General features: G+C 36.4%; 3 protein-coding genes and 1 long non-coding RNA gene across 6 annotated transcripts; all 4 read right to left on the reverse strand.

Moving 5' to 3' along the window:
• Positions 1 to 2,519: 2,519 nt before the first annotated feature.
• On the reverse strand, positions 2,520 to 5,676 carry LOC130745893 (probable polygalacturonase At3g15720). The gene is made up of 8 exons (XM_057598318.1): positions 5,530 to 5,676; positions 4,959 to 5,087; positions 4,583 to 4,762; positions 4,100 to 4,307; positions 3,862 to 3,943; positions 3,668 to 3,776; positions 3,299 to 3,517; positions 2,520 to 2,621 (listed from the first exon to the last, which is right to left on the reverse strand). Exons 1-8 carry the CDS (start codon positions 5,674 to 5,676, stop codon positions 2,520 to 2,522), a joined length of 1,176 nt encoding a protein of 391 aa, XP_057454301.1.
• Positions 5,677 to 15,522: 9,846 nt separating this feature from the next.
• LOC130749419 (receptor-like protein EIX2) lies at positions 15,523 to 18,555 on the reverse strand. The gene is given in 1 exon segment (XM_057602776.1): positions 15,523 to 18,555. A coding segment is annotated over 1 exon segment (1,620 nt). The 5' UTR covers positions 17,197 to 18,555; the 3' UTR covers positions 15,523 to 15,576.
• LOC130745904 (receptor-like protein EIX1) lies at positions 17,197 to 18,595 on the reverse strand. Its single transcript, XM_057598328.1, has 2 exons — positions 17,321 to 18,595; positions 17,197 to 17,253 (listed from the first exon to the last, which is right to left on the reverse strand). The coding sequence occupies exons 1-2, from the start codon at positions 18,593 to 18,595 to the stop codon at positions 17,197 to 17,199; spliced, it is 1,332 nt and encodes a 443-aa protein (XP_057454311.1).
• A 27,589-nt stretch (positions 18,596 to 46,184) lies between these two features.
• On the reverse strand, positions 46,185 to 49,313 carry LOC130749462 (uncharacterized). Of its 3 annotated transcripts, none has more exons than XR_009022930.1 (3): positions 49,073 to 49,313; positions 48,526 to 48,647; positions 46,185 to 47,949 (listed from the first exon to the last, which is right to left on the reverse strand). It is a non-coding gene; the product is annotated as an uncharacterized LOC130749462 (long non-coding RNA). The 3 variants fall into 3 exon arrangements; XR_009022928.1 differs by having other exon boundaries at positions 46,185 to 47,084; positions 47,696 to 48,647; XR_009022923.1 differs by having other exon boundaries at positions 46,185 to 48,647.
• Positions 49,314 to 72,089: the final 22,776 nt, after the last annotated feature.

Here is a 72,089-nt window from a genome sequence, read left to right on the forward strand (position 1 = left end):
ATAGTTAATTGCAGCTGCTCATGTGTTCTTGTGGAGGAATAAGAAAATATCTGTCGCCACTATGCTTGCAGTTTTGTGTTTGTGATCCACTACTCAAACTTTTATTCACAAGTAAGACTCTATAACTTAATCTATTGAACCAAGTCATAGTAATATTGTATCAGCTCAGTTTGCTTTGGGATTTTAGTTAGGGTTTCAATTTCTGCTACATTTGAGGGCATTGGACTGTTGCACTAATTGTTGAATGAATGACTTAAAATTAACAAGTTCAAATGATAAGGAATGGAGGGATAATCAGGTCTCTGAGACTTTAGGAATGTTTTAAAATCAAAATTTTAGTTGTACAGGAAATGAGTGAAGGACAGAAAGACTGTTTGATTACATTGTGCGTATGCATGTCCCGTGGCCTTGCTCCCACTACTCAAAATGTCTTGATCTGCCACTGTATTGAGAGGAGTGAATTGTATATGGGCTGCACTAATGCATCTCTGCAGTAATATAAATGTAACCTTAATCATGTTTAGAAGAGTCTTTCTACATTTCATCTCTTCTTTATGTGTATTATGATTCCTGTCTCATGGTTCTTCAATAAGTTTCCATTCTTACAATGCTGATAGTTATAACCTTTTTGCTATTTCCAGAGGAAAGCCCAAGGACAAGGGACCTGTGAGTTTGCAGGAACAGCCACTGCTATTACATCAGACCCTAGTATATCTTCAATCTCACTTTTCCTTTTTGTTTTTACATGTTTCTTGAACAATAATAGTAGCTAATTAACCCCCTTTTTTGTTTCTCTGTTTTTCTTGTTTTTGATGAGCAAGCATTACTGCATTAGTGGTTTTGTCTACCCTTCAAGCGCCAGCGCCAGGTATGCCATTTTATCCCCTTAGTTATTCATCTTCAATTCTTTTCAGATTTCCTTAGTTTAGTGTTTCTTAATTTCTTTATCACTTTAAATTTTAAGAATTGGAAATCCTTATATTTATGACTTCTACTGTGTACATTATTCTTCATTGTGTGATTGAGACACATGGATTCACACATTTATGCTTTTTCACTTTCTTCCTTCTCAACAACTAAAACAACAATTATAAATTTCATCGTATGCTAGTGCTTCTCAACAAATGCAGGTGAACATGGAGTATGGTCTTGATCCAACCATTGCGAAAGCGGTTATGCAAGCAGCTCAAGAAGTTGCAGAGGGAAAGCTCAATGATCATTTTCCACTTGTTGTGTGGCACGCAGAGTAACATGAATTCTAATGAGGTTGGTTGCTACATAGTGCTGAACTGAACACTGTTAATTCATTTGATCACTGCAGTGAGTGAGTGGTCTGTTTTGTGAAATAGGAAGTTTTGTGTTGAGCTTTTCAGGTTATTGCTAACAGAGCAGTAGAGATTCTCTCCGACTTTTTCTGGTTTGCCCCTACTGCTAAGTCATGTCACATCTTGGTTAGAGGGGAATTCAAGTTATTTACATGATTAAACCTGATGTATTCTTTTGCCATGCATGAGTAACTGGTAAGTTCTGTTCTGTCATTTTAACATGTTACTTCATATTGCTGTTAAGGGATATATATCATTGTTTTATGCTAAAAGATTTAATAGAAAAGCTGACTAAGGTTTCACCGGGAGAATTCTTTATTAAGGAAAGAATACGCTAAGTTATTTCTTTTTCCATAAGCTGACTTAATGTTCAATCATTTTGTTGAGATGTACTATTTAATATCAACACAATGATGGAATTTAATTTCCGAGCACAGTATGACCTTGCTCTCCCTGTTGCTTATCTACTTCAATTCACAGAGGGGAACTGCTGCAAGAAGGCGCTAGGCTAGTGCAAGCAGAGGCGTTCAAGTATAATTAATCTTCCTTTGATGCTTCTATGAATTAAGTACGAAGGGCTTCAGTGCTTCACCTTCGGTAGTAGAAATATCTTCACTTTTTAATAGCAGCTCAGGTGCTATCATTATGATTTGAACAGTTTCACTAATTCTGGCATCTAATCTTTGTTTCCATCCATCATTGTATGCTGCAGGGTAGAGCTAACTGGTCGCTAGGCTGAGGCTTTGAGCAAGCTCATGCATAATTAGAAGACGTGGCATTCCCGGTGTGTTCTCTCTCTCTTACCTATTTTAATTCTAAAATGTTGCATATTTATCAAGAACTCTTCATATAATCACGGTGATGTGGTTTTTTAATTGGATATTGTGATGCAAAGAGGACCTATTTCTTTAATAGCATCACAATATAAACTAGATCAGTAGCAAGAGAGTTGAACCTTTTAGTTCTTTTTCTTTTACTTTCATCCTCAGAATCAACTTCAGTCTTCCTTTCTGACTGGCTTGGCACATAAAGTTTTCTCATGAACCGGCGCACCACTTTATCATACATGTAGATAGATTTAATTCAAACTCACCTTTCTGGTGTAAAACTTATCAAGTGATGATTATGAATACTGTAATAGTGAATGAAAAAAGTGAAAAAGAGAAACAAATAAAACACCCTCTCAATGCAAGTCTAAAACACCCTCTCAATGCCAACATGTAGGATGCATTTACAAATGGGTGGTGATGTCAAGGGATCCAAAAGTCCAGTGAAACGATAATCAAAAGGGCATGCCTACAATGGTATATGATGTAAATAATTGAAAGGGGAAAAGCCTAGTCTAGTTCTAGGAGAAAAAGCCTGAATATGAAAGAAAAATTGAAAGGGGAACCACACACGAGACGCAGGAGGAAGCAGGAATAAGTTTACTAAATACATCCGTTAGAGTAGATTTACTACTAGTTTAACAATAATTAAAAGTTTAACATATCAATAATCAATAATCAGACACATGAATAAGTTATCTAGCAACATTAATTCTTAATAAGAAGTTTCTTTGTTTTTTGCCAAAGTCAATAAGAAATTTCAAGTTCTAGACATTTTCTTTTGGGGACAAAAAGTTATAGACTTGAGTGCATCTTGTCAAGGATACCATTATATTTTTGGCACTGAATCAAGGATTTTATGGAAACCGGACAAATAGCCCAAAAGTACAAAACCTCTCCTGCTGGACTATAGAAATGTAGAATCCAAAAGGCAAAGAGAATCTTACTAGAAAATGATATTTAGGGTTTAAACACAGCAAAATGCATTGGGTCCTACTAACTACTTCAAAACCCTAATCGGCTAGTCTCAACTCAAGAACAGGTAACACTTGGAATACATGAAGTGAATGTCCCATGAACGTTTTTACACAGTGAATGTGCACTTTGCCCAGGGGATGCAAAGGCTATGTTAATCTGATTTAATACAATGTCGGTGCAGCCAATGGGGTCACAATTCAGTGAGATTGCCTCCTCGGAAAGTGAGGTTCCTGTGATGTTACGGTAAGTGATATCACTCACTTTCACTGCCTTCGCAGGACCATTACGTTGATAATCCTTATAATTTTGGTCAATGATGATAGGGTTCTTTGCTCCATTGAGAATAATATCTTCAAATCTTATCTTTCTAGCATACCCGGATCCTCCCTGATTAGAAACACATAAAATGATTATGATTTAATCACTTGTTTTTTATATATATAGCAGTTCATCTAAAACTAGAGCCAATTGCCCTTTTTTGACAAATCAAAACGATAATTTTTTAATTTCAATGGAATATTATAGTCAATTTGTTACCGGCCATGTCTTGATCCTAGCTCCATTTTTGATTCCTTGGAAGATGCAATTTCTCACATGTACCTCTTCTACTGTCTCAAACTTTCCATCTTTCCCAAGGCTCCCAACACTAAAGATCAACAACACAATCCAAAGTGAGTTTTAATTTTTGTCAAGCATCTCAAAAACATAATCTCAAAATTAAGGGGATTGACCTGATGCCATGGCCAGGACCACATGTAATACCAGTTATGTTGATGTAAGAGCAACCATTATTGATGGCAACGCAATCGTCTCCTATATGTATAAAAATTATTAATTAAGGAAAAGAAACAAATTATGTTTAAACTTTCTGTATTTAAGCTTTTTAATCATCAATTTAAATAGAGTAATAGTATGAAATTAAATAGAGGTGGTGTAGGATAGAAAAATGAAGTGAAGAGTATTAATTACCACTTTGAATCGTTGAATCCTTAATGAGGATGTTAGATGATCTTGAGATATCAATCCCGTCGGTGTTAGGACTCCCCTCCGGGGAATTAATATGAATGTTGGAAATGCTAGAGTCACTGCATGTACTTATGATTATGTGATTTCTTGGACTGTTGATGTGATTCGTCGCGCTAAGTGCTAGATTCTTACAGCCAAGGAACTGAAGGGCCTGTACACGTTGTCAATCAATTTTATAGTTTTTTTTTTGAACGTAATTTTATAGTTAATTATTAAAATAATATTTAAGTTGATTTATAGAAAGAAGTGTCCGTAACTAATATATGTTTTATGATGAGTTAATTGAAAGTTTGATACGTTAAGCACATTTTTTAAGAAAAAGAAAATTAATAATTGTGTTACATGTTTACTTATTTAAAATATAATTTAATATCATGTTTTTCAATACTTTCTTGCTTATAGAAAAAATGTTTTTCAAGTACTTACACTTGGCCTATTAGAGGCACTAGGGTACTTGGTCCACCATGCAGCACCTTGCCCATCGAATGTTCCTCCTCCGCCAATAACAAGACCATTTATGTCTGAGAATTTTATCCATCCTACCCTATTATTATCTGGCCATTTCCAAGCATCAACACTTTTAGGGGCAACTAGAGTGCCCTGAAGCTGCCAAACAAAACAATATATATGATATAAGACTTGGTTTATTGTTGGCTAACAAACTTGTTTAACTTTGTGAACTATTATATATAATAGAAAAAGTTAAAAAAAAATTCTCAACAAATATATATTAACATATGAGAATATAATTAAGGAGTATATTATAAACTAGTAAAAACATGGTTCATATATATTCATTTACCTCAATGTTAATTTTGCAAGGACCCTTGAATAACATAGGTTGTAACATGAATGATTTTCCCTTGGGTATGAGAAGAGTTGGGGTGCCTTCAGTTGCACTACACATATCATGCCATGCTTTCTCAAAAGCCTTGGAAATTTTAATTAGAATGGTGTCAGATTCAATTTGAAAAACTAAATAATAAAAATGTAAAACTTCATATTATATCAAATTAAATAATATATGAGAATAGTAAAAACTAAAAACATATATACTTCCTCCGTTCCAAAACTATTGTAGTTTTAATTTTTTTATTTTGTTCCAAAACCATTGTTGTTTTACATATCCAAAGCACTTTATCTCATTCTCTTCCATTCATGCCCTCATTTATTATTACATCACCCAAGTATCACCTCTTAATTCCACCAATCACAATTCTCACCAATTAGTTGACCAATGATTTTCATTATCTCTCTTTCATATAACTCATATTAAATAAGGGTGTTTCAGTCAAATTATAACATCAATTAATGAATTCTTAATCTTTGTGCATAATCCTTAAACTACAATAGTTTTGGAGCGGAGGGAGTACTTGTGAATCATCAGTCTTCCCATCCCCTTTTGCCCCATAGTTTACAATATTGAAGCTGCTAGATCCTGCATTGAGTGTTACTCTAGCATACAAGCTAGGTGTAGCAGCTACAAGCAACACAAAAATCACAGAAAATAGGCTTTTCATCTTGGTGGGGGAAAAATAATCTATGAGGTGATTTTGAAGCTCGAATGTACTTTTGATGTGCAAAGTGGTGAATGGTAACTTATTATATATACTGGATGAAACACCATTCCATGCAGGAAAATTGTAATGAGCACTAATGACATTCAAATCTTTTTTTTTTTGGAACCAGAAAGGGGTCTCGGGATCTTGAAGTGCAAAGAGAACCAATTATTAACCATGTGCATCAACATAATTTGAAAAAGCATTAACTTATTGGAAATGCTTTGATAACCGCTGCGGCTTCAATAAGATTTACCGCATGAATTTCCTTCTCATCAGTAAGTTTTAACACAAAAAATAATGGTGTATGTAATTAAAGTGATTTTTGAATTTGTAAGCTGTTTTCACTGCTTTGTGAGCTGCATCATCTAAATCTTCAGCGCGTTATTAATGTCATACCACTTTCCTTCAAAATTCTTTTTCCTTGACATTCAAATCTTTGTGTTGCATTGTGAAAATTAATTTCATTGACTACATTTTGATGATTTAAGGGACCTATGGTTTTGTTATTTCATGTATAAATTCTCTGATGATTCCGTCCATGAAAATGAAAAAGTCTATTACAATTCTAGTAAAACTCATTTGGACGTCAGACCAGTATAATTACTAAGAAAGTATATTATTAAAGCATGTTAATGTTTTGAAAATGCAATAACGAAACTACATAAAATAATAATATTATATTTTTTCTGAAAAAATAGTAATTTGATTAAATTTATAAAGAGAGAGCAATTTATAATTAAAGAGAGAGCTTTCCTTTTGTAATAAAAATAATTATTAAGAGATCTTTTGATAATTCGGAAAATAACTACAAGGACATAAAAACTAAGGAGATATCAATTTGTAAGTGTTAAAAATTATGATTTTGATATACAATTTTTATTTTGAAACATCTTCATAATTAATTGATTTAAAATTGAGTTATTTTAAAAAGAAAAAGTCGTATTTATAGTAGTTTTTTATTTGGTAAGTGGAAGGGTTTGACCTAAAGAACAATCTAAGAAATAGAAAGTACTATACTAGAGGTCGTAGCCTTAATTATAAAATCTTGAGAATTAAAGGAAATTACAACGATTTTCTTTTTTGAAAGATACAACGAATTTGACTCGTGAGCAAAAAAAAATAAGCATCATAATTAACTGCTTCTTTTTAATTAGTACTTCTTTTAAGTACATGTGGACGTTCAATTTCACCCAAGCCTATGCTTCATTAATTAGTAGAAAATTAAAAATACAACACTATAAAATTATAAAAATAAAATGAACGTCCTCGTAGGATAATTCAAGTGGTAGGAGCTGAGAGACATATGGGTTGGGTAGGGGGAGGTCCAAGGATCGATTCATAGCGGGTGCAATTTATTTCCAATGTACCAAAAAAAATAAAAATAAAAATGAACAAAAAATTTAAAAATTCCAAAAAATAAAAAAGGTTATAAAACCCAACTAAATTTTTTATTTAGATTGAACCGCAAAATAAAATCTTAATTTAGATAGTTTGGGTACATGATTCATGAGAGCGTTGTTCCATGAGCTTTTCTCTTCAATAAAACTTTTTTGCTGTAAAAAAAGATATATAATAGAATTGACTTTTTACATGAGTAATTTTCGTTAGTGAAATTTAAATCATTAGCACTCTTAGAGTATCTCCAATGCAAGGTTCTTAGTTCTAATTTTGGAGTTAAGAACTAAGAACTAAGAACTTTACCATTGGAGGTGCTGACATTGACTCCTTAATTCTTAAAAATAAGAACTCAGTTCTTATATAAGGAGTTTTGTTTTTTGAATTTTTAACTTAAAATATTAATTATTTCTCTCTCATCCAAATTACTTTATTACTTTATGAATTTTGTTTTATTACTTTATGAAAATAAAAAGTATAAATAATGTGGTTGGTGAGACCAAATGAATAGTGGTAAGAACTAAGAACTCATGGTTTGAGCAAAATTGCTTGAGAGTTGCTTAGGCATATGTGGCAGTACGGGCCCACCTAAATAGTGCTAAGAACTAAGAATTAAGAACCTAGCAAAATTCTTAGTTCTAAGCAACTCTCAAGCAATTTTTGCTCCAACCATAGTTCTTAGTTCTTAGTTCATAGTATTATTCATTTGGTCTCACAAAGCACATTATTTATACTTTTTATTTCCATAAAGTAATAAAATAAAACTCATAAAGTAATAAAGAAATTTGGATGAGAGAGAAAAAAATATTTTTTTATGCTATGAACTCAAAAGTAAAACTCCTTATATAAGAATTGAGTTCTTATTTTTAAGAACGAAAAACTCCACGTCAGCCCCTCCAATGGTTAAGAACTCAGTTCTTAGTTCTTAACTCAGAAATAAAAACTAAAAACCTTGCATTGGAGATGCTCTTAGGGTTGGTGTACTCTTTTTCCTTCATTAGGTTTTTCCTAGTAAGGTTTCAATAAGGCATCCTCCCTAAGTTTGACTATTTTCAAGAGGGTTGGAATGGCTGTGTTTTTTGATTTATTTTTCCTATTTTATGAGAGGGTTGTTCTCATGGAGATTTCACATTCAATAAAGTTTTTGTGGTAAAAAAAAGAGAGAATAAATAACAAATGAAGATTTTTTTTTCTCCCTCCCAATTTTATTTATAAAAGACAAACGTCTCTCACAATTTTGTCACTTTTTTTCTCCCAGTCTCCCTCCGACACATTCCATTTTCTCTCGCCTTTCATGAAAATTCTTCATATGCATGCTCAAGATATGAATTAATGCTTTATTTTGATGTAGGAGTGAAAATAGAGAAAATAACATAAATAAAAAATAAAATGATAAGTTATTTTGATCGAGACCAAAAGAATAAAGAATGAAAGAAAATATGAGAGTACACTTGAGTGCCACCTAGATCATCCAATTAAAGCAAACATGGGTCCTAACTTTTAAGATTCGGGATCATTTGGCCCAACTTATTTTAGACTTAAAAGCAACTTTTAAGTTAAAGATAAAAACAAGAGCTTTTAAAAAAAGGCAGAAGCTGTTTGTCAAATTTTATTTTTATACAACTTAAAAGCTACTTTTAAGTTAAAAGGTGTTTGGTAAAACTATTTTACAAAGTTTCATAAAGACATGCAGAACATAGATGATATATTTGGCAGAAAGCATGGAGTGAGCACACCCGCATGGTCCAAATTGCAAAACAGCTCAATCCATAATATAACTATGCCCATCTACACCCAAACCCCCCTCATCAACAGTCAGAATAAAGAACCTCACGCCTCATAACCAAGAGACCACAAGAAAGATATGACAGAAAGCTTTCCATGGACACAAGACACAAAGATAATGAGTACATACAAGAAGTCCAAGAAGAAAACTAAACAGAAAAAATACATTTTTTTTGAAAGGCCAAGTAATATGTATATAAATAAAAGTAGAGATACAATAGGAGGTTGGCACTAGGGGTGCCCACATCCCTTACAAGAAACAGAGATCAGAACCATGAAACAAGAGAAACAAGAATCCACCAATCCTAAACCCTTGGTGATGAACTCCTTACACAGTACAACCAAAGACAAAAAGGCTGCTCTAACATTAAAAAGTCCAACAAGTAGCAGCATAGGACACGAGGATGGCAAGGTAGGAAAGAAACCAACACCAAGCAGCTTTGAGGACAGCTAACAGAACCGGGGCAAGAGGGACTAGCAGCAAAAAAACCCAGTAGGAAAATTACCAAGATATAGCAGCCCCCAAACAAACACTAGGACTAGTTTCCCACTCATAGAAAGAAGCCTTAAAATTGTTCTGTTTACACTTAACCTTTGGTTTCACACATGATAAATTTAATCATTTTTTAATTATAGCCCCTTCCCCTTATGCAGCAAACCCAAAATCCTATCTTAATCATTATCTAACCCACCCACGTATAACAATGGCAATTTAACCCCACCCACGGCCACGTATAACAATGGAATTTAAGAATTTCATAACAAATCTGATTCTTGTACAGATTTGTGTATATATTAGTATATGATTAATTGTTGGTTCATGTATAGATTATATAAATATTCAGAATCGGTTGAATCAGAGTACGCATGTAAGACCTAATGGAACTCAGAAAACCAAATATTAAGACATTCATATTAACATCACCACACACAGAGAGTAGAAATCAGTGATTAAATCCATGAATTTCAGAAAGAGATCAAAATAGAAGATAGTTAACGGTACCTGAGTGGCTGAGTGTGTGCAAAATTCAAAACCACGAGTCTGTAGAGGAAGGCGATATAGGAAACAGCCAGGGTTCCAAGAGGAAGAAGATGGAGAAAAACCACGATAAACCCACGTAAACCACTACAGATACAAATAAGTTAGGCCAAAAGAGAAGCTCCTTTTTTTCAAAGCTCCTCTCAATGCCTTTTTCTAAAAAGTTACTTTTATCATATTTCTTCGGTAAAAATAAGTAACTTTTAAGTCAAAGAAATTTTAATGAAATTTGTTTGGCCCAACTTTACATTAAAAGTGACTTTTAAGTCAAAAATAAGTTGGGCCAAACACTACCGAAATTGGGTCTTTTCTTGCGAGGTGTTGAAATGAACACCAATATAATAGAAAGAAAAATCAGAGATAAAAAAATAATTAAAAATTAAAAGAGATAAAAAGAAAATGTTGGTGCAAATATATCAAAACCCAATTATTATGGGGAAGTTGAGATCAATTCTATGAAAAAATTTCTTGGTGGTAGAATGTCAATCAGAAGAAAAAGTTAAAAAACCTTCAGGACTTATACCGTGAAAATAATAATGTTTTTTTCACACTTCTTTTGTCATTCCATCTTTTTGATATATGAAAAGTGTTAATGAATTATTAGTTTATTACTCATCGCAAAAAGCTTGTTCAACCGCTAATTTTTTTTAATTAGCGTTGGCTTTCACTTCATTTTGATCTACATTAATAAGCATTGAAGTAATTTTAGTGACTTAACTCAATGATGGTTAGGCCTAATTTTTGTTATCCACAATGAAGGTATGAGTTTATTTTATATAAAATACTCAGATCACTCACCACTACCCCCAAATAATTTAACTTAATAGTCATCTTATTTAATTTTTATCTTATATAACCCCACATTTTTTTAAATCTCATTTAAGTTCACATTAGCGTAAATGTGTTTGTAAGGAAGTGTGTGATTAATATACAATTGAAATAATATCCAAGACTCATTATAAATGTAGTCGTATTTCAAATGGTGAATTTGAAACAATACCTGTAAATTTGGTAACATTTCGAATTATGCAAAAAACGATCTCTTGTCGTGAAAACACTGAATATACAAGTCCCAATTCTTACTTAGCAGGTAATAAGAATTTTCTATGGCCTTTACTCTTTATGACAATGTATGTTTAATTTCGGGGTTAAGCATCATATTAGTCCATATTTTTATGTCGTCGTCTGAACTAGGTCCCTCGCCGGAAAAATTATTGGAAAAACTCCTCTACTTTGTAAATTATCTGGAGCAGGTCCTCGCCGGAGCCCGGACCTCCGACAAGTGATGAAATGACATGCTGAGTGGATTAATGATGCTTATGTGGAATAAATACTTTTTTTAAATAAAAAACATATTAGAAAATTAAAAAAGTTAAAGCCTAAACCTTTTCATTACTCACAAATTAACCCCAAATAAAAGAAACCCTAAATCCCCATAAATTAAAAATGATAGCACGAGATTCTCTTTTGCAAAAGCAATTAATGGTTAGTGCTCAGTACATGTATCCGTTCTGGGTTGTCTAAATGACTTAAAAAAAAGTTTGGGTTAAATAACTCATAATCCAATCACATTGAAGATAAGAGAGTTGAAATTTCTATACTTTATTTATTAATTTATTTCTAACTCATATATCTCCAATATGATTGGATGATGAGTTATTTAACTCAAACTTCATCATGAGTCATTTAGACAACCCATTTGTTCTTAAATTATTCAATCAATTATAGCCCGTTTATTTTTTTTACATTTCAGAAGAACCAAACTTTAATTCACACTTCCATTTAAGTGTAAATGGAGGGGAAAGATGAGCAAAAATAAGAAGAAAAGATAGAGAAAGTAAGAGATATAATGAGTAATATGGTTTGTAGAAAAGGAAAGAGAGAAAATGAAAGTGAAAATAAAGTAAGAATGTGAATGAATTATAAGCTCAAACTGCCTCATTTGAAAGCAAGAAATTCTTGTTTCTCACGAAACACTGTATAAGTAATGCCTAAACAAACATACTCTACGATCATTTTTTTTTTGGAACTAGAAATAGACTTTTCACTATTTATTTGCTAAGTTAACATATAAAATGCACAAACTATGAAACGCTAAATTAAACCACTCCAATGCTTAATTACAGCAGTTGGAAAATTTCTACATATATTGCAAAACTTGATCTTCATCAATACATCAATATCAATATATCATCATTTCCTTCCTCTATAAGTGACACTAGAGCTGCTTGGATTGGAGCAATAGCAAAACTTGATATCTTCATCTATACATGGATATCATCACCTTTCCCTAACAATGTGAGAGTGTGTATCGATTTTAATTATAAGGATAAACCTGGCTTTTTAATATATTTTAAATTGAACTAAAAAAATCCAGCTACTTTATTTGATCTAAATCTCCTCCTTGGCCATGATTTGTGCTTTTGGGTGCACTTTATAGCTCAAACTCATAACCTGGTTGGACATAAATTTGACTAAGACTTCATCTGTTAGTTCTGATGCAGCAGCAGAGGCACGAGACTTATCTTGCAATTACTCTTGATATTAGAGTAGCGCAACGAAAAGTTTAGAGCATAAAAACTCATCTTTACTTATAAATACTAAACGTAGAAACTTTCAAATAAAACTAACACTAACGACGACAAAAATAAAAACAATAAAATAAAGGGTTAATCGTATACTTGGTCTCTGTCTTTGTCTCGCCGTCTGAAATTAGTCCCTCCTCGGAAAATTTACAAATCTGAGTCATCTCGTTTGCAATAAGTCTGGAGCAGGTCCTCGTCGGAGCCCGGAGCTCCGGTGAGTGATGATTTGGCATGCTGACTGTGTTAGTAAGCTTATGTGGATTTAAAAAAAAGAAAAAAAAAATAACAATCAGATTTATTAATCAAATTAACTAATATTAAATCTATTAACAAATCTAATATAATAATCTAACTAAAATATCAATTTCCCCAAAAATATAAAAATTAAAAAAAACCCTAAATCAAAATCAGAAGTCCAGAACCACGTTCTCATCTTCTCACATTCTCATCTTCTCATCTTCTCACCTTCTCATCCTCCACGACCCAGTTCAGATCTGCCACTGCCCAGTTCTGTTGCTGTGTAATTTGGGGTTGAGGTCGCAGGATGGGGGTGGGTTTCTGGGGTGGGTTGCAGGTGAGGGTGGAGTAGGTTGCGAGAGGGTGGGGATGGGGGTGGATTGCGGGTGAGGTGGGCTGGGTTGCGACTGAGGGTGTGGATGGGTTGCATGTGAGGGTGGGGATGGGGGTGGGTTGCGATGGGTTCTGGGTGGGGATGGGTTTCAGGGGTGGGTTGCGAGTGAGGGTGGGGATGGGTTTCAGGGGATGGGTTCCTTCCTTCTTCATGTTCTCTCGATTTCCCCCTCCTGTTGATCTCGATCGCGACGCTCTTGAGTGGGGAAGGAGCTTAGGCCTTTTGGGTTGTGCAGGGTGTGTCGAGGAGAAACAGAAGCGGCTGCGGTGCTGTTCACGACTTCCACCCCTCCATCTGCTATGGCCATGTAGGTTTCTGGGTCCAAAGTGATTTTCACATTGTTGTTCACATTGCTAATTTGGGTTCTGGACATTGTTCTTTTTCTGGGTTTAGGATTATTTTATGGGTTTGATTGATGGTAGAGAAGAGAAAAGGAGGATTTGATTTTTTTAATTAATTTAGAGAGCGGTTAGGGTTCTATTATTGCTGAGTTTGATTTTTGATGTTGTTGGGTTAGATTGCATATTCATAAGAAAACTTCAAACTTCCCCCTCTTCAATCTGGGTTGAGGAACTATGAAGGGATATTTTTTTCTCTAATCATGGGAAGAGGACGATCTGGGTTATTGTTAGTTTTGTTCTGGAATTTGATGTTCTTGGTTATTTTTTCTGGGAGATCATGAAGAGAAGAACACTGATGATACTCATGAGAATAGAAATTAGAGATTAAATGATTTTTTAATAAATAATTTTAGAGATTAATATTTCTGAAATTGGAAATTAAGGATTTTTCCATTAATTTAATTTCTGATCTGTAATCTATTTTTGTAATTTTTCTTTATTTTTAAAATCCACGTAAGCATTTTTATCCCAGTCAGCATGCTTATTCATCACTCGCCGGAGCTCCGGACTCCGGCGAGGACCTGCTCCAGACTTATTGTAAACGAGGTGACCCAGATTTGCAAATTTTCCGGGGAGGGACTAATTTCAGACGGCGAGACAAAGACAATGACATATTAGATGATTAACCCTAAAATAAAATAAGGATACAATCAATTTTTAACGTGCATGGAAAAACTTCTCTCAATATGAGAGAATAAAAAACCACAGCCACAAGCCAAAATTATCCAATATAAAAAAATAATGAGTACAAAGTAATGTCTTTCAAGAACAACTACAAACATCAAAGGTGGAAATAGATGCAATTAATATAACCCAACAAATGGCACACTACACCAGACAACACATAGAAGACTCAAATAAAGTATATCAAAACAACGAGCTCAACGACAAAAATGACAAACTTCAATTTCAGCTAAAACTGACTACAAATGATATGATGATGTAATAAGAGGCTAGGAACATATTGGATGATGATGGCTTCAACTTCAGCTTTTGGGAATCCCTTTCTTCATAATCGCACATTCACCACAACATGACTATGGAATCTTTAACTCTCCATGGTTCTTGTAGTAATAAACCCCAACTTCAAAGTTTCCTTCATAAACATTAATACAAAGCATTTGAACAAAACAGTTAACACAAACAGTTAATCTAAGAATGAAGCTAATAACTAATAAGATTTAAAATAAGTAAATAGTTTCAGGGATAGTAGATATAGCGAACTCAAATGATAACCTCAATCATGTTGCTGTAGAAAATGCAAAAAATTATATAACCTTTCACAATGCATCAAAAAATTTAGTGGAGAATTCTTAAATTTTTATAGAGCATGGAACAACATTTTAACAGCAAATTCAACATATTTTCAATCCCAAAAGTTGCATATAAGCTGAAAGAAATTTCAAGTATTCAAAAGAAATTGTGAAACAATATCTCAAAAGAAATGAAATTAATATAGTGTGTTTGGTTCCTTGTTTGCTTCAATGCAATGTAAAAAACACATATCCTAACATTACAAACTGTGAAAAAGATTTCGCCACAGACTTCACATAATGCGAGTTGAACTTAATGAAAATCCAACATACATATAGTCTTAAGCACCATTATTTTCCTTATTTTTATTACACATGTTTGACTATAACGATCTAAACAACAATATATAGAAAAGAAAGTAGCTTGAAAATTACATTTAGGTTGATTATACTATTGTAGTCATGTGGAAAACTCAAAAGAAGATAGCTGATAGCATAAAAATCACCCACAAAAAAAAAATATCTCTATCATTTTAAATGAAAACATCGCAACATATCTTATCCCAAATGAAACTTGACCTGCAGATACATTGGGAAGAAAATACATCATCTAAAATACTATTAAATGTGTGTAATCATAATAATTGGTGCATTAATTATAAGCCGTTAATCATTTCATGTGATAGAAAAATAGGAGGTATCAAATACTTTACCTTAAAAGCTTGACTTTAATTTAACTCCCTTCCATTCTAGCTGTGCGTGAAAGCCACTATATTTTCACATGTATATGATCTTTCATGTTGTGGAAGAATCAGAAATAGGCATGTCTTCATCTTCATTTTATAACTAAAGCTCCAAAAACTCCCCAAAATCCAACATAAAATCCAAGCCCTAGGCTGACGTAAAATCCAATGGTTATGAGCTCATCTTCATCTTTGTCTTCATCAGTAGCATATTCGTCAGGTATTTTAGTTGATAAAGTCACATCCCCTGGACATTGGTTTGTAAGTGGAGGGCCACAAAGCCCATTATTCCCTATATATGTAGAGGCATCAAAGGATTGTAGTTGAGTGCCAAGTGGAATTTTTCCAGATAAGTTGTTGAAAGACAGGTCCATGAAGCTAAGAAAACTCAAATTTGAAAAGCTTTCCGGCATTCTACCGTAAAGTGAGTTTCTTGACAAATCAAGTGATTCCAATCTTTCCATTTGACCAATGTTGTTGGGAATAAATCCTATGAGATTATTCCTTGAAAGATTTAAGCCTGCTAGTGCCACAAGTTTTGTTATACTTTGTGGTATATCTCCTGTTAATTGGTTGCAAGAGAGGTCAATGGTTGTCATGAATCTGAGACTATTTCCACATTCCATGTCCTTTCCTTTCCATGTCAGTGTTGCTTTATATTCAAGTAAGCCAAGTTCAATAAATTCAATGTAAAATCTAGGTAGATCTTTGGAGATACGGTTTCTTGGAAATTGAACATTTGATAAAGCAGTTATTTGATTGAGGCATTGAGAGATTTCTCCTGTGATATTGTTTTGAGAAATATCTAAAACTCGAAGAAATGGTAGATTACACAAACTGCTCGGTAATCTTCCTTGGAACTTATTTGCTCGTAGACTCAAAACAATCAAATGATGCAGGTGAAGGCCTACCCATGCAGGTAATGTTCCTTTCAGATTGTTCTCTCCTAGATCCAAGATAGTCAAGTTTGTACAAAGAGCCAAAGATGGGATTTCACCGGAGAAGTTGTTGTTGTTTAACTGCAGTGATATCATTTGTCGTAAAGTGCCAAATGACTTGGATATTCTCCCTGATAATTTATTTTTGGCCAAATTCAGAAATTCTAAATTTTGAAATTTCCCCCAGCAATTCGAAAGTGGCCCTTCTAGCAAGTTGCTAGACAGGTCAAGATGAGTAAGTTCCAAAGGTGAGGAGGATGCACAAAAAGAAGATAGAGACCCTGAGAACCTATTATTTGAGAGATATAGAGTTTTCAACTCTGAAAAATGAGGCAGTGGACCAGACAAGTTGTTGAAACTAAAATCCCATATTGCTGGTTTCACACTTTGCACTGATTTTAGTATGGTTCCTCCAAGTTTGTTATATGAAACATTCAAATAATCCAGACTTGAAAGTTGGTCCAAAAACCATTGAGGAAGTGTATCTGAAATTCCAGTATTAGAGATGTCCAAGTCCATAAGTTTCCTTTGATGTTTGAGCCATGCTGGAAATTTTGGACCCAAAATGCAAGATGATGCATATAAACTTTGTAGTTGGAAAGGTGGAATCCAATTTGATCTCAAGTTGAATGAAAGTGAATTTTTAGACACTGCAAGTTTTGTCAATTCATATAAGGTTTGATAGATGTGCTTCAGTGATGGAACCATTCAACTTATTTGAAAAAAGATACAATCCCATGAGACTTGAGAGTTTTCCAATAGCAACTGGAAGTGACCCATTCAACTGATTTTGTGAGAGATCCAACACTTCTAACGATGCAAGTTTAGTAACCTCAAATAATGGTTGTGATCCGCTTAACTCATTATCTTTGAGATATAGAGTTAAGAGGTTTGACATATGTGTTTCATTAATGTTTTCCACACTATTCAATTGATTATGGGAAAGATCCAAATTCTCAAGATAAGGCAAGTGGCCAGATAACTGTGGAAATGGCCCAATGATACTGGTATTTTGAAGAGATAATGTCCTCAGGGATGAAAGCCATGAAAAATCAGGGAGTGACCCACTACCAAATGGGTTATGGTCAAGTGTCAACAACTCTAAGTTATTTTGGGCACAACGTAAATGTTGTATGCTATCATTGAGTTGACCGGACAAGTTGTTGTCACTTAGATGTAACTCCTTAAGTTGACACAAACTCTGAAAGGATTCTGGTAAGCTACCCTCAAGTTCATTTCCCCTGAGATAAAGATGTGTGAGGACTTTGCTAGCATTAGGCACCAATGACAGAGTCAAAGTGTTTAAATGGTTATTTGAAAGAAAGAGCTTCTTGAGAGAAGTTGAGAAATTCATGTGGGGGATAGATTTAGGATTGACCTGAGGGAGCCCACAATCATTTAAATAAAGCTCTAATAGAGAAGGGATGTTGGTTATTGATGATAACCAATCAACAGCTTGACTAAGATTCACAGTTTCTAGATTAAGGAATCTTAAATTAGAAAGGTGAGAAACCCATTCAAGGTCATTTGCATTCAAATAAACATTGAGTCCAAGTTGGAGAGTTTGCAAATGGGAAAGGTTCGCCAGAGTGGGAGGAATGACACCAACAAATTCATTATCTCCAAGTTGCAACTCTATCAACTGACCAAGTGAACCAATGCATTTTGGAATCTTTCCTTCTAATAAATTTTCAGTGAGATTTAAGGAAGTCAGATGTTGCAGTTCACATATTGAAGAATCTAACTTACCTCGCAATGCTCCTGAATAATTTAAAGGTTGGAGATCCAATATGGTTACATGATCAGTTAAGTTATCACATGAAATTCCATGCCATTTGCAACAATCTTCACCTTTCCATGAGGAAAGAATTTCCCTTCCATGAAGGAAACCAGCTTTTAACCTGAGAAGAGCTTGCCTTTCTGTCTCCACTCCTTGCTTTGAATGAGAACTTCCAGCAAAGAAACAGATGCATAGAAGGCCTACAACACAAAAAAGACTGAACCTGCAGTAGAACATGGTGATACCCTCAAATCCCTCGGAAAATATGTGTTTGGATACTGAAAGTGAAGAATGTGTGAGCTGAATGGTGAAGTTAGCCGGGGCCATTTATAGATGGACACAAATAGAAGCCAAGTGCACAATCCCATCTGACCAAGTCCATGGAAAATGATTGATTGTGTCATTGTTTATTTCATTGATCAATATTAAAAAAAAAAAATCTCGGTTGACTTGTAGTCAATTGAGATATTATAGATAATATTCTTTTTAATAAATAATTTGTTAGAAAAAATATTTAACATTCAATGAACATATATGGTGCTCAATGAACATATTTGTTAGAAATAAATAATTTGTGATGAGATGTCTTCTTATGAATGGCGCTCAAAAGTTCAAGTCAAGTGAACTTGCGCAAGGGGCAAGACTTTGTGGAATCATACAGTGGTGTGGTGTGATAGCCTATAGTTTGAACTTTGAATTCAACAAAACGTGAGTTAGTAGCAAGACTTTGGTGAATAAAACAACATGAAATGTCCCAGGCAATAATGAATGCTCCTTCCCATCTACTTTCTTGGAGAAATAAAGCACATTATGTACCTGTTTATTAAAAAAGCTTGTAAAAAAACCTGTTTATTAAAAAAAAGTAAAATATAATTATTGGAAAAGGGATTAATGAACAGCATGCATATATATGGCATTTTAGATCTCTAGACTAGCAAAAAAAAAATTAGCTGTTTAAATGACCATATCTGAAATTTGGGTTAAATTATTATTTTTTTTTACATCATATAGATAAATTGCACTCGCCAGGAATCGATCCCTGAACCTCCACCTACCCAACTTATATGTCCCCCCAGCTCCTACCACTTGAGCTATCCTACGAGAACTTGGGTTAAATTATCTTAAGTGAATCAATAATATATTTTATTTTTAAATTAAGTGGGTTATGTTAGTTTTTTATTTATTTAAGCTTAAATTAAAGATTAAATAATAGATTTTATATTTAGGCTTAAATATGTTGGAGGTCCCTTTATTTTAGGATCCTTTTGGTTTAGGTCCCCGTAAAAAAATTCTTGGAAAAACATCCTTAAATGAAAAATAATAGTTGCTTTCAGTCCCTACTGTTAAAATCCGTTAAAAAAAGTGACTCAGCAAACGTGGACATTTGTTGACATTTGGTGCTGACGTGGAAATTGAAAATGTGTTTGGTGAGGTTCGAACCCCAACATGGACCTTAAGGGTTAACACTTTTACCACTAGACTAGGAGCTTTATGTGCAGAATTTAATATACATGTTATTCCAAGTGATGTAATTAAAAATTTGTGTTAAAATGTTATAAAACATTCCAGTTAAGATTTGAACCCAGTAAATTTAAGTCGTAAACAAAAACCCTAACCACTATTCTATTTACTCATTTTTTATATTCATGTGCACAATTAAATATATAATTAAAAACAAAGTGGTATTGCTAATTAAACCCTTTGTGGTAGTGCTAAAAATTACACTTTTTCCATATTTTGGACTTGTAGAAAATGTATAGATTTAAATATATATATATATATATATATATATAATGTCAATATATACTTAAGTAAACTAAATTACAAAACATGAAAATATTTAAAAGTAAAACATTACAATTTTAATAGAGTCCATATATTAAACTTTTTAAAATATTGATGAGTATATAGCGAAGTAAATTTTTTCATGCGTGTAGCGGGATTGAATTCTTCTTTTGCAAATATTTGAAAATTAGCAGTATCACTTTGGTTTTAACATATATTTATTTCTTCACGTCAATAGATAAAATTAAGCTTTGGCTCAGTGGTAAGACTTAAGAGTCTTTGCTATTAACCAATATTGACCTGGTTCAAATCTACAATGTAATCTATCTATATACTTATTAAAAGAAAATCTTTATCCACATAAAATTAACACATGGCATTCCCATAATGATTTTCCTCCCACCCTTTTCTCTGGCTGACAAGTGTCACAGCCAGAGAAAGTTGCACAAATTAATTATACAAACCAATTTTCCTAAAATTTTGATTCTTTGTCCCCTATTAAATGGTCTCTCCAAAGTAAAATTCATGGATAGCCCACTATAAAGGAATTATGGATCAACCAAAAGCCCACAACAATGAATCAATTAAAAGGTCATAGTTGCAAAAGAAACAGAAAAATTGTTCAGAGTGGGAATTAGTCAATGTATTTATGAATTAAGCCTTCAATTTCGCAAACGGACATATTAGGAAAACTAATCACCGTGCGTTGCTTTAGCTATGGTTGATAATTCAAACATAAATTCACGTTTTTGTGAAAAGTATTGGAATAACAGTAATTAATTGAATGGACTTATTTTGGGGTGTGATCCACTTTTTTTGGCCTAAATATCCTCCACCTTTTTAAGCCTAATTTAAATCTTTATGAGGTTAGACATTTTAATGCAGGAATTATTTCGTTTTGCCAGTCAATTATTGCTATAATCGTTTTTTTTTTAAACCCCATGTAAAATAATTAAGTAAATTTTAATGCATTGATTATTTATTTTAGGAAATTAATGTTCGAAATTAATTCATTAATTCCTTCAATTTTCTTATATAAATTAATTAATGACGTGAATCTGTGCAAATATGTTTTGAAATAATTTCCTTTTTTAAAATAAAAAAAAACGTTTTAAAAATTAATTACTTATTAAATTCAAAAGCTATCTATTTAAGGAAATTACTATTCGAAATTAATTTTTAATTTCCTTCAATTCCCTTACATAAACAACTTAACTATAGTAATTTGTAGTCAACTTATAAAAGATCTAATAAATGCTAAATTAGAATAAAAGCTGTATTCATTTTCTTTTTTAAAACCTCATTTAAAACAATTAATTATATTTTAATGCAGGAATTATTTCGTTTTTTCAGTAAATTATTGCTATAGATAGATTTTAAAAAAACACCATGTAAAATAATTAAGTAAATTTTAATACATTGATTATTTATTTTAGGAAATTAATATTCAAAATTAATTCATTAATTCCTTCAATTTCCTTATATAAATTAATTAATGACGTGAATCTGTGCAAATATATTTTGAAATAATTTCCTTTTTTAAAATGAAAAAAAACGCTTTAAATAATTAATTACTTATTAAATTAATTAGCTATCTATTTAAGGAAATTACTATTCGAAATTAACTATTTATTTCCTTCAAATTCCTTATATAATTTCCTTTAAATTGACGTTTTAAACAATTAATGCAGGTGTATAATGTTTAGCATATATCACAAGTCACATGACTTTGGGAACAATCAAACATTAAATATGACAAATCATATGTCTACAGATAATTTTTAGCCAAATTTCATGCGATTTTTAAATTATTGACATTTTACCAAAATCATAAGTTGTATGTACCAAATTGTACGAACTATGTACCTATACTAATTAATACACTTTGATTTTCACCGTGCCAAATAAAACTGTTTTTGAATTAAAAATACATATTCTATTTTGTAATAGAATATTCTTTTCACCTTTAGTCAGAATTAACCCTAATTTCAACTATATATACCCCTTATGTAACATATCTCCTCCATCATTCCAGCACTTGATATATTTGAAATTAACATTTCTTCTGATGGCTTCAAGAATCGAAGATTTCGCCAAAATCGATGCATCCAAAGAGACCTGGACAATTGTTGCGAAAGTCAATCATTTATGGCTAAGTCCGAGCTTATATGACTCAAAGCTACCCTTTTCAATGGACATGATTCTTATGGATGACAAAGTATAACACTTTTTTTTAATCACTCAGTTTTAATGTAATTTTTGGAATGCATTCATAAATCGCTTAGTTTATTTACCTTTTAAAGACAGAAGGACGCGTATATCAGATTTCATTCTTTGGTGTTGGTGAAAGCGGTCGTGATTTTCGTCAAACCTCGCATCCATTCAAGATCAACTTTGATATTCATACATCTGTACGATAAGTTCCTAACAATGCTATCAACTTAACTCCGTACTCTTTCGTTCCACTTTGTGATATAATGTATAAGGACGTTGATACATCATTCCTTATAGGTATAAACCCTTATGTAGCCTTTTGAGTTTTTGAAAAATAGTTATTAATTTTCCTTACATTTTTAATTGTCAAATTGTAATGCATTAAATGTTGGTATAAGGAAAAAGTTTCATCTAATTTAAGTATATTTTCATAATTTTAAAAGTACTTAGATTAAATATATATGAAGTTTTTGTCAAATTTCGCAAGTTGTGTGATACTCATTGTGATTGATTTTGTTTGGTTGAATGTGAAGGTATGAAAAACGGTAGAAAGGGGGGTTTGAATAACGTTTTCAGAATAAAACTTCCACCTTAAAGATTTTAACAAATCTTTTGAGAACAAAGTGCTTAAGATAAGAGAAAGAAAAGCACACAAGGATTTTATCCTGGTTCACTTGATGAATCACTCAAGCTAATCCAGTCCACCCGTTAAGGTGATTTCTTCCTTCTTAGAATGAAGGCAATCCACTAATCAAGTAAATGTTACAACTGCACTTGAAACCTACAAGTGACTAACAATACACTGACTTAGCTCACACTAAGATTCACTCTCTTAGTCTTCAATAGGATCCGATCAAACTTGATCTCCTAAAGGTAACTAAACAACTGTTTAAGAAAGAATGTTTACAAAGAATTTGCTTCTGAAAAGTTAAGAGTAAACACAATGAATTCAGATGAAAGAATGCTTAGAAAGTTTGAGTATAGCTTGCGCGTCTGAGATTCTTCCAACCGCATCTTTCAATCTTCAGCCTCTATTTATACTCCAAGGATTAGGGTTTGAACGCTGCATGGAAATGCTACCGTTGGAGGGTAGTTCTGGAAATTCCAGCTTCTGCTGTGGCTGAGAATGTTAGGTAGGTCGTCAGGATAGTACAATTGCTTTTGTACTTGGATAGTGACTTGACCTTTAAACCTAGTAGACTTCTGATCAGGGGAATGCTTCATGTTGGAACTTGTGAAGCTCGTTGATCAGAGTCAGAGGGAAGCACAGATCCTCTAACCGTTGTATCTTCTGATTCTGAACTCAGAGGGAAGTACATGGCCTTCAGAGTCATCTTGCTTCTGGACACCAGAGTTTCCACTTTTCAGCTTCTGGATCTTCAGAGTCTTCTACACCATCAGAACATCTGAACCTTCAGAGTGCCTGGGTTGTCAGAACGTCTGGATCTTCAGAACTTCAAGTGACTGAGTCCATATCAGAGCTTGTATGACTTCAGATCTTCTGAAGCGTTTCTACTGTTCAGAGTGAACATAGATGTTGCGAAAACGTTGCTTGGGTCACTCTTTATGCACAGTGCTTCTGATTTGTGTGAGATTAAATTGAGGTCAGAGCCTGTAAATAGCACACTCAGAAAAACACGTTAGAGTACCATAATTGTTCATACTAAAATGTTAACTTGTAATCATCAAAACATAGAGTTGTACTACTCGATCAAAACTTGATCTTACAATCTCCCCCTTTTTGATGATGACAAAGCCAAGTATTTTGATGAACAATTCTTAAACAATAAACTGAATTCACTCAGAGTTTAGAGAGATAGAATAAGACTTATCCTGATGTGAATAGTTTATTTTGCTCATTCTGAATCCAAGTCACAGCTTGATTCTGAGCATAGCTCCCCCTGAATCTAAGACTTAATGAAAACGTTAGAAATGTCTAGATTCTGAGCTAAATAATATAAGAGTTCAGAGTGAAGGCGCATGACATAGATGAAATAAAATAATCAGAGCGCATAAGTATTCAGAGTCAACAATAAGGGTATCAGAGTCAAATAGAATCACTTCAGAAGAAGTGAAATGTATTCCTTGTATTTGCCCAGTGACACATCTATGGTCATAAAGGTGGAACTCTTAAATTCTCCAAAAGAAAAATAAATCACAATAACACAGCTTACACATCAAAAACTGGGTGTACTCCCCCTTTTTGTCATAAGCAAAAAGTATGGGGTGTGAAAAACTTAGCTTGAAGTACAAGGTACTCCCCCTTAGAGAAGGTCTAAGTTTAAAAACAATGGAGAAATAAACGATGCATGAATGAGAGTTAAGCGAATTAAAGAAGGGAGTTAATGCAAAAGAAGAACGTTTACCACCGGCCACGGGAGTAAAGAGAAGCTTCAGTTACCAAGGACTTAACCTCGAGAAACTGTAGAAGCAGTAACTTCCAAGGAGAGAATGAAGCTTATATAAAGCGAGTAAGAAGAGGGAAAGCTTCACAACTCGATTAATACCATAAAAATAAATGGCTTCATACATGGTTGCACTGGAAGAGCTCAGAAGGAAAGCCTTCGAGGAAGACATGTTCCTTAACATCCGGCACCCTGATGGTACACGAACGATACAGGAGCTGACGAAGACACTGCTTGAAGGAGAACTTGGTCCAGAGCTGGAGAAGGATCTGAGAGAGTTCCTTGGCTTCGTGGAGGAAATTCAGGAACTCAGCCAGCTGGAACTGAACTTTCTGGAAGAGAAGGAGTCAGTGGAAAGAAAACTCAAGACTATAGAAGATAGTCTGGAGAAGACCGAGCTGAGCATCAAGCTTGGCAACATAGAATATACGCTTGATCGGCTGGAGAAGGAAATAGCAGAGCAACGCCGGGAGTGCAGAAGAATGAGGAAGGATCCTCCATTATAGATTTAGGGAATAGAATGTATGATGTAATAAACATGAATTATCATAAAAAAAAAATTGCAAACACAATGTCATATATATATATATATATATATGCAATGATAAACGACGAGTAAGCAAAACATAGCAAATAAAGCAAAGTAAAATAAAAGTAAATAAGTAAAGAAAGAAAAACGAAAGAAATCCTAAAAACTAAGGCTTGTCAGAGCGACGCAGGAGTTCTTGAAGAACTTGCTTCATTTCCACCAGCAGAGTCTCATGAGAATTGAGACGTTGTTCCAAGATGTCAAGTCTGGAAGAACTTGGTTGTGTAGAGGTAGAGGGAACATTCTGAGCAGAGTGAGGAGCTTGAGTGGAATCAGAAGCAGCATGAGTGAAAATCATAGGTGTAAGAGCTTGACATCTAAGAGCTTCAGCTTCAGCTTCTAGTCTCTCAGCTTCTAATCTTGCATTTTCAGCTTGTGCAGCCTCTTGACGTGCAGCTTCTTCTGCTTGCTCTTTCTTTCTTTTTGCTTCTTCAACAGCTTCAAGTAACTTAGTTCTTTGCTGTTGTTCATGCATAGCAACTCTTCTGTTAAACCGCTGATTGGCAGCCTCAATCCTCTGATCCCTTTCAGCAGTGAGATGACTCATCATAACAGGAACCTGAGCAACTAACCAAGTACTCAGACGATTCCATTCTTCAGCAACAGAGTCAGAGTTCTCACTCAGGTCAGTGTGACCTTGCACATTGCGAATCATCAGTGAAGCTTCATGATTAAAAACACTGATGCACTCAGAAAGAGAGTTTGGCCTGAGGTATGTGTAGGGAACAATGGAGAGATTGGTTTCAGGAGAGATTGGGTGGTTGCTGCTGTTTGCCTCAGAGGCACCTTGAGGAGAACCAACATCAAAAGTTTGGACATTTGGTTCAGAGGTTTCAAGGTTTGGTACAGATGTTTCAACCTGAGGATGTGGTGATCTAACCGAAGAGTGGTTAGACACTGAGTTTTCTGGTTCTGGTTGAATGGGTTCTTGTTGAACTTGGTCTGGTTGAGCTTGTTGGGCTAAAAGGTCTGCTTCATGTAAGGGTTCAGCCTGGATAGGATGATCTGGGTCAACTAGACGTTCTGGTCTAGGTCTAGGGTATCTCCTAGGGCTAGGCACTGTGAGGTAGTACTCTGGAATGGCAGACTCTTTTTCTTTCCTAACTTCGTGAAATTTACGAATTGATTCAGAGTTGTTGGAAGGTGAGAAATCAGCAACATTGGTAGGAAAGGATACAGAAGTATAGGGAGTGGAAGAATCTGTATCAGCAGTTCTACGAACAGGACGTTCTGATGCTCTAGGGATAGAGTGATCAGAAGTTCTGGGTTCAGGTTCAGAGGGTTCAAGAATAATGGGTTCAGAGGTTAGTGGGTTGTATTGAATGGTAATGGGTGAGGTTGGTTCATCGGGTCGTGGAGTCTGAAGCATGTTCCAAAGAGGTGCTTCTTGTTGGGAAGGTTGGAAAAATGAAGACCTTGGTGAATTTGATGGAGATGTGGTTTGGGCAGCTGGTTGAGACTCTAGGATAGGAGTGAGTTGGGTGGCTGTGCGGTTAAGGAGTGTAGAGATGAGGAGTGCATCAAGTGAATTTAAATCATCATCAGATTCAGTAACAGCAGACTTACTTGATGATTGCACGGCAGACCGAGTCACTCTGGCAGAAGTCTTCATTCTGATTACTTGAGCAGCTGGTTCCACACGAGTTGGTTTCTCCACAATTCTGACTTGCTTCTTTTTCTTCTTCACCATCAGATGGAGCATCTGGTTTGGTGGGTTCCTCGTGCTTCCTCTTAGATTTGTCAGCTCTCTTCTTCTTCTTCTGATCATCAGACTCTTCAGAAGATTCCTCCAAGACCATTTTTCTCTGAACTTTCCTCTTGGGAGGAGAGTCAAACTCTGGAGCTGGTGGTAGTTTTCTGAAAAACTCGTCCACATCTATCTCGTACCCTTGTTGCTTCAGATCATCAATGTAGCACAAAATAGCTTCTGGGTTATCTGCTTGAGACCACAGAGGGTAATCATTTAGAGGTACCCTTCTTTGTCTTACTTCATCAGAAGTATCTTCATGAGCAGGGGCAACCTTCTTCTTGACCAATCCCATCTTCTTCAGAGATGTGGATGTGAAGACATCACTAACAATTGTAGACAGGTCCTCTATGCATCCTGCCTTGATCAGATCTTCTATGAATTTGCTCTCAATGAAGAGATCTGAAAGCAGTCTCCCAAAAGGGATGTACTTGATGGCAGATTTGATGGAGGCAGTGGTTCTGGATTTCCTGATACACTCTTTCAGATAAGAGAACAGGAAGAAAGGAAGGCAGATCTTCCTATGATCCTGAATGAAGAACAGCATTGCCTTCTGGCAGAAGTTGATGTAATCAGGAGAGCTTCCCTTTGGCCTCTGGTTGATGCAGTGAAGCAGAATCTTGTGCCAGATCCTTAGCTTGGGATGAAGATCCACCACTTTGTAGTCGCTCTTGCCAGGTTTGTATGTTGTGTAAAGAGCCTTGTTGGTTTCATCCTTGGTTCTGGGTTTCACCTTTGACTCCGTCAGTTGGAATCTATACCCAGTTCCAGTGTGTGCACCCAGAAGATTCACAATAGACTTCTCAGTAATGATTATCCTCCTGCCAGCAATGTAGGAAACCACTTGAGTGTCATCGCAGTCGGCATGCTTCCAGAATTTCTTGACCAATTTATCATAGATTGGACCTCGAAGCCGGTTCAAATATTCTTCCCAGCTCTGAACATGAACTTCAGGACGAAGATCATACCCATTAGCAGCTATATTATCCAGGTCGAATCTCCATTCAGCAAGCACCTGGAGTTCTTCCGGAGCAAAAACACAGTGAACGGCACAGCCCCGTTCTGCAATTGGAATCATCTTCTCTTGAGCCTGACCTTGACTTGGAGTTTCAGGACCCAATTGACCTGTAGCTTGCCCTACTACCCTATGAGGAAATCTGGTTGCACCTGCAGTTTCGTTTCTGTTTTGTCTCACCATCTTGAAGGCGGTTGAAGGTTTTGGGTAGAAAGGAGAAGGATGAATAGAGGGAGAGAGATCATGGGGATAAGTTTTTGAAAAACTGAAGAGAGAGAAGGTAAAACCGTAAGTGTAGGAGAACGTGTGTGTATAGTGGGTTTTGAAAAATAACCGTTGTTGATCAAAAAGCAATTTAAAATCAACGGTTAAAAATTAAAGACATGATGGTAACAGTAAATACACATATCACACGCAGGAGAGAAGCACATCAACACTCATTACGACAGACTGTCAGCAAGGGCACAAGGAACTATGTATCAGAGATACTGACACACGTTTACTGTCTCAGCTTCAGAGTCAGCACCAATGGGTACATAAACTCTGATAGAGTTACCTTCTGGACTAGACATCTTCTGATAAAGAAGTATCATAGTCAGAGGTTCTGATCCATCTTCATGCTGGACAAAAGTCCATATTCAGATTTTTCAGAATGAAATTAAATCTATCCTCTCCTAAGGGCTTTGTAAAGATATTTGCCCATTGATGGTCAGTATCAACAAACTTTAGAAGAAGTACGCCCTTCTGTACATAATCTCTAATAAAATGATACTTTACCTCAATGTGCTTTGCCCTTGAATGTAAGATAGGATTCTTACTCAATGAAATTGCAGCAGTGTTATCACAATAGATTGGGATATTACTCTCAAGGATTTGATAATCCTCCAGCTGATGTTTCTTCCAGAGCATCTGAGTGCTGCATATTGCTGCTGAGATATATTCTGTCTCTGCAGTAGATAGTGCAATGGTTGATTGCCTCTTGCTTGCCCATGAGACTAAGTTGCTTCCCAGAAATTGACAATTTCCAGAAGTGCTTTTTCTCTCTGTTCTATCTCCAGCATAATCAGCATCACAATAACCTGAAAGCTTATACTCTGATGTTTTCTTATACATCAAGCCAAGGTTAGTGGTACCTTTCAGATACCTTAGGATCCTCTTAACAACAGTTAAGTGGGTTTCCCTTGGATCTGATTGGAAACGAGCACATAAATGAACACTAAACAATATATCAGGCCTAGATGCAGTTAAGTATAGAAGTGATCCTATCATACCACGATAGAGCTTCTGACAAACTTTACCACTTGCATCTTCTTTCTCCAGAATGCATGTAGGATGCATTGGAGTCTTGGCAACTGTAGATTCCAGCATATTGAACTTCTTCAGAAGTTTTTTAGTGTACTTGCTCTGATGGATATATGTTCCTTCTGGTGTTTGATCAACTTGTATTCCCAGAAAGTACTTGAGTTCTCCCATCATACTCATCTCAAATTCAGCCTGCATCATCTTAGAAAATTCTTTGCATAGAGATTGATTAGCAGAACCAAATATAATATCATCAACATAAATTTGCACAATTAAGATATCATCTTTGTAAGTTTTGCAAAAGAGAGTTGTATCTACTTTACCCCTTACAAACTCATTCTCCAGAAGGAATGAGCTGAGTCTCTCATACCATGCTCTGGGAGCTTGCTTTAGACCATAGAGTGATTTCTTCAACTTGAAAACATGGTCTGGGTTCTTCTCATCCTCAAAACCTGGGGGTTAATGAACGTAGACTTCCTCAGATATGTATCCATTTAGGAAGGCACTCTTAACATCCATCTGATGTAGAATTATGTTGTGATTCACAGAGAAGGAGATCAGCAGTCTGATTGCTTCTAGTCTTGCTACTGGAGCAAATGTTTCTGTGTAGTCTATTCCTTCCTGCTGACTGTAGCCTTGAGCAACTAGCTTTGCCTTGTTTCTGACTACATCACCTTTCTCATTCAACTTGTTTCTGAACACCCATTTTGTTCCAATTACATGGACACTTTGAGACTTCTTCACTAGGCTCCAAACATCATTCTTGGAAAATTGATTCAATTCTTCTTCCATAGCCAGAATCCAGTCCTTGTCCTGAAGAGCTTCATCAATTGACTTGGGTTCAATTAAGGACACCAATCCTTTCAGACTAAGCAGGGTCTCTTCAGAGGGTCTGAAGGCTGATCTGGTTCTGACTGGTTCATCTTTGTTGCCCAAAATCAATTCCTTAGGATGAGCTGCAGTGATTCTGCTCTTCTTCTGAGTTTGTGAATCAGAGGGTCCAGCTTCTTCTGGTTCATCTTCCTCTAGCTCAGCTTCCTCTGGAGCTTTGCCTTTGTCAGAAACACTTATACTTAAATCTGCAAATTTCTCAACTAGCTTTTACTGGTCAGAGTCAAGCTTATCGTCAAATCTAACATGAATAGATTCTTCAATTGTTTTAGCATCAGTATTATAGAATCTAAAACCTTTAGATCTCTCAGAGTAACCAAGTAATAGACATTTAGAAGACTTAGCATCAAATTTATGCAATATATCCTTAGTATTAAGAACATAACAAACACAACCAAAAGGATGAAAATAAGAAATGTTGGGTTTTATATTCTTCCACAATTCATAGGAAGTCTTATTCAGAATTGGTCTCACAGAGATTCTGTTCTGAATGTAACACGCTGTGTTTACTGCCTCTGCCCAAAAATGCTTAGCCATGCCAGTTTCTTGGAGCATGGTTCTAGCCATCTCCTGAAGAGTTATGTTCTTCCTCTCAACAACACCATTTTGTTGATGAGTTCTGGGACAAGAGAAATCATGTACAATTCCATAGGAATCAAACAGACTCTCAAACTTGTCATTCTCAAACTCTCCACCATGGTCACTTCTGACACGCACAATCCTACAAGCCTTCTCGTTTTGCACTTGGGCTATGAAGGTAGAGAACACAGCATGAGACTCATCCTTGCGGGTTAGAAATTTTACCCATGTCCAGCGGCTATAGTCGTCAACAATGACCATCCCATATCTCTTGCCACCTATAGACTCAGTTTTCACTGGTCCAAATAGGTCGATATGCAGAAGTTCCAACGGCCTTGAGGTTGAGACAACATTCTTTGCCTTGAAAGGGACTTTTGTGAATTTGCCTTTCTGACATGCTTCACAAAGAGCGTCTGAAGAGAACTTCAGAGTGGGTAAGCCCCTGACAAGGTTTAGCTTGCTCAGCTGAGAAATCTTTCTCATACTGGCATGCCCTAACCGTCTATGCCATACCCATTGCTCTTCATTAACAGACAGAAGGCACTTCACATTCTGAGCCTCCAACTCAGATAATCTGATCTTATAAATGTTGTTCTTCCTCTTGCTGTTAAACAGAACAGAGCCATCGATCTGACTTACAGCTCGGCATGACTTTTGATTGAAGATAACATCATAACCCTTGTCAGCTAATTGACTTATAGACAATAAGTTATGAGTTAAGCCGTCTACCAATAAAACATTGTCAATGCATGGACTACTATCTTCACAAATAGTACCAGTACCAACAATTTTACCCTTTTCGTTTCCACCAAAGCCAACTTCGCCTCCAGGCTTAAGTTTTAGCTCTTGGAACATACGCCTTTCTCCCGTCATGTGACGCGAGCATCCACTGTCCAGATACCATGATTGGTGTTTCAGTGGAGCTATCAAGGATATCTGCAACATAGATAATCTTATCCTTAAGTACCCACTTTCTGGGTCCTCTCTTGTTAGTTACTCCAGAGGTTCTGATCACCTTGGGTTTCTCAACATGGTAATGTAAAGGAATTTTTGCATGATATTTAGACATGGAGAAAGATCCCTTTTTAAGAGGAGGTTTAGCAACTTCAGCAGGTAAAGGATCAGGCAATATTGTACCAGAGGGAACAAAGCATTCATACAAAGATTTAGCTTTAGGCATAGAAGGCTCATTTCTAATTGGTTTAGAATAGCCAATGCCATGCATTCCATTTCTGCTTACACCATAGATCATTGAAGCCATTAAGCTTCTGTCTACGCTTTTAGCCAGGAATCTTTGAAAAGATTTTTCATACTTAGATTCATACTTACTATCAGAGGCATCGCAGGCAATAACTTCTTCTAACTTAGCAATTTGATTCTTAAGCACAGAGTTAGAATGCACAAAAGCATGGTTATCATTTTTCAAATCAGAAATAATTTTCTCATGTTCAGAAGGAGTCTTAGAAGCAGCAGATAAGTCCTTTTTCAACTTTTTATGCTTAGACAATAAAGAGTTATACTTATCCATGATATCAGACAAAGCATGTTTCAGTTCAGAGGTTGAGAAAGAAGCGAATACCTCATTTTCATCGTCTGAGTTAGGATCTCCTTCTGATTCTGAGTCAGATTCAACAGCATCCTTTGACTCTGCTCCTTTGTCTTTGACAATAGCCATGAGTCCTTTGTAAGATCAAGTTTTGATCTAGTAGTACAACTCTATGTTTTGATGATTACAAGTTAACCTTTTGATATGAACAATTGTGGTACTCTAACGTGTTTTTCTCAGTGTGCTATTTACAGGCTCTGACCTCAACTCAATCTCACACAAATCAGAAGCACTGTGTATAAAGGGTAACCCAAGCAACGCTTTCGCATTCACCATGTTCAGTATGAACAGTGGAAAAGCTTCAGAAGTTCTGAAGCTATACAAACTCTGATGTGGACTCAGTCGCTAGAAGCTCTGAAGATCAAGAAGTTCTGATAACCAAGAAACACTGAAGGTTCAGATGTTCTGATGGTGTAGAAGACTCTGAAGATCCAGAAGCTGAATAGTAGAAACTCTGAAGTCCAGAAGCAAGAAACTCTGAAGGCCATGTTCTTCCCTCTGAGTTCAGAATCAGAAGATACAATGGTCAGAGGATCTGTGCTTTCCCTCTGACTCTGATCAACCGACTTCACAAGTTCCAATATGAAGTATTCCCCTGATCAGAAGTCTCCTAGGTTAAAAGGTCAAGTCGCTATCCAAGTACAAAAGCAAGTGTACCTTCCTGACGACCTACCTAACGTTTTCAGCCACAGCAGAAGCTGGATTTTCCAGAACTGCCCTCCAACGGTAGCATTTCCCATGCAACGCTCAACCCTAATCCTTGGAGTATATATAGAGGCTGAAGAATTGAAAGAAGCTGTGAAAGAAGAAACTGAAAAGAAGCAATACACACGCGCAAGACATATTCAAAATATTCTAAGCTTTCTTTCATCTGAAATTCATTGTGTTTACTATTAGCTTGTCAGAAGCAAATCTCTTGTAAACATTTCTTTGATAAACAGTTTGTTTAGTTCCTTTAGGAGATCAAGGTTGATCGGATCCTAGAGAAGACTAAGAGAGTGAATCTTAGTGTGAGCTAAGTCAGTGTAATTGTTAGTCACTTGTAGGTTTCAAGTGCAGTTGTAACTCTTACCTGATTAGTGGATTGCCTTCATTCTAAGAAGGAAGAAATCACCTTAACGGGTGGACTGGAGTAGCTTGAGTGATTTATCAAGTGAACCAGGATAAAATCCTTGTGTGTTTTTCTATCTCTTATCTTTAGCACTTAAGTTCTCGAAAGATTTGCCAAAATCTTTAAGGTGGAAGTCTTGTACTGAAAACGTTATTCAAACCCCCCCTTTCTACCGTTTTTCATACCTTCATCCTTGGACTTCACCATCAGAGTCAACATTCTCTGACTCTGATTCGTGAAAAGTCACCATCAGACTTTTCTTGGTCTTGAAGTGCTTCTTTGGCCTCTTGTCCTTCTTCAACTTTGGACAGTCACTTTTGTAGTGCCCTGATTCTTTGCACTCGAAGCATGTGACTTCTTTAATTGAGGACTTCTTCTGACCTGAGGATTCAGATTTTCCTTTGGCCTTTCTAGAGCCTCTGTACTTGCTTTGCTAGTGCTTCCAGATGCGGTTGAGTCTTTTAGAGATCAGAGTCAGTTCATCTTCATCAGAATCTTCTTATGCTTCTTCAGATTCTTCTGCTTCAGCTTGGAGAGCTTTTGACTTCTCTGCTTTATCCTTCTCAGATTTGGATTTCAAGGCTATTGACTTCTTCCTCAGATCTTGCATCTCTGAGCGCTTCAGCTCATGACACTTCAGTATGCTGATGAGTTCTTCTAAGCTCATACGCTCAACATCTCTCGTAAGCTCTATTGAAGTCACCAAGGGCATCCAGCTTTCAGGAAGACTTCTGATGACCCTTATGACATGATCTTTTGTTGTGTAGCTCTTGTTGAGAGGTCGTATTCCAGCTACAAGCAACTGAAATTTGGAAAACATTTCTTCAATGGACTCGTTTGGCTCCATGATGAAGGATTCATATTTTTGGATCAAAGACAACGCATTTGATTCTTTGACTTTCTTGTTTCCTTCATGAGACATCTTCAGGGATTCAAAGATGCCCTTTGCATACTCACGATCTGTAATCTTCTGGTACTCTTCATAAGAGATACCACTTAGAAGAATTGCTCTAGCTTTGTGATGCTGTGAGTAAAGCTTCTTTTGATCTGCAGTCATCTCTAACCTTGGGATCTTCTTGCCTTCTTCATCAACTGGACGCTCATAGCCATCCACAATAATATCCCAGAGATCTGCATCAAAACCCAGAAAGAAACTTTCAAGTCTATCTTTCCAATATTCGAACCTTTGACCGTCGAACATGGGAGGCTTTGCATTGTAACCATCTTTTTGCGTTTCACTGGTGGTAGCCATTGTTTTTCACACCGGCCCGGATCACTGAACACTGTTAGGTGTGGTAATCAGAACTTGCGCTCTGATACCAATTGAAGGTATGAAAAACGGTAGAAAGGGGGGGGTTTGAATAACGTTTTCAGAATAAAACTTCCACCTTAAAGATTTTAACAAATCTTTTGAGAACAAAGTGCTTAAGATAAGAGAAAGAAAAGCACACAAGGATTTTATCCTGGTTCACTTGATGAATCACTCAAGCTAATCCAGTCCACCCGTTAAGGTGATTTCTTCCTTCTTAGAATGAAGGCAATCCACTAATCAGGTAAATGTTACAACTGCACTTGAAACCTACAAGTGACTAACAATACACTGACTTAGCTCACACTAAGATTCACTCTCTTAGTCTTCTCTAGGATCCGATCAAACTTGATCTCCTAAAGGTAACTAAACAACTGTTTAAGAAAGAATGTTTACAAAGAATTTGCTTCTGAAAAGCTAAGAGTAAACACAATGAATTCAGATGAAAGAATGCTTAGAAAGTTTGAGTACAGCTTGCGCGTGTGAGATTCTTCCAACCGCATCTTTCAATCTCCAGCCTCTATTTATACTCCAAGGATTAGGGTTTGAACGCTGCATGGAAATGCTACCGTTGGAGGGCAGTTCTGGAAATTCCAGCTTCTGCTGTGGCTGAGAATGTTAGGTAACTCGTCAGGATAGTACATTTGCTTTTGTACTTGGATAGTGACTTGACCTTTAAACCTAGTAGACTTCTGATCAGGGGAATGCTTCATGTTGGAACTTGTGAAGCTCGTTGATCAGAGTCAGAGGGAAGCACAGATCCTCTGACCGTTGTATCTTCTGATTCTGAACTCAGAGGGAAGTACATGGCCTTCAGAGTCATCTTGCTTCTGGACATCAGAGTTTCCACTTTTCAGCTTCTGGATCTTCAGAGTCTTCTACACCATCAGAACATCTGAACCTTTAGAGTGCCTGGGTTGTCAGAACGTCTGGATCTTCAGAACTTCAAGTGACTGAGTCCATATCAGAGCTTGTATGACTTCAGATCTTCTGAAGCGTTTCTACTGTTCAGAGTGAACATAGATGTTGCGAAAACGTTGCTTGGGTCACTCTTTATGCACAGTGCTTCTGATTTGTGTGAGATTAAATTGAGGTCAGAGCCTGTAAATAGCACACTCAGAAAAACACGTTAGAGTACCATAATTGTTCATACTAAAATGTTAACTTGTAATCATCAAAACATAGAGTTGTACTACTCGATCAAAACTTGATCTTACAGAATGCTCATTTTTTTTTTTCATATTTTAATTCATTAATACATGTCTAAATAATGAGATCAATATTCACCGTGCAACGCACAGGGTAAAAACGCTAGTATATTATTAAAAAGAAAATCGTTATCTAAAACAATTTTACACATGACATTCCAAGAATCAATTTAATCACACCCCCCTCTCTGGTAGACAAGTGTCACAGCCAGAGAGAGTCACACAAATTAATTATCCTAAGTGATTTCCCTATAATTTTGTTTGTTTGTCCCCCATTAAATGAAAAAATTATAAATAAAGTTAATAGCGTAATGTTTGAAATTTTGTTTGTTTAAATTAATATATACAGGGATCCGGAAATGTTAATAACGTAATATTTTAAGTTAATATACACAACATCAATATAATATACAGGGTTTATTATATTACGGTTCAAGGTTTATTTTAATAGTATTCTAGGTTTATTATATTCAAGGTTTTGCAATTAATTATTTATTTCCTTCAAATTCCTTAAATAGACAACTTAATTATATTAAATTGTATTTACACACATAAAAGACATTAAATTCTATATTAAATAAATGGTAAATCCTTTTTTTTTAAATCTCATTTGAAATAATTTTTTACATTTTAATGCAATGACAATTTGTTTAAGGAAATTCTTTTTCGAATTTCATTGATTAACTCTAATCAGTTTAATTATAACCGTTGATTACCATCACTTAATTTAATTATGTATCATTGACAATTTTAAACATTTAATTCGTTTACATATTTAAAAAAATCATAATACAACATTTAATACTAATTAGAGAGATGTGCTCCCCCTTCTCTCTAGGACCAAGGGAGAACGAGACTCAGGGAGAGAACGGGATTTAGGGAGCGGACAAGGTGAAGACATACAGGGGAAAGGAACCATGGAGGTATGACCGGCGGGCTGAATACTCAAAGGCGGCGACGGCGAGACAGGGTGGTTCTCTTTGGCAGCAGGGGAAGCAAACCGATGGCTGGACGAGACCCATAACACGAGCACCGACGAGGCTGTCGAAAAAAGATGCGTTACACTGCACCCTGTTCATTGATGGATTGGATGATAACACATCATACAACACGATTAAGGAGACTTTCTCCAAGATTGGCAGGACGGCGGGCGTGTTTGTGCAGAGGACAAGAAAAAGCCACAGAAGATTCAAGTTTGGTTTTGTGCGTTTCGTGGAGAACAAAGATGCTCGGGAGGCGATGCAATCCCTCAATGGCATTAGGATTGGCAGCAGTATAATGCAGGTTTCTATGGCAAGATACCCTTTCTTCGGCACAAATAAGAAACGAAAAACGGTATATGAAAGCAGAGGCCCAATGAAGATGGGAACGACGAGACAAATTTGGGTGCATAAAGGTAATACAAGGGACGTGAACAAGGTTACTAAGGTGCTCAACTCGCTTCAGAAGGCCTTTACCAAATGAAGCAGACAGATAAAGACAGGATAGGCAGAACCATTGTTGCATCTGTAAGGGGTATACAGAGCACTCTTGCGATCGAAGATTTTCTGCGAAGCCATGGGTGGGGTCAGATTAGGGTGGCGTCGCTGGGTGCCAGAGAAGTAACCATTGAATTCAATTCAGAGAAGAAGATGTTCCAATTCCTCAGCGATGAAGGTGACCTTGGCAACATTTTCACAGTCATCAAACCAGCTTCGGTCCTTGACAAGCCTACAAGGTTCTTCACCTGGGTGAGGATTTGGCATACTCCACTGGGCATGTGGAATAGGGATTTTTTCACTCTATTGGCTGGGTATGTGGGAGATTTCATTCAAACAGACGATGAGACTGAGAACCGTCGAAGGTACGACTATGCTAGAATAATGGTATCTTCATACACACCCACTATTGAGATAAGGAAGGTGGACATAAAGTCTGAGGACCAAATAATCACAGTGGTAATGGAAGGCGAAGGCATGGGAATCACTGAAAACCAACTGCATCAGGTGTTCTGGGCACCGGAAAGCTCATGCTCTGCAAATCATGATTCGCAAATGGCATCGACAGGAACGGTGGTGGGTGAGTCTGACTCGGCGAGAGAAGGGGTGTACCCGGCGGAGGAGTTGCTGGCACCCAGAGTTACGGGTACAAGTTGTCAGGCTATTGGGGGCAAAGCTGGCACAAGGTCGAGTGACATTGATGTGTCAGGAAAAGGGGTTCCAGAGAAGTCAACCTTGGGGATTGTTACTGAAATCTTGCAAAAGAAAACAAAAGGTGAACTGGCATAACTGTGAGAACGGTCAGATAGAAGTGTGCTTTAGGGACAATTTCAAATTCAAGGTGGGCTACTCTGCTATTGAAGGACTATGGAACAACTTTTTCACAGGTTTTAAGGTATCAATTGGGGAAGCACGTGAGCTAGAGTTGAGTATCAAGGGAGCAGGAAAGTATAAGCTGGTGGGGTGGGGCCAAAGTCAACGCAAATATAACATGAGGTGGGTATGTCTTGACCCGCTACCACTGGGTTGTTTTAAAGATATTGGCCCAACTATCACCTTCAATAAAACATTCATCGGGCCTCTATTGGAAGGACTGGAAAATAATGTGAGCCCATTTGTTGTGTCCCCCTCTCCCTTATCTCAATCCTTCGACGCTGTTGAAAAGGGAACACCAATTATTTCTCCAAAGAAGAAAAGGGGCAGACCCAGAAAAGCCAATTCTGAAAATCAGGTTGTGAAGGAGGCATCAACTGCTTCATCCACACCCAAGCGGAGAGGGAGAAAACCGAAGCTGCAAGGATCAGGGGAAATACACTGTGATACGAGGAGGCAGCACCAACCTTTGAGAGGGCCTTCTGGTAGATATCTAACTAGGAGTTCAAAGGTCTGGCTTTTGGGCAAAGTGTTGGGCCTTGAATTTGAGGGTCCCGATGAAACTGCTATCTCCTCTCTTGAAAGTTATTTAGGAGCATTCTTGTCCCTTTCTGATTCTAGTGATGGAGAAGAACTGGCTCTCTTGGAACGTCAGAGGGCTGTGCAGTGCGGAGAAGTGGAGGAGTGTCAAAGAGTTGGTCAAGAGAGCATATTCGGAATTGATTCTGTTTCAGGAGAGGAAGTTAGAAGCACAGAAAGAGAAGCTTGCACTTAATTTTGCAAATTCTCTTAATTATGAATGTGTTGTTTCTCATGCCACTGGAGCTGCTGGGGGACTCCTAACGATGTGGAAAGCTTCTACCTTCACCCTAATTCATGTCTACAAGGGAGATAGGTATTTAATTATTGAGGTCAAAGACAACAATCTCAACATCAATCTGATGATAGGAAATATATATGGGCCACATAATGAAGAGGATAGAGAGGCAATGTTCTCAGAGATTGGTAATGTGCTGCAGAATCGGGAGTGTGGTTGGGTTCTTGGGGGTGATTTCAATGCTACCCTCAATGCAGAAGATAGGAGTGGAAGGTTGGGAGGGACTGAAGCTTCTTTTTCAAGCTTTATAAATGACTGGAATTTGATAGATTTGTCACTGCAAAACTCAGAATATACTTGGTTCAGTTCAAGAAACGGAGGTGTCTGGAGCAGAATCGACAGATGGCTATTAAACGAAGAAGCTTGGCTGTCCCTTGCTGAAGCCATTCAACGTGTGGAGAATTGGGGACTCTCAGACCTTAGAGCAGTTATTTAAGCCTTGGGACAGCATAGCTCAGGGCCAAAACCTTTCTTATTCTACAACAATTGGCTATTAGATAAGGAATTTGACAGAATGATCTAGGAATGGTGGAACACCTGCGCTGTACAGGGATGGTCAGGCTATATATTGCAGACGAAATCGAAAGACTTGAAAGTTAAAATTAAAGGGTGGAAGGGTCACTCCAGATCACACACAGAGGAGAAGATTAAATTGTTGGAAGGTGAACTCCAAGTGGTAATGGAAAAACTAGAATCTGAGGGCATGAATGAGGAGTTGCGAGTTAAGAGGAGTCAAGTGTTAAGTGGATTGTGGGAGGGATACAGGATTGAAGAGTCCAAATGGCGCCAGAAATCGAGGGTAAAATGGCTGAAGGAGGGTGATAAAAACACTTCATTTTTTCACTTTGTCAGCAAATCAAGGAGAGCAAAAAATCACATTCACAGACTTAATGTGAGGGGCAGTGAAGTGAATGATCCAGTGGCAATCAGAGACGAAATTAGGGCCCATTTCCAATCCTTCTTTACTCGCGAAGAGATGATTAGACCAAAACTGAAGTGTACCAATTTGGTTAAATTGTCCATGGGGGATAGGCGAATGTTAGAGGATGGTTTCTCTGAGAGTGAAATATGGGATGTCCTCAAGCACTGTGACGGAGACAAAGCGCCGGGACCCGACGGTTTTAACTTCAATTTTTTCAAACACTTCTGGGCAACAATTAAGGGTGATATCCTCAAGTTCTTCGAGGAATTTCATGTAAATGGCAAACTTGTACGAGGCCTCAACGCTGCATTCATTTCTTTGATACCGAAGAAGTCTTGCCCTGCTGAAGTTGCTGATTTCAGACCTATAAGTCTGATAGGCAGCATCTATAAATTGGTGTCAAAGGTTCTTGCAGCACGATTGCAAAATATTATGCCAAAGATAATCTCTGAAAACCAATTTGCCTTCACTCTTGGGCGCCAAATAGTTGATTGCATCTTAATTGCCTCGGAGGTGGTTGATTTTCTGAATAAGAATCAACGAGGTGGATATCTCCTTAAGCGAGACTTTGCCAAAGCTTATGATTCCATCGAGTGGAACTTTCTCTTGGAGTTACTTGCTGAAATGAACTTTGGCGAAAAGTGGATTTCGTGGATTAAAACTTGTGTAACTACTGCCTCTTTGGCTATCCTGGTAAATGGCTCTCCTTCTGTTTTCTTTGACATTGAAAAAGGATTGAAGCAGGGGGATCCTCTCTCCCCCTTGCTTTTTAACATATGTGTGAACGGGCTATCATGCATGTTGAACCAACTTCTTGGAATTTCTGGGCTCAACATCTTCTGTGGTGTTAGAATGGGTAGTGCTGAAGCACTAAATCACCTCCAGTTCGCAGACGATACTCTTCTGTTCTGTGAACAAGATGATTCACAACTTGAGCTTCTATGTCAAGCTCTATTCACTTTTCTCTTTGCTTCAGGCCTAAGGTTGAATATGGAGAAATCAGAACTTATCGGTTGTAATGTTGAACCAGCAGAGGTAGCAAGAGTGGCTCATATTTATGGCTGGTCAGTGGGCTCTTTGCCTATCACTTACCTTGGAGCTCCACTAGGTGGCAACTCAAGAAGGCTTTCTTTTTGGGAACCGATGATAGTTAAATTGAGAAAAAAAAAGGAGGTCCTACAATTCAAAATATACCTCTTTGAGTGGCAGATTGACTATTTTGAAGGCGGCTCTCAACTCAATCCCGGTTTATTGGATGAGCTTATTCAAAGCACCAAGGGGAGTTATCATGGAAGTGGAGAAAATATTCAGGGCATTCTTATGGGGGAAAGAAGAAAGAGGAAAGAAAATGGTATGGATTCCATGGAATATGATATGCAAATCCAAAGCAAAAGGAGGATTGGGATTGGGCCATTTAGCATGGAAAAATAAAGCATTATTACTAAAGTGGGCTTGGAGGTATGGGGTAGAAGTGGACAGCTCATGGAGAAGGCTAATTGCTGGTAAATATCAATGGGATAGCAGAAGGCTTATGCTGAACACAGTATTGGATGATGGAGGAGTTTTCTCTGCAATAATAAAAGACATTGGTATTATCCTCAAGGAGGATTCTTTGCTTTCTATGGGTTTTAGAGATCAATTGATATGTGGAATTGGAGATGGTAATTCTACCAGATTTTGGATTGATCCTTGGATTGGAGGTAAACCTTTGTCTTTCCAATTCCCCCGTGTCTTTGCAATCTGCACCAATAAAACAGCATACATTGCTGAAGTTGGCCTATTCGTAAGAGATAAATGGGTGTGGGACATTCCTTTCATAAGGAATTTTCTTGGATGGGAATTGGGAATACATTCTGAATTCATGAATATGATTAACTCCATCATTCCAGCAGTGAATTCGAAAGACCATTTAATATGGTGTGGAAGCGGAAATGGTTACTTCACAGTTAGAGGCCTCTGTCAATAGGTGGATGGTAATGTCCAAGATGAAGCAGAGTTTGCGGTCCTTGAGCATATTGCAAAATTAATTCCACCTAAGGTCAAATTGCTGTATTGGCAAGCATGTCACAATAAGCTGGCTACCAAGATAAATCTGTGGAGGAGAGGTGTAATCTCAGCTGAGAACAGCTTATGTTGCTTCTACAGTTCAAGTATCGAGACAGTAGACCATCTCTTTGTATCTTGCCCTCGGGTTATTGAGTTAAGGTATCGTATTCTAAATAGAGAAGGAATATCATGGTCATGCTCTAACTCCTTGCCGGCCGTCCAAGAGGAATGGATTAGCTTGAGGACAGGTACTGATTTGATAATTTGGAATCTAATTCCATATTCCATTGTTTGGTCATTGTGGCTACAACGGAACAACAGCACCTTCAGAGGCAATGGAATGCAGTTGCAAGAGATTGAGGACATGTACATGCTTCGAATTGCTTGGTGGATCAAATGTGATTGGACTAGTTGCCCCTACGATTCACTTCATATCTCAAGGAATTTAGGCAGCATTAAATTGCCTAAACCTTCTGCGGTTCCTAGACAGGTTTCATGGCTTCCGCCGGATACTGGGATTTTAAAATGCAATGTTGACGGTGCATCCAAAGGCAATCCAGGAAATAGTGGAGTTGGTGGAGTGATTAGAGACTCAAATAAGAATTTTTTGGGGTACTTTGCAATCGGTATTGGCTTTGGTTGGGCTTTTGAAGCGGAAGTGAAGGCAATACTTCACGGGCTCATGTTTTGACAGCAGTTCCTATTCAGGAATATTATTCTGGAAAGCGATTCTACAACAGCAATCGGTTGGGTGGTTTCAAGAGACAAAAGACCTTGGAAGTTGATCAATGAGCTAAACAAAATTGATCTTTTGATGAACGAAGTGAATTGCTTGGAAATTAGGCATACTTTCAGAGAAGGCAATACCGAGGCGGACTCATTAGCAAACATGGGACATGAAAATGCTGAACCAATTTGGATGCTGCTAGAGGATGGTGCTTTTGAGATTCCTTGAAGGACTGTAGGCACACTGTTTCAGTTCAGTTTCAGTTCCTAAAGGATTGTCCATCCTTTCTATTTCAGTTTTTGTTTTTATTGGGGCATTTTATGGTACAATGAAGTTATGTTGTTGTATCTGATGGTTGTGTGCTTCTTTCAAGCCAATGCTATTTTATGATACTTGGTCTGTACTTGGATGATTTATCTCAATACTATTTGATCTTTCAAAAAAAAAACATTTAATACTAATTACTATTGCTTCCTTAAATCAAGTCAACGTGAATTGTTCATTTTAATTAAAAACTAAAAAAAAAACGAATCTAGGGTAGAATATCACAAGTTGCTGAAACGTTGGCCAATATCTTACAATGCATACTTGGATACGAAACAAAACCGTTTTAAAAATATATTTAGGAATAACTTTATGTGATAGAAATAGATTTGGTTTCAAAATAAAATTGATTTTAAATATTATATAATATTTTATATCTAATGCTATAAAATTTGCATTCATTTTTTTTATATAATTAAACTGCATTAGTATAGATCAATATCTGAAATGAATGCTCAATTAGTATAGTTTTTATGTGTTGCCAATATTAATGGGATATTACAATTATTATGAATGAAATTAAGTGAAACTTAATTGTAGATATTTATGGTAGTCTATTGTTACAAATCAGAGATTACTAATTTTATTTGAAATGTGTTGACCATCAATCATAATTAATGGACAAAATTAATGTAAAAAAAATTAATCCACCCTACCCCTTCCGTATTTTAATTGCTTGAATTATGGAAATAATTAAGTGTATCTTTTGATGAGAATAGCCTACAATAGTCTTGAACGAGATCAACCCAGTCAAACATATTTTCACTAAAATAATTACATTAATGATTTAATTTTATGTATAATTATGATGATCATTTAACATTAATTGGTTAGTTTTTTTTTTTAAAAAAAAACTAGTACTTTGACCCGTGCGATGCACGGGGGATATTCCCTTTTATTTTTTGTGTATTTTTATTAAATTAGTGCATTTTTTATTTTTATTAAAAAAATTTATTATTTCAAAAGACAAAATTATCTTTAGATATAAGCCAACATAAATTTGCAAGTTCACTTTCCACAATGAATGTGTTTGTCTTTTATTTTATAAAAGCGCACTTATTTTATCTATTTGTTATTTTTGCCCTTCTTTTCTTTTTAGTATGAGCTTTGGTTAAAGCGGCATACCCTATTCAACTTTTTTATCAGATGAGGTTGTTAAAATTCCGTGTTATTTTTTTTTATAATTTTTAAATGATAATTTAAGAATTAAAAGAACCAAATTAATTTTAGATAAAGCAAAACATAAATTTGTAAGTTTTTTTTTGTTAAATTTGTTTTTATTTTGTAGAAGCGCAAATTTTTTTGTTTGTGGTTTTTATTTTGTACCCTTGCTTATCTAAATGTTGCATTTTTTTATGTAATAATTTAATAGTTTATTACAGGGAGTTGAAGTAACATATATGAGTTAATAATAGACATTCAGAAAAATCTTTTCTTTTTGTGTATGGAATAATTACATTAAGAAAAAAATGAAAATAATGATTGCCCTTGAAATAAAAGAAAATATGATACCAAAAAAATGAAATAAAAGAAAATAAATAAATAATTTTTTATTTTTTAACGAACTGAAAGATGGAAGATTATTCATTCATGCATAAAGCTTTTTACCTGTAATTTTTCTTTTTGTATTTTTGGCTCTCACCAGTGTTCAGGTAGATTTTGCGCACCTCCACTAATACTGATTTTAATGGGTGAATGGTTCAAACCAAGTACTATTTTAACATAGATATCAAAAAATTTAATCCTAGTTCGACATAGCTTTGCTATCATATTATCATATACATTTATATATTTTTTTGTTGTGGCCGAGTGTCGAGATTTCATAAGAGAGATTTCAGTACCCCTAGACCATGGTCTCTAGAGAGTTTTGTGCCACAAAGAATGGGGTCTAACAGTTGTCAGAGCGAAATATGAGAGGAAAGGGAGGAGTGGTGTAATGGTAATAGCAGGAAAGAGATTAAAGAGGGAGACATATAATAGAAATAAGGAATTAAAATCAAACTCGCTTACAAACTCAGAGACTAATTTGATCATTAACTTTTTTTTTTGTCCAAATTGCTTTTCAGATGCACCATGAGTTGTTGTCTCGCCCTAGCCTCTACTGGTCCAATATTATCTTGAATGGATTATAATTGTAACTCATGGAAACTTAAAAGCTTACTCAATAACTCCTAATAAAGCTCAATAACATTAGACTTTCTAATTATTGAGTGGATAGCAATTGTAACTCATGGAAACTTGAAAGCTTACTCAATGATTCAATGATTCTTAATAAAGTGTAATAACAATGGACTTTCTAATTGATTCTTAAAGACTCTTTACTTTATAACAACTCTTTACTTTGTAAGAGACTTGTAAAGAAACTCCAAGCAAGATTACAATGACTCAAAAACTTACTCAATGACTACTAATAAAGTGCAATAATATTAGAATTTCTAATCATTGAATGGATTAAGCAAGAAACATAATTGACAATAAGCATTTATTTCTAACAGTTATTGGCAATTATCAAACTAAGTATATTATTCATGAATCATGAATCAACTAATGAAATAACGAAAGCATAACCAAAAACTTATGAGTGCATTGGCCAAGATATGACATATTGTATTTTCTCCTTATGCAGCTAGCATAAAACTCAAGCACATGATAAGAGTGAGTCAAAAATATATAATGCTTCATTAAATTTAAAAAAAAAATAGAGGAAAAGGTAACCATACACAATGTATAACTTGAACACAAAGCAAGTGAAGAAATAGTTTCTAAGATGTTCCACCTCTAAGCTATTGGCCTAATAGCAAAATACTTTGAAAGGCATGGAAGATTTTTTCTATCAGTAGGTTTTTTTTTTCTGATTTGCTACCTGGAAGACATTTTTATACAGCTAGTATTGATAAACTATAATTAATGCACTGATAAGAAGATGAATAAAATTAAGCACAAAGAATGTGAATTATTAAGTCCCACATCAAGTTTTCCTCCCAGCTTTCATCAAATAGCACAGACTTGCTCAATCTCTCTGCAGAGTCTGAGAGCTTTATGCAGACTTCCTTCTCGCTACGTATGGAATATCTATCCAATCAATGGAGACACATACCCACCAATTCCATTAGGCAACATGGATGTTCTCATAACAATAAGATACAACATGTCCTCTGATAACAATTTGCTTCTTTCTCTAAAACTTAAAACCTCTTCCACAATCTATTTCCTCTACACATGAGATAGAGTTATAACATAGATATGTTGCAATATGCCATAGAAGAATGCTTTTTCGGAACTTTATCACCCCTACGATCACAAAATCTCTTGACCTCTTCTCTTCACAAAATCTCTTGATTTCTTTTGCCCACTTCTCATCCTTGACCTTCCGTGACCTTCTTTATCTTATTTATAAAATGATGAAAGATGACTCCCTTCAGATCAGGAGTAACAATTTTGCGGTTGTTTTCATTGTGCTTGTACTTCTCATAAGCCTGGCAAATACCTTTAATCAATGGAGAAAGACAACGATACTGGCCTCCTTTCCTTTCAAAACCCTTTATATTCCTGAGGCCAACTTTGAATCTTTGTTTTGTAGCCTTCAAAAAGTGTACTCATACTGGTGTAGGTCATAACAAACTTTTTCTAATAAACTCTAAGATGCCAAAATACCTAACATTTCAATAATAATGCCTCTTTTATTTAGTAGTACTTATTAAGTAATTAGAGATAGTGTTGCTGACCTCCAAGTAATTTATCAGATGAGAACAATCTCAGCCTAAAGGCCCCACATTCATTTCCTCGCTTAATGAGAAGTACCTGCGAGCTGTGATATCAAAATACAGAAGCATAGCCTTGAGATATGAACTAAAATGTTACAATAGCAGCAAAAAAGAAACAAAATTACAGTTGAAAATGGCTAAACGAAAAAATCAAAATGACACAATTCACAAAATAGGCATAAAAATGTTATCTTCAATCGGATTTAGTAGAAATAACAACATGCATAGAGAAGGAATTAAAAAACCAACTAAACTACCTTGCTAGAGAACGATAAAAGCAAATTAAAAAAAACAGCAGCAAAATGGCTTATCGAAATGAAGATTCTCAAAATGCTTGTTCAACATACAGAAGAACAGTAGAAGAATTTTGTACATACTCACAGAATGTAGTAGAATTTTGTACGGGTGCCACCAATCATTTAAACACAAATAAATTAAAAAACCAATCTATATACAAATTTGAAAAAACGGATACTGATCAGAAACATTTATACCCAAACAAATAGGAGTTTGCTTTTGTTTCACATACATAGTCTAAGTCAGCATTGATATTATGGCTGTAGTTTCCATAGTAAGAAGAGTATCACCATACTCATTACAAAGCATCATTAGTTCAATACTTCAATAAGATTGAACAAAATAAAAAGAATTCAACCTTATCAGTGAAGATAACTGCAGGGGCATTCTCATTCCCATCTGCAACAATTATGTTTCCAATTTTGTTTCCTTTTAGAACCTAAGCACTTAATATATGATCAACACATGTTAAATATGATGAATGAGTCAAACTATGAAAGAGAAAATTGAACAAAAAGTAAGAAGATGGATCAATAAAAAATAAAGAAGAAAATGGGAAAACAACCTTTTCATCACAATGGAGAGCGATCCAGACATGAACCTTGTCATGGACTGGCAGAAGATGAATGAAAAATAAAAACTATAAGAATTCAACAATGAGAGAAATGAAAAAGAAAAAACTATTAGCACTAAACAATGAGAGAAATGAAAAAGAAAAACTTCTCATCGATGTCATTCAGTATCCAACCTGTACATCTAAAAAATAAAAGTAACAATATTTTAGAGATATAGAGACAGAGAACATAGATGTGGGAAGAAACCAAGCTGACACACAAAAGACCACTTAATTGAGATACTAATTGTTCATGATCAATGCCCTCACATTAAGGAACAATTTCCTTACACTCTACACTCAAGAGATCCCAAATCAGCTCTCCATATTTAGCAACAATTTCCTTACATTCTACACTCAAAACTCCTTCAGCTCCAATACTATGTTTAATTTCATGCAGTGGCACAAAAATTTTAAACTTTGTTAACAAAATAAAACATGAGTTCATTTGAGATTAAAAGAAAGATCCCAAAATCAACTATAGCACAGGCTACCACAATTATGCAGATGAAAAGTTGACTGTGTTCTATTTATAGAGTGATGAAAAAAGGTACAAATCAAAGAGACAGACTAACAGAATTGTGAAGCAGCAAAGGGTTGTGTTTTCATACACAACTGGATTTCTGAATTTCCCCCAAAAGTAAGAATAGCATTCGAACCCATCTTCAATGTAGAGTTGGTTGCAACAATTAAGGACCTGTATCAAACATGAGAATGAAACATAAATTAGAAATAAGGAGAATTGATCCTATGTCTTGGGAACTCCATAAAATAAAATGCCCCAGAAAGAGAAAAACACAAAAAATCATAAATTGAAACATAAAAGAGAATCCAAGATGAAAAGGTAGAAACTTGAAACACTATGTCAGTATATCGCTCTCAGTGTTTCAGCTAAAACGATATAACGAAGCAAAAGGCTGAGAAGAAGAAAAGAGGAGAAAAAGATCTAACAAATAATTGAGTTCAAATTAAGAAAAAAAGGGTTCGATTTGGATCAAAGGAAATCTGAACAGCATATAACGAAAGAGATAGAAAGGAATCCTTATATATTGATCACGAACATAAATAAAAAATAAGGAGACTAAATATCATAAGAACTGTGATTGACATGTAGTTGATTACCTCTCGCGTTAAATACCACAACGAATTCCATACTCATCGAACTCCTTGCAGCCCTGGTGGATTTCCTTGGGGTACACGCCATTCCTAGCCACACAGCCTCCGCACTGGAATGCAAATTGCGCTGTCGTGCGTGCCCTTGATGGTCTGCGGCGAGATCATGGGCAACGCCTCCAGAATCGAAGAGGTGGTAGAACGGACATGAAGCCCTAATGCATCTCCGTCACATGGATCTCGCGGAGCCCTAATTCCCAATTTCAAATTTCAGAAATAAAGAAGGATGTGAAATTAGGATAAATGGGGGTGTGGCGAATCCAGAAGAAGAACGTATGCAGAAAAAGTAGCATTCTTGCCTTGAAAGTCGACGGCAGAACACGTCACGCTGCTCACGCTGGATATCGACGTCTGGATTCTGGTTGAATCTCTTCCATGGTGGTGGAGGCCTTGAGGTCGTGGTGGACTGGTGGTGAGTTTAAGAGAAATCGCATAGTTATACGAATGAGAAAGAAAACGTTTAAGAATGATAAATGATAAATCACGTTTCAGAAGACCAAAAGACTGCAGATGAAATGGACAGCTCAGATTGAATCCAAGAGAAATGATTTGCATTTTTACAAAATTGTCCATGTTTAATTTGAGAGTTGTGTTGAATAAATCGTTGAATGACAGGTTTGCCCCCAAAACTGCACAAACTCTCCCTTTATATATAGTATAGATAGATAGATAGATAGATAGATAGATAGATAGATAGATAGATAGATTTTGTAACTTATTCAGTTATATTCTTGTCGCCAGAGGCGGACCTTGGAGAGGACAGGGAGGAGCCCTGACACCCTCAAGCCTTTGGAAAATTCTTATATAATGAATTGATGTGGAGTATTTTGTGTTCAAAAAAATATAATAAAATATTTCACAGTGCGCTTTTATTGTTAACTTATCTCGTGTCCCAGTGGTTAGTGCCTTGCTTTTTTTTCACCAAGTCCGGGGATCGATTCCTCTCTGCACCTGTTTTATTTTTTACCAACTATCCAATTGGCTCCACTTTTGACCAGATTTTAAATTTACAAGTCTTAGAAATTTTAATTTTTATTTGTCTCTAGTACTCTTTTAAGTAAAGTTTTTTTTGAAAGTCTTTAAGCATTTATTTGAGACTTCATTTATATGTTTTAACTTATTATTAATCTTGATAATAACTTTTCTACTATTAATTATACAAGCTCAAAAAAAAAATCAACAATGACCATTTATGTATTGCTATTAAAAAAAATTATTCATGTATTAACATAATACTAGTGTTTTCTTACGTATTTTATACATGAGTCAATGCGTTGATTATTTAAAATATAATAAACAAAGATGAAATTGAAGAGTCTGATACGCTAAACAAAGTGGCGGAAAAGCCTTAAATTGAATCACTTGTTTGAAATTCGTGCGGTTGAATAACTAGTGAACAAATATGAAATAGAAATGTCTGAAATGCGTAGCAAACGACCGATTAATTAATAAGAAGGTTGGTTAACGAAACCTCAAATTCTCCCAAACATATAAGGGGACGGTTTTACGGTGTCTAATAAACAGTAGCAGAGTTAAACTGTAGTGACCGCGATTATGCGCGTCATTATCCGCTCAGACGTTCTCAAAAACTTCTTTGTAGACAACATTGCTCGTGGAGCTCGAAACCACCCCTTGCTCATCCACAATGAGCACCTTCAGCCCTTTTTTTAGACTTCACCTTTGAGAGAGTGACATATAGCTGTCCATGAATAAACACAGGTCTCAGAAGGTACAAACCAACATGAGAAAGGGATTGACCCTAACTCTTATTTATAGTCATCGCGACGCATAAAGTCACCGGGAATTGCCTTCGAGAGAACTTGAAGAGAAGACCATAGTCAAAAGGCGTTAAGGTTATCCTCGGAATATACTCAATTTTACACTGTAAAAACTTAGAGGTGAACCACTTTGCGTGAACCTTGGAATCCTCATTCGATCTACACGGGGTATCGTAGCTCAAGTACTCTCTCTCAACACCAGGAAGCTTTGACACATGTAGTTGTTTACTTGCTCGACGCTCTCAAGTGTAGGGGCGAGAATCGCCCTTTCTTGGAAGTACGAATCGCTTTCCAAGTTCGGCACTAAGTCCGAATAAGCAAAATTGACCAACTCAAGAAGAGGATCAGGACCTTGTCCGACCAACAAATCTGACGGAATCTCAATCGTGGTTTCATCCTCATTGATGGTGTCAACCGTTTTGTCGCCCACCTTAAGAATCCACTCAGCGAACTCCCTTATATTTGCGGCAGACGCTGAGGATGAGGCGCTCCGTAATCTCATGTTTACTGTCAGTTTCATTACCTTGCACTATTTACTTAGACATTGCTGATGCAGTATATATGAAGATAAATTTGTTTTGAAAATATGCAGTAAGATTTGTTTTCATAATTTCCTTAGACATTGTTGATGCAGTATCTTAGATAATTAGGGAATATTTTTTAAAATTTAATGTTAGCCAAGATAGATTTGTTTGTGAAATAACTTTTAAGTGCAATATGATAATTCAACAAAAGTAATTTAGGTTACTTTATACGTTTGATTTGGTTTAAAAAAAAATGTCGTTCTATTTGGTAGCTCCTTTTCATTTATATAATTGTTAATCTTTCCAACCAATATGTATCATTTTTTTTCTTGTTTAATGTATATTAAGCATCCAATTATAAGGTTATTATAACCCACCGTGATTCTATCTTACAAAGATTGTTTTTTAAATTATAAACATGAACTCTTAAATGATATTATCAGCCCACATGGTGTTAAATAAGATTGATTTCAAGAAATTTTTAAAATTAGAATACATGACTTATGAATATTTAGGGCAAGGAAGAGAATTATATAATAATCATACTTTAGAGAAATCTGCAAATGAAATCAATCACAATGAAGATATAGCACTTTAGTTAACATAGAATAATTTGCTAAGTTAGCTTAGCTTATAAAGAAAGGAAATCAATCACACAGTGATAAGCAAATATTAAAAGAAAGGCTTAAATGCACTTTTGAACTCTTATGTTTTAACTTTTTGTGATTGTCAAAGATAGAAAATTACCTCTAGAAGAGTAGCGGAGATTCAGCAAGAGGAAGCATGCAAGACATTGCTATCATCATTAGAAAATCAAGGGGAAGAGCTCTCATCTTTCTGATGTTTGAAATCAAATCGAATGAATTTCCAAAGTGAGAGAGTCAAAGTCAGAAACTAATGTAATTAAATTTGAATTTAAAATCAACAATATTTAGAAACAACAATAACATTATAATAGTCACATGATGGGGAGAGAAGGAAGTGGGAATATGTATAATACCACTGCAGCTATAGCCTTATACAACCAGCTCTTTGGTATGTTTCTCCTTAAGCTTAGCAGAAAGTTGAGAAACATCTTCCTCCACTTGCTTCTTCTTAGTTCGTTGCTCCCTTCTTCATTTCCAATTCCTTTAACTGCCAAAAAAGTAACCCAAACAATCAAAACATGAATCTCACACTTCAAACCTTAAAACCAAAAATTTTGTTTTAAAAAAAGATGTATCTTATCAAGAGTAGGGAATTAAAAAAGGTACCTGCAAATGGTTGGTGTTCCATATGTTTCAGCAGGGGAAATTTCATAGAAGACAAACAAAAGGAAGCAAAAAATCAAAAACTGATCAAGGAGAGAGCAAATACATTAGCCATTTTCCAGTATATATATCAAAAGAATAGCAAAGAAGCCCTTAAGCAATTATTCTTGCTTCGAATAGAAACATAAACTCAAAAAGCATGTAACTTCAACTTTTCACACAAACTTAATTCCAATCCTAATTGCAAAGCTATTAATCGAGAAACCTATTTATGCTTATATTAGCCAATATAGTGTCAATTACTCCAAGGAAAAAAAAAAAGAGGTTGGTACATGGTGAGCTTTATAAAAATGTTTAGTATCATTCATAGGTTCTAAACTGTACTGATATGCTTTTAGAAAAACCTAAATATATTTCATGGTAGATAGACAAAATCATCTCTAAAAAGGCATCTTTAATGGGTTCCCACCCATTTGATTGTCTATTTATGTCTATCATATGATATTAATCTAATGAGTCACAAAGTTTACCCGTATTCAATAGCAAAGTGATGCTATGAAAAACAAAGATCGATAGGAAGTTAGTCCTAATTTGAATGGCTATAGGGAAATAGAATAGAATATTGGCTCATGCTTCAATAAACAGATTGTATGTAATGAAAACCTTGTCGACCAGAAATTGTAAGTCAGCACATTCCATAACTGTACATGCTTAATCATGAATTTATACTGACCCTTCATGTCATTCAATGGCCACTCGTGTACTCCTTTCATCCATATTTCACAAATATCTGAAAATTCAAAAGCTCCCCTAATCAGCACACGAAAATCCCATCAAGCAAAATCAAACACAAGGAAAAAGTTTTGAAAATAGGTCCAAGAAGAAAATGAAAAAAAAAAGTATATGACAAACAGAAAACTAAACACCATACCTTAAAAATGTAAAAGTTCAAAGAAGAACACAATCTTGGTTTTGTTGTTGGTTGTTTTGTATGTTTATTTGTTTAAAAATCGGTTTCAGGATTTGTTATGGAAAGAAATTATAGGTGGAGAAAAATTTTATTTTTAGAGTATTAATTAAATTTTATGTTCTTTTTATTTAATTTTGGGATTTTTATTTAATTAAGGATTTTATGAGTTTTTATTGTGATTTGGTAGTTTTTTATTATTAATTTTTCTGCTTTTTTTATTGAATTTTTAGTTTTTCATTTAATCTAGGTAAATCTTAGACAATTAGGGCAAATCTTTTAAAATCTTAAAATTTTATGAAAAAGTTTCTTAGATTTAAAATAACCTTTAAAAAATCGGTTTCAAGATTTGTTACGGAAATAAACTTTAAGTGATGAAAAAGTTTATTTTTGGAGTATTAATTAAATTTTATGGTATTTTTATTTAATTTTCGGTTTTTTATTTAATTCATAATTTTATGAGTTTTTATTGTAATTTTATGAGTATTAACCTAAGAATGACACGTTGAATTTTTTTTATGAGAATTAACGTGAGAGTGACACGTCACTGAGAATTAACGTGAGAATGACACGTCACTAAATCAGCCTGATGAGAGTTCTTCTTTTCTAATATACTAGTGTTTTTTACCCGCGTGTTGCACGGAAATTTGTCTATTATATTTGATACATTGATCAATATTTTAAATTATAAAAATTTAAGATACTAAGAATGTAAGAACAATCATAATAAATATATAGATATTTAATGAGCATAAATTCAGACACTCAATTCTAGTAAAAGATTCATACTTTTTATTTAAATTTTTAACCCGAGAGATATATATTATGTTTCTTTTCTACCAAGAAAAGATTGTTTTATGTATGATCAGTAATTTGGGTTCAATCGAGTTAAAGATCTAAAAGCCTTGAGAGACCTTTAACCTTCACTACAATGGGTCAAAATTGCAAGAGCATTTTTTTACGAATAGGTGATTCATGCGGCCTTATATTTCTTGAGCACTAAGCTGCATCTACCATAAGCAATTACAACTACTAATTAAAACCTTGAAATACATGATTTGATTAAACATGAAGTGTACACATGTCTTGCCTAAATGGGAAAAATAAAAAATTATACTCACATGCCATATAGCACTAACAGTCAGATTTGTAAGTAACTAAAAGAAACTTGGTTTCTGGTTTCTTCTCATTCTGAATAATCATCTTGTATACATCTGCAAAACAAAAAAAGTAGCATAATTATTAGTTTACTACTTCATAGTTCATCATTAACCCCTATGAATGAAAGGTGAATAGGCAATATACATTAATTTTCAATTCAACATGTTGCCTAGTTTTCTAGGGTAAGAACAAAAGGATTTTGATGGCTTGATCGCAGTAATTTACTGTAAGAAAAATCACCTAACCTTCACGATCAAATCACAGGGAATAGTAAATAATTGACTAACCTCCTTTGGACCGTCAACATCCCAACTATGGCAATATCTATTGCATCTTGATTCTCAAGTCTCGAAACTTGAGCTGCCATCAAAATCCTTAGCCATAACAATAAAGATAGAAAATCATTATAACAAATATATCAAAAGAGAATGAAGAAAATAATCTAATTACTCAACAACATTTATGTCAAACTCTTACACAATTTACAACTTACACGATTACCAGCACCACATGATGCAAGTTGCATACTCGAGTTATCTTCATCATTTTTCCTCCATGGCAACCGGTTCACAGTAGAGGCATATAGGAGAGGAGATGGATAATGCAGTATTAGTAAGGAGTAATCTAGGTCAATCTTAGATAATTGAGGCAAATCTTTTAAAATTTAAATATTTTATGAAAAAGTTTCTCAGATTTAAAATTACCTTTAAGAAATCGGTTTCAAGATTTGTTATGGAAGTAAATTTTAGGTGAAGAAATAGTTTATTTTTAGATTATTAATTAAGTTTTAGGTTATTTTTATAGAATTTTTGGATTTTTATTTAATTAAATATTTTATGAGCTTTTATTGTGATTTGATAGTTTTTATTAATTTGTTTTGAGATGTTTTATTAATTAATTTTTATGATATTTTTATTGAATGTTTAGTTTTTTTATTTAATCTAGGTAAATCTTAGATAATTAGGGAAAATCTTTTGAAATTTTAATATTTTATGAAAAAGTTTCTCAGATTTAAATTACCTTTAAAAATCGGTTTCAAGATTTGTTATGGAAATAAAAACTCATAAAATCCTGAATTAATTAAAAATCCGAAAATTCAATAAAAATACCATAAAAATTAATTAATACTATAAAAATAAATAATAATATAAATAAGATAAAATCATAAAATAAACAACATAAATCCTAATCAAATCTAAAATTTAAAAAGGTACTAAATAAATATAGATAAAAACCATCAAAATCTACCAAATCACAATAAAAACTCATAATATTATGAATTAATTAAAAATCTGAAAATTCACTAAAAATACCATAAAATTTAATTAATACTCTAAAAATAATTCCAAAATAAATTAAGATAAAATCAAGAAATAAACAACCTAAATCCTAATCAAATCTAAAATTTAAAAATGTATTTGTTTTATAAGAGTTAACCTGAGAATGACACGTGTATCTAGCAAATCACAATAAAAACTCATAAAATCTTAAATTAAATAAAAATAAAAAAATTTAATAAGAATACCATAAAAATTCATTTATACTCTAAAAATAACTCTAAAATAAAATAAAATATTTCATGAAATTAAAATTAAATAAACAATAAATAAAGCTAGATAAAAATTACCAAAATCTAGCAAATCACAATAAAAACTCATAAAATCCTGCATTAATTAAAAATCTGAAAATTCAATAATAATTAATTATTATACTCTATAAATAAATGTAAAATAAAATAAACTATTTTCCGGAAGTAAAATTAAATAAATAATAAGATAAAATTAAGAAATAAACAACCTAAATCCTAATCAAATCTAAAATTTAAAAAGGTACTAAATAAAGATAGATAAAAACTACCAAATCTAACAAATCGCAATAAAAACTCATAAAATGCTGAATTAATTAAAAATCCGAAAATTCAAGAAAAATTAATTAATATACTCTAAAAATAAATCTAAAATAAAATAAAAATTTTCCAAGAATTAAAATTAAATAGATAATAAGATAAAATTAAGAAATAAACAACCTAAATCTCAATCAAATCTAATATTAAAAAATGTATTAAATAAAGATAGATAAAAACTAACAAAATCTAGCAAATCACAATAAAAACTCATATAATTCCGAATTAATAAAAAATTTGAAAATTCAATAAAAATTAATTAATTAATTAATATATTCTAAAAATAAATTTAAGATAAATTAAAAGACCAAATCTTATCTTTTAAAATAATATCAATCAATTATTTTAGAATATATAAAATTAAAACATATAAAATTATTATTTTTCTAGTATAATTTGCTATGTGCATATTTTTATCATTGACTTTTCATACAAACTAATGATAAAATATTTTAATCTATAGGAAAGTACTATCTTGTGGATGATGGATATCCAAATATGAAAGGTTATCTAGCACCATACAAGGGTGAAAGATATCACATTCCTAATTTTAGAAGTGGTATTCCAGCAAAAGGTTTACAAGAAGTATTCAATCATGCACATTCTTCACTAAGAAATGTCAATGAAAGAACAATTGGGGTGTGGAAGAAAAGGTGGCATATCTTATGTGATATGAGATCATATTCATGGATCAAACAACAAAAGATCATAGTTGCAACAACAGTTCTCCATAACTTCATTCGAATATGTGGTGTGTTTTTTTTTTTGGTAAATTTCGAATATGTGGTGTTGAAGATGAGGAATTAAATATATGTGATAATGTTCCAGGATATATGGCTAAGTACGAAGGAGAAAAAATTAAAAATGAAAATATGAGTTCATATAATCCTATATGAGCATTAGATGACACTATGGTTCGAGTTCGAAACCATATAGCACTTGGATTGGTAGAAAGTAGATACCATTGACGTGGATTCTTTAATGGATTTGTGACTTGTAATTTTTTTAGAGATTTATAAAAATCGGAATTTTTGCAAAATATATTATCTTGATGTGGTTGTATTTTTTTTTTTTACCAGATGTGGTTATATTTGAGTTTTTATTTAACTTGGTTTATATTTTTTTCAATTTATAAGTTTAAAATAAATTAAAACTTTCAAAAATATTTTGCCCACAGTTTTTAACTTAAAAGTAGTTTTTAAGCTGTTAAAAAATAAAAACTGACAAACAACTTCTGTCTTTTTTCTAAGTTTTTATTTTGAACTTAAATTTAAAAGTAATTTAAAAGCTGCAAAAAGAATCTGAGCTAAACGCAGCCTATATATATATACAAATGAATAAATCACAATACTATCCAATCATATGTTAAAATTGGACCAAAATGATATTATTAAACAGGAAACTTTGAAACCGTTGGTTCACGTAGCAAACACATGCAGCAGCACACGGGACCAAAACTGAAACACGAGAGTGATCACTGTCCATTTCATCCACGCGCATTTTAGTTATATTTGTTTGTCTTTCCTTGATTCCATTATTATAAGTATGCATTATAAGTATGCAGATATACCAATTTAATTAACGTGAAATACCGAAATACTTATAAAATAATAATATCATTTTGGTCCAATTCAAGAATTGTCCCTGTCGTTCTATTGTTAAACAGGAAACTTTGAAACCGTTGGTTCACGTAGCAAACACATGCAGCAGCGGGACAAACTATTGTTAGATAAACATATAATAGTTCTCACAAACAGCTAGCTTGCAATAATATTTCTTCATATTATACCCAAGTACTTTTGCATTATAAGCTTCTTTTTTTTGGTTACTATGAAAAGAAGTTCATTGAACGCGGGACAAACTAACAAAGCTGCATTTCCCCAACTTGGCAAAAGTACGAGCTAATTTTAATATTCACTGCCATTACCAAATGTGTGTATATTATATTGTTCTCGCCAAGAACATAGAGAGAAGGTATAGTGCCTAAGGAGTGTGTGAAGAGCGATCGGAAATCTTAGAGAGATAAGCTCCTAATTGCTTAGAGAGAGAATATAAATGAATTTCAATGTTTGTTATTGTCAAATGAGCTAAGAGTCTCTTACAATTGATAACCGTCCCCTATTTATAGATTTGGGGTTGGGCCTTCGCGCCTCCCGCATGCACAAGTGGGCCAGTTGGGCCTCGAGACGAAGGGCCCAAAGGTATTGGCTTCATCCCATGCCTAAGGTTGAGCTCCTGGGCAAGGGACCCTGGGGCCTCGCCCAGTCCACAAGTCCACAAGACACCGAGCTCGAAGCATGAGAGCTGAGTGTGTCTTTAAATGAAAAACGAGGCGATAACCCTAAAGAAATCGACTAAGCCTAGAGACTGATGCTTAAAAAGAAGGAAATCTATGGCCAACATGGCCTATTTACACCAGGTTTTCTACATCCTGTGCTTCAATTTCCTGGCGGCGATTTGAGTCCACAGGTAAACTCTTGAGAATGACGTTCGACCCGCTCGCCCTGGTGCAGTCACGTGCGCAATCTGAATCATGACCTTCTTTGCGTGTGTCAGGTTTATGCCACGCGCTCCCTCTTTGGAGAGGCACAAAGGTTAGACAATCTTTCAGATTCTCAACCACCCGCTTAGAAGTGTCATTTCCATGTCACGTCAATCCTCAACCTTTTGAATTTGGACCAACCAATGTTGACGGTTACAGTTTCCCACCTAATGCATCCTTCCCATTCTCCCAAAATTTCGGAACCACTCGCACGTCTTTTCCTGACATCACGGGCACGATTCCCCTCTTCCTGTCTTCACCTTCAACACGTTACTTTCCCACTTTTAGGATCGTTCCTCCATAAACTTAAACCCCTTCAGGAAAGTCCAAACCTTTAGTCTTCGACTTCTCGCTCTCTTCCCGTTACCACCGCAACCCTCACACTCCACCATATCCTTGCAAGGATGCCGAAACGTCAGACCAAGAACTCCGACCGTGACGTTACCGTCGCTACTCCCCTCCGGTATGTTCCTCCTCCGGGGGGTGTTCCTCTTGAAAAGAAGGACATTGCTTATTTTCGAATGAAAACCTGGGAATCCTCGACAACCCCCATCCAAGTAACTCTTCCCGGCGGGACGATGCCTAATCAGCGTTCCAGCATAGAGCAGGAATCGTCTATTTGGGAGATTTCCTCGAAATCCGGTGGATTTTGCCACGAAAAACCCCTTGACAACCTCATGCGTTTCAGCGCTTGCTCGCCCACCGAACGCCCCTGGCTTCATCTCTCGGTTCGCTTCGTGGGTTCCCCCCACTTCTTTTACCCCTACGGATATATGTTCAAACATTTAAGAATCAAGTTTCCCTTTTCCCCCTTCATCTGTTCAGTTCTCCAGCACATCAATGTCGCCCCTTACCAACTTCATCCCAACAGCTGGGCCTTCCTGCGAAGCTTCGATGTTCTTTGTGACGCAATTCAGCAAGAGCCTGAACCTTCTCAATTCTTCTACTTCTACCACGTGCCTGTCCAGCCCTCTTCCCCGCGTAGCTGGGTTGCCTTGGAAGCCAGGGCCGGTCGGCAACGTTTCCACCCCTTTTGGACCAACATCACCGTCGACATGGCTCGGGAGTTCTTCAAAATCGTGGTTTCTCATGAGTATCCCGAGGCTTTTACTCATAGAGACGGTGTTGCCCGATTCCCGCTTTACTGGACCCAAGAAGTACTCTAGGTGATAGACCCGCGTGAAGACTCCCTGACTCCGGTTGATAAAGCAGTTATCAGCTTCTTGGCCAAACTCCCGGTTTCAGACTGTGCTCGCGTGATCGGTAAACCTCCTTTCCTTTCTTCCAATCTACGCTCTTTGTTATTTAGCTCACCCTTTTTTCTTTTTCTTTTTTGTCCCAGGAGAAATGCACAAAGTCAGCGGGGAGCTCTTAAGTTTATTCCAAAATCAAAAGGGTTTTTCCTTCCCTCCCCGAGTAAACTTGAACGGCGACAAGGCATCCGCGCAGAAAATTCAAGCGGGCGAGAAGCGACCCCTTGTTGAGAACACTCATCGCCCTCCCCTAAAAAAGCTACAGCCTTCGAAGGCCGCTCCATCCTTCGACAAAGGACATTCTTCCATCGGCTTGAACCGTTCTGGCGTGTCTTCTCAGGCGACGCCGATTTCATCTCCCGATCCACAAAGTAAACCTGTGGACAGGACCTGCTCTGGAGTCCCTTCGTTGCCTGATCAGGGTGCGATTCCTGCTGGCGACACTCCTCCGCAACCACCAAATGCCCCCTCCCTGAGCTTGGAGGGTCAAGGGTTACCATACACCATATCCCTCACACCTGCCCAAGTGGCCAATTTGAATGAGAGGGTTCAGGAACATGGATTGGGCAGAGTATCCGAAGGTGCACTGGCGACGGTTCTCCATGTTTTTCACTGTTATAGCCACTCTGCCCGAGACGCCGACACGTTGCGATCCGAAGTTTCTCGCCTTCAATCCCTCAACGCCCAACTCATCAAGGAACGTGAGGCACTCGCCGCCCAGATGTTCGCCAAGGAGACCTCCTTTTCCAAAGATTTAAGCGAACAATCCTCTCGTGCCGAAGTTAACTTAGAGTTTCGTGACAGAAAGATTTCTGAACTGGAGAGAAAACTTTCCGAGATGCAACAAGAGGTGCGTCTGGAATCGAGTGCGAGGGCAGACCAATTATCTTTGATGGACGCTGACCTTAAGAACCTTCGCTCTGAGTTGATAAGGAAGGACAATGATTTGGCGAGGAAAGATGATGAGCTGGCGAAGAAAAACGAGGAACTGGCAAGGAAGAATGAGGCCCCGTCCCTTGCCCCTCTTGACGCTAAAGCGTTGGAGGCCCAGATTAGGTCTGAAGCGGTTTCCGCCGCTCTTTTCGAATGCGGCCGAGGCTTTTTCCTCGCCAAGGCCCAAATCGAGCATCTCCATCCGCTGATTGATCTAAGTCAGATGGGGGCGTTCGAAAAGCTTACTCCTGCAGGACTGATCGGGGACCCCGACCCTCCAGGCTTCACTGCCGAGCATTTCCTGTCAAATGAAGACATAGAATAGCCATAAAAATGTTAATGGTTTTTTATGTGTAAATGACCCATCTTTCTGCTTTTTGAATGAGAATCTTTCGCGCTCTTTTTTTTTGTTTTTTTTTTTTTTTTATGTTTCGCGAATCAAACACGTTCCTCAGATCCCAACAGTTATCGCTGACCACCATCCTCGAGCATTTAAGGTTTTCAACCCCAATTGCACTTCCTTCTAAGAAAACTCCTTGTAAAACTGCTTCATATTAACTCTCCGGAGGCGAAACTGAAGCTATAAATGGAGTGCTCTTTGCCAAGTGAAACCCATACTCCCACACTTTTCTAAGGCATCAGACTCCATCCTTCTATCCTACCTTCAAACATCATACGTCACAGGAGATGGCATCTTACATTGCCTGCCTAGAAGAGCTCTGGAAAAAGGCTTTCGAAGAAGATCTCTTTATTAACGTTAGGCATCCGACGGACCCCAATGTCTACGACTTGACCAACAAGCTGTTGGGGATGGATTTGAGTCCCGACATGGACGCCATCCTCCGAGATTTTCTTTGCTTTATGGAAGAAATTCAGGAGCTCTGTCAGCGAGAGCTGGACCTGCTGCAGGAGAAAGAGACGGTGATAACTGTGCTGGAGACGGTAGAAGAAGGTCCTAAAAAGGAGGAGCTGAACCGAAAACTCTGTAACATAGAATATAGGATATACCGGCTGGGGTTTGATAGAACAGAACAATGCAAAGAGTGAAGGAAAATGAAGAGGGATCCTCCCTTCTAAATGTATCTTTTGAATAAAAGTTTGTTTTCCGAATTGTCTTGCCGTTCGCTAATTCTTGGGACAAATAAATAATTGAAATAATCAGGTTAGCAAATCATAATGAAGTAACGAATAAATGAAGAACAGGAATGAATATTTAAATGAGTGAAAAGCGATTATGCGGGCGAGGCGAGCGACCCGCAACTTATCTCCGCCTTTCGTCCGTCACCATTTAGCACGTGTTTTCAGCGCTGGCCTCCTGATTTCGCGTGAGTGATTTTTCGAGAGTGTGCCACATATAACTAAGACTTTCGCTTGGTATTTTCCAAGGCTTTCGCGCGCACTAATATTTCCCGTAAGAGCGGGTGCGGCCCCTCAAGAATTATTAGGTGGGGACTTACAGTTGCTCGGGGCCCAATGGCCATATGAGTTTACCCGAGACTTTAGGCCTAGTTAAAAATGCTTCCCGCGTTTCAGGAAGACTTGACTCGCTCAAATTTCGGGGAGGTTCTTTGGATAAGGAGCTTTGTTCACGCACGCCGCCAACTAGTGGCGACGGGAAGCTCATCCGCACACGTCGCCTGCATGGGCTACGGACAGCGACAAACTTTCCTGAGCAATCCCCGGACATCAAGGTCGTGTTGGGATTGCCACCTTCAGGGAATTTTTCCCACCGGGCTGTCGCCTCAATTCGATAGCTAAGAGTATTGCTGAGAATATCCTTTTGTATTTGATTTGTTTAAATTTTTACATCGAGGGATGCCTGTGAAGGTGCGAAAAACACTAGAAAGGGGAGGGTTTGAATAGAGTTTTTCAATAAACGTTTCCCTTTTGTAAGTTTTGGCAAACTTAAAGATAAGAACTAGGTGCTAAAGAATATAGAGTAGAGCACGCGAGTATTTTATCCTGGTTCACTTGAGATAAAAGCTCAAGCTAATCCAGTCCACCCGTGAAGGTGATTTCTTTCTTCTTCTGATGAAGGCAATCCACTAAAATCAATGAATGTTACAACTGCACTTGCGACCTGCAAAGTGACTAACAGTACACTGATTTTCTCACTAGTATTCTCTCAAGAAGCTGATCAACCGATCCTCTCAAGACTAGCTAAACACTGAATCAAACTTTATTCAATCCTCTCAAGATCCGACCAACCTTGGTCTCTTAAGGAACTTTACAAAGTGTTTGTAAAAGGTTTTGGGTTTACAAGAAATGCTTCTAAAAAGCTAATGGTAAACTCAGATGTTTAAGAATACTGAAGAAATATTGCTAAGAGATTGGTTAGATGAATTCAGGAATATCAGCAAAGTTTCTTAGCTTCATTCTTCTTTCTTCAGTCCTTATATACTCCAAGGCAAATGATGTAGCCGTTGCTCGGGTTTTGTCCGTCGGAGTGGCAATCTTGTAATATCAGACTGCTAGACTGAACGAGGTAGGTGGCGGGCAGGCTAAGACTGTACAATGTGTACTATGACAGCGACCTGTCCTTTCACCAGCTGACTTCTGATCTGGTGTGCTTTAGATGGACGTTGGTGAAGCTTCTGATCAGTGTCAGACGGAAGCTTGGATCTTCTGACCTTGCAACTTCTGCTTCTAGACATGTTCCTCAGAACTTCTGAACGCCAGTGCTAGAATAGCTTGGGTCTTCAGAGCCAACTTCTTGCCGGTCTTCAGAACTTGAGTCTTTCTTCTTCAGAACCGTTCCTTCTGGAACATCTGGTCTTCAGAACTTTTGACTCCGGTTCTTCAGTACCTCTTGAGAGCTTCTATCTTCAGAACTTCTGAAGTATATGCCACTGTTCTGAGCGAACATGGTAAGCTTTAAAACTCTCTTATGGTTACCCTTGGGTCTTTATATTCTGATTGAATTGGCTTGGTTCAGAATCAGAACCTATTTGTCACAACTAAAAGAGACAAACGTTAGAGTACCATAATTGTTCATCCTCAAAAACCTTAATTGTAATCATAAAAATATAGAGATGCAACCACTGATCAAATCTTGATCTTACAATCTCCCCCTTTTTGATGATGACAAAACAAGTATTTTGATGAACAATTCTAAGTCAATAAACTGAATACACAAGAGAGAAGAGATCAGAATATAAACTTATCCCTGTGTAACGGTTTATGTTGCTCCTTCTGAATCTAGGATAGCACTTGATTCCGAGCTGGGGTCTCCCCTTGACTCCCCCTGAATCTATGACTTGATGAAATGATGAAGAGTCTAGATTCGGAGTCTTGTGATATGATCGGAAGATACGCATAGAAGAATGTATACTCATCAGAAATTGATGGTTCAAAACTTGCGTAGATCACATGGAAACGTAGAGTATTGTCCAGGTGTAATGGGATAAGGCATCAGAGGCATATTTGTTCAGAAGATTGAACATAATGTATTCCTTGTTTAGGACGCTGGGCAATATCTATGTGCTATAAGTATTTGATACTTATTCCCCTCAACTGGTTTTATATAGTAAAATAGAATTAAAAGTTTATCAAAACCATTTTGTGTACTCCCCCTTTTTGTCATAAGAAAAAAGAGTGAAAAACAATAACAACAGAGAATAAACGCAGATAATACGCATGTTATTATTAGTGAACGGAAATGAGTACAGAGGATAGGGAAAAACTAGAAGAACAACTCCTAGACACATAAGAAGACACGAGAATTCTTCATAGAAAGGAGCTGAAGGTGCAAAGGACGAATGTCCTGAACAAGGGAAGCTATCTGGGCAGCCAGTTCTTCTTTCAGAGTCTCACTCTCATGGATGACAGAAGAGGAGGCAGCAGCTTGAAGCACTTCAGCGTCTTCGTCTTGATCTTCTTGTTCCCTCTTTTCATGTTCAATGAGCATACAAATGCTCTCGAATTGAACTTCAAGATCCTTCCGGCGAGAGGCCAGACGAAGGAGTTCTTTCAGAACTTCCTGAAGAGTGTGCAGACAGTTGGTCTGAAACGATGTCAGCCAATAGTCCAGAAGATTCTCAATCATCCCAAGAGCTTGAGAGATTTGAGAGAGAGAAAGATTAACACTCCAGGGAAAGACTTGGTCAAATACAAAAGTCTTGAGTTCAGATATCAAATCAACAGAAGACATTTTTGGTTTGAGAAGAGAAGGGAATGAATTGAGTTGAGTTGAATTGAATTGAGTTATGATGGAGAAGAAAGAATGCAACAGATTATAAAGGAGAGAAGTAACAGAAAAACATGCAGAAAACTCATAGAACATAAATGCATGTGAGTTACTAAGAAAAGTGGACGATGCATTGAATAAATTATAGCAGAAACACATAAGAAAGTAGAACAAGTCAAACATATAATAAATTCACAGACAAATAAATATGCATGAAGAATAGGTGTTCAAGGCTTTGATGAGGATGGTAGATTCTCAATCAGATACTTCATCATAGACTCCATTCTGCTTGAATATTCCTGAATCTGCCGACTCTGTTCACTCTGAATGATGCCTTGATGCTCAACCATCTGAAACAGTCTTTGCTGATCATCTTGTATCCTATCAATTCTGGCAGCCAGGAGAGCAACTTCCGGATGTGGATCTGGTTCTGGAGCTTGAACAGAAGTAGGAATTTCTGCATCTGATGAAACTTCAGCAGCAACTTGAATCGGTACTTGCATCTCAACTTCATCAACATCTGCAGTCTCATGAATGACTATCTCTTCAGTACTGTCATCTGCAACCTCTGCTGGAGTCATCTCAGCATCTTCTGAGGTACGTTCAGAGACAACATGTGTTCTGGCAGCCATTGCTCTTCTCATGGGTTCACAGACCTTGTATAACACTCTCTGCCTCTGCTCACAAGCTCTCTCTGAGGCATCATGAACTCTCAGACGCTTCTCTCTGCTTAGCTGCTTCTCAAACTCATAAGCCCTTCTTTCTGACCATCTTCCGAATGTAGACCACAGACTATCAACCAAGGATGCATCAAATTGATTATCAGTTACCTGATATAGCCACTGCAGTCTTCTAGTTGCTTCATCAGAGAACTCCTGAATGAGTTGAATAAGACTTTGTGGTCTGAAGGAGGGTGCCAATGTCATGATAGGCTGAGAAGATTTGGTTGCATTGGAGCTTGAAGCATTAGAACTCTCAGTTCTAATTTGTCCTGAAGGAGCTGATTCATCCACATGAACCTTCTCTGGTCCTGAATGATCTGATTCATCCATATGCTCAAGCTCAGGAATGGTCTCTTGTCTTTGCCTGGATGTAGCTGTCTTCTCAGGCGAGGTGAAACTCAGATCTCTTGAGTTTACTGCGGAATAGTGAGACAAGGACACATAGGAGGACTCAGCAGCAGCATCTAGGAACACATCTTCAAAAAAGGAGGCTACCTGCTGGATAGGTTGCACATTGAAGGGAGGTTCTAGAATCTGAACATCATCATCTTCTTTGTCTTCCACCGCAGGAATCTCACCAGATTCAGTTATTAGAAGAGTTCTTGAGGTGGATGGAGGCTTGGGTGAGAATTGTTGAATCAAGGTTTTGAAGGTGGCCTCACTCTGAGCAATACCCTTAATGAAGGAATTGATGAAAGGTACAGACTCAGTTGTGGTGGATGTGGAGGAGGTTCGGATTGGGATGGGTGGAATGGAAGTGGTACCAGTTTGGATGTTTGAATGGGGGGCTTGTGTTTCAGCTTGAGAGATGGCTTGTGTTTGAGGTGGAACTGTCTGGGTTGAGGAAGGTAGGGAAGTAGATATAGGCACAGGTTGTTCAGAAATAATTACTAAAGCAGAATCTAAGTTAATGCTTTCAGTACTTGCCTTACTTGGACTTCTGAGGGTGATTGATCTGGTGAGTTTGACAGTTCTTGCAGGATCAGAAGCAATCTTTGATCTCCTTTCCCTTCGTTCCTCTAAAGCATTTTTAGATGCTTGCTTGGATTCTGGCCCCTTCTTCTGAAGTGGACCCTTCAGAGACAGTTTCTTCCTCTTGGCTAAGGGTGCTTCATCAGAATCCATGGATTCTTCAGCTTCTGGAGATTCCCTTATAACTTGAAGCACATTCTCGATGATCTCACAGTCATCCTGCTCAACTTCTTTCTCAACTTGAATTCTTTGCCTCTTGGCCAGAGGGACATCATCATCTTCAGTCTCTTCACCAGAAGATTCTTCTTGAGTTCCAATGGAGGAATTCATAGAGCTCTCAGAGCTATCTGACTGAGATTTCTGAAGTGATTGCACTGAAGATCTTTTAGGAGGACGTTCTGGAATTGGTTCCCTAATGACCACAGATTTTGATGCAGCTTTCATCCTTTTCGGTTCCTCTATCAGAATCCCTTTGCCCTTAGGATCTGAAGGTTTGCTTCTTGTTGCTCTCTTGGATTTTCTTGTTACTATCTCAGGAGGACTATTAGGAAGGTTTTTGACGAATTCCTCAAGAGTGATTGGATCTCCTTCACTTCTGAGCATTCTCACATACTCCAGAATGCTGGCTGGATTGTCCTTCTTAGACCAGAGAGGAAAGCCATCAACAGGGTAGTTCTTCTGACGAACCTCTTCAGATGTGTCTTCTTCAGGTTCAACTTGAACTTTCTCAATAATCTGCATTCTCTTCAACTTAGTCCCATTGAGAGCATCTCCAATGGACATAGCTAGATCATCATGAAGGCCTAAGTCGGATAGAGTCTTGACCAGTTTGTTTTGAGTGAAGATGTCTGAGAGCAGCCTGCCATAGGGAATGTAGGAGATAGACCTCTTGGTCTCAATTGCAGTAGTCCTTGACTTCTCAACACATTCTTTCAGATAATTGAAGAGCAGAAATGGCAGACACACAGGCTCGCCTTTAGAAATATAATACATGATTAACTTCTGAGTTGCATTGAGGTAATCAGTTCCGCCTGTTCTGGGGTGAATGCAGTACATGAAAATCTTCTGCCATATCTTCATCTTTGGCTTCAATTCCTTTATGGCATACTTGGTCCTCTCCAGAGACCAATTGTCATAAATAGCCTTATTAACTAAGTTCCTCATGCCAGGAACATTAGCATCTACATTCTTGATTCTTTTCCCTAGTTGAAACTCCATTCCCAGCAACTTTGCAATGGATTCTTCAGAAATTACAATCTTCCTATCCAGTACATGAGACACGACGTAGTAGTCGTTACAAACTGCATTCTTCCAGAATTCCACAACCAATTTGTAGTAGATAGGACCACAGAGTCGATCGAAATAGCCAGACCAACCTTGCAGATTGACTTGATCCCTGATGTCAAACCCATGTTCAGCCAGGTTGTCGAAGTCTACTCTTGCTTCGTTGCACACAACCAATTCTTCAATCTTCTTGATGCAGGTGACTGCGTTTGCCGCATTTAGAATTTGCTGAGCTTCTTCAAATCTTTGCGTTTCTTGCTCTTCGGCAGTTAGTTTGGAGGAAGCAGTAACATTTGTCTTTGATTTCCTTGATTTGCCCATGATTCTCAGGTATGCGAGGTTTAGGGTTCATAGAGAAGGGAAATATTGGAGGGAGGAGAATGAATGAAATGCAATGCACACAAGGAGTTTGAAAACCGTTTGATTGAGTGTGTGGATTAGATTGTGTGTATAGTGGGTTAAAAGGTAACCGTTGAGAGGCATAAGGCAAAAAGCAAGATCAACGGTTAGTAAAATACTTAGTCAGAAAATAGCATAGTAGAGGAGAGTAGGTACCATCATTATAGCAGATACACCACGCGACATAAGGAACTATGTCAAAAAAGAAGTGACACGTGTATTGTTGTCTACCACAGAAGTTTAACCAGTGGGTTAAGTGCATTCTGATCGAGTATCTTCTGAATAGGTAACATCTGATGACTTCAGAAGCACCATGGTCAGAGGTTCTGAAAGTCCTTACTCTGGACAAAAGTCCATGTTCAGGTTTTCAAGAATAAATAAAAACCTATCTTCTGCTAAGGGCTTAGTGAAGATATCTGCCCATTGATGGTCAGTATCAACATACTCTAATGATAGAGTGCCCTTCTGAACATGATCTCGAATATAATGATACTTTACCTCTATGTGCTTTGCTCTTGAGTGTAGAATGAGATTTTTGCTGAGAGAGATAGCAGCTGTGTTGTCACAGAAGATTGGAATCTTCTTCAGAAACAAACCATAGTCCTCCAGATGATTCTTCATCCATATGGTTTGTGTACAGCAAGTGGCAGCTGAGACATATTCTGCCTCTGCAGTTGATAGGGCAATTGTGTTCTGTCTCTTGCTTGACCAGGTGACAAGATTTGCTCCAAGGAAATGGCAGCTTACTGAGGTGCTTTTCCTTTCCACTCTGTCTCCAGCAAAGTCAGCATCACAAAAACCTGAAAGTGTATACTCTGATGTTTTTCTATACATCAAGCCAAGGTTAGTGGTTCCTTTCAGATATTTGAGGATCCTCTTAACGGCTGTTAAGTGAGTCTCTCTAGGATCTGATTGAAATCTAGCACAGAGATGCACACTAAACAATATATCAGGTCTGGAAGCTGTTAAATAAAGAAGAGAGCCTATCATTCCACGATAGAGCTTCTGACAAACCTTAGAGGAAACTTCCTCTTTCTCAAGAATGCATGTTGGATGCATTGGAGTCTTAGAGATGTTGCAGTCACTCATGTTGAATTTCTTCAGAAGTTCCAAGGTGTACTTCTTCTGATGAATATAAGTGACTCCTGGTCGTTGATCAAGGTGTACTTCTTCTGATGCTTCTACCTCTGGAGCAACATCCTCTGAGCAGACCTTTGGTTGATTAGCTTATGATGGATCAATACTGAGATCTGCAAATCTTTCAAACAACTTTGACTTTTCTGAGCCAAGCTTGTCATCAAATCTAATTTGAATAGATTCCTCAACAGTTTGATGGACAATATTATAAATTCTAAAACCTTTTGATCTTTCAGAATAACCAAGAAAATAACATTTTAAAGCTTTAGAATCGAATTTACCCAATTGCTCCTTTGTGTTGAGCATGTAGCAAGTACTCCCAAAGGGATGGACGTAAGAGATATCAGGCTGTCTTCCTTTGCACAGCTCATAAGGAGTCTTCTCCAGAATTGGTCTGATGGAGATTCTGTTCTGGATATAGCATGCAGTGTTGATCGCTTCTGCCCAAAAGTGCTTGGCCATACTTGATTCTTGCATCATGGTGCGAGCCATCTCCTGAAGAGTTCTTTTCTTTCTTTCAACAACTTGTTGAGGAGTGCGAGGACAGGAGAAGTTGTGAGAGATCCCTTGAGAGTTGAACAATTCTTCAAAGGCTTTGTTCTCAAATTCTCCACATGATCACTTCTGACAGTAATCACTGAAGTTTGGAACTCCTTCTGAACTTGGGTAATGAAGTTTGTGAACATAGTCTGTGTTTCATCCTTGTGCCTTAAGAATTTTACCCATGTCCACCTGCTGTAGTCATCCACAATGACTAACCCATACTTTTTTCCTCCAATGGATTCAGTTTTCACTGGTCCAAAGAGATCAATGTGAAGTAGCTCAAGGGGTCTTGTTGTAGATACCACATTCTTTGCTTTGAAAGGCTTCTTGGTGAATTTTCCCTTCTGACAAGCTTCGCACAGAGCCTCTGATGAGAACTTCAGACGAGGCAATCCTCTGACGAGGTTTAGCTTGCTTAGTTGAGAGATCTTTTTGAGGCTGGCATGCCCTAGATGTCTGTGCCAAACCCATTGCTCATCATTAACGGACATGAGACATTTGACCTTCTGAGATAGTAGTTCAGAAGAGTTGATTTTGTAAATGTTATTTCTTCTCTTCCCAGAAAAGAGAACAGATCCATCTGTTTGACTGACAGCTTTACAGCCGGTTTTATTGGAGATCACATCATAACCTTTGTCAGCTATTTGGCTTTTGGAGAGCAAGTTATGGATTAATCCATCCACCAGAAGTACATCGTTAATGACTGGAGTTTTTCCATCTCCTATGGAACCTTTTCCAATGATCTTTCCCTTCTGGTTTCCTCCAAAGCCAATGTTTCCTCCTGACTTAAGCGGTATCAGTTCTTGGAATATAGACCTTATGCCTGTCATGTGTCGCGAGCATCCACTGTCCAGGTACCATGACAGGTGTCTTAATTGAGCTGCATAAGATAACTGCAACAGGAATAATTTTTACCTTAGGTACCCATATCTTGGGTCCTTTCTTGTTAGTTTTCCCAGAAGTTCTTGGAACTTTGGGTGCAACAGGAGGATAGTACAAGGGAACTTGATTATAACATTTAGACATGTCAAATTTAAATTTCCCTTTTGGTTTTACCACCTTGGGTGTAACCTTTTCTGGAATGACAGTACCAACGGGAACAAAATGTTTATGCAAAGGTTCGCGTTTGTGCTCAGATGGCTCACTTCTCATAGGTTGAGAGTAGTCAAGACCATTGTTCCCATTTCTGCTTATGTCATAGATCATTGAAGCCATAAGATTTCTGTTTATGTCTTTGGCTAGGAACCTTTGAAACGCTTTCTCATAAAGAGTTTCATGTTTAATATTAGATGATGCAAGTTGATCTTCTAGCATGGCATTTTTAGCACGAAGAACAAAGTTGTCATTTTTTAGAGAACAATTCTCTTCAATGAGTCCAGAGACTAACTTCTCATGAACTTCTGATGAACTAG

This window comes from Lotus japonicus, chromosome 1 (assembly GCF_012489685.1).
Source record: "Lotus japonicus ecotype B-129 chromosome 1, LjGifu_v1.2".
In the NCBI taxonomy this organism is placed as follows: Eukaryota; Viridiplantae; Streptophyta; class Magnoliopsida; order Fabales; family Fabaceae; genus Lotus; species Lotus japonicus.

Excerpts from the sequence above, each read along its gene's own strand:
- LOC130745904 (XM_057598328.1), bottom strand. The coding sequence starts at position 18,595 with ATGGCCCCGGCTAACTTCACCATTCAGCTCACACATTCTTCACTTTCA. Across the intron at positions 17,254-17,320 it reads GATCACAACCATTATTTGAG|TTGCTATTGGAAAACTCTCA; the intron begins GTTACTAAACTT and ends GGTCACTTCCAG.
- LOC130745893 (XM_057598318.1), bottom strand. The coding sequence starts at position 5,676 with ATGAAAAGCCTATTTTCTGTGATTTTTGTGTTGCTTGTAGCTGCTACA. Across the intron at positions 3,777-3,861 it reads GGTCCTGGCCATGGCATCAG|TGTTGGGAGCCTTGGGAAAG; the intron begins GTCAATCCCCTT and ends GTTGATCTTTAG. Across the intron at positions 3,518-3,667 it reads CTAGGATCAAGACATGGCCG|GGAGGATCCGGGTATGCTAG; the intron begins GTAACAAATTGA and ends GTTTCTAATCAG.